Raw genomic sequence first — 70486 nt, 5'->3', positions numbered from 1 at the left:
AAGATTATCAGGTCATGGTCCCTCCTGTTGAGTCATGAGCTTCAGTGAGACCCCCGTGCTGTCTAAACTTCTCAGAGAAGTCTAGGTGCAGCTAGACCCACTTAGTGTCCAATTTGGTCAACAGTTTAAAGGGTTATAAGCAGATTTGACTAGAAATGTATATGTTTACAATCTTTAGTCCTGCAGAGTTCCCAATTACAAAACAACAAAGCAGCTATGTTGCTATTTTAGGATTTTATCTCTGTATTTCACCCGATTTTAGTGCTTTTTAATAATCTGTCCAAAAGTGAGTGTTCCATGCCTTTAGACTGGGTGGACCTTGCAGGCTGAAACTTTGGGAGACCAATTTGCTGAGTTGTCCCAGTCTCCACCAGTATTTTATGCCCTTCTGTAAGCCAGTGTGCACCAAAGCCAAATGAAAACATCTCAACTCTCCCATCACTGGAATGCATTAATTATGCAAGTAACAAGAGAATTCCTCTGGAAGTACCCACCTGGTGCTCTTATCTTAGGACACATTACCATCAGAGAAAGTAATGTGTGAGGAGGGGAACAAATTCAAAGACCCAACTAGCTTTTCTTGCAGTCACAGTCCCCTCTCACCATAAAGAAACAGGATTTCTGGCCGGGCTTTGCCAATCCTCACCTACAAATCTCCCCCAAAAATTCTCCCAGCCTTGGCTTCAGGAAGCACATGCTGTCTGCTGACCCTTGGCTGTCAAAAGTTGTTGACAGGATTTCGTAGGGTCAGGAAAGCTGATATCTATACCATAGCGGTCAGAAGTATTCCTAAAGAATACAGTCCCTTGGAGGCAGGGGATTGCCCAGGCAGCAGTCCTGCCTAGCTCTTGGCCACAGTGTCCGATCTGCTCCTACATGAGATGTGTTTCTTTCCATAACTGAAGAATTAACAAAGCACTGAACCCAAACACAGAGGCGGATGGATCACAGAGGATTTGCTGTGACTGTGTCTGTGTAGCTCAGCCTGTGATGAGGAGCAGTGCTGACCTCACCCAGGTCACTGGTTCCTCTCCTTCACACACATCTGGATGTGGTCTTTGGGGATTTGAACCAGCACCAAGCCAGCCCAGGCCAAGTCATCTCTCCTTCAGAGCTGGGTGGAGTATGAATGCTGTGTGTAAAATGAGGAAACAAGGACCCAAGGGCCAACGAGACTAACTACCAACATCAATAATGTCAATGACCTCATTTCATAAAACCTGGGTCACCTCCAGTATCCTCTGAATCTGAGTCAGTTTTGGTTTTCATTCTGCATTCCTCATACCCAACCTACCTTTCAGTGAGTCTGCTTTTGAGATTTCTTGCTTTGCAGACTGGGAAAACTGGCTTGTTAAAACATTAAATAGGGATGGCTAAGAGCATCTCCTCAATCTGTAATTCAGGTGCAGAACAGAGGGTGGAACCACATGGCACATCAGAGCACACTGATTATTCTGTCAGGAGCAACTTAAGATGGCAAATTTTAAGCTCTTATTTCTGATCATGAAACGCCTGTAAATACATCAAGGCTTTTGCACCTGCACTTATTATTCAAAATTATTTGATGAACGGTATGTGCAAACATGTTTAACTGCACATGGATCATCTACAAATCACTTGATATGACCTTCACTCAAGAGTTCAACATTCACATATTGCCAAGGGATCTGTCAACTACACCATTCTTTTCAGCCTTGGTTTCTTAGCGCTGAAAAAGGGGAAACATTCCCTGCAAGAAGCAACAAAGAAGAAGACCAGCAGGACACTTTACTTTACTGTGAGATAAAATTCAGACAATGAAGGTAGGGTTCAAGTTCAGAAATATTTTCATCCTTTCCTATCCAAAGTATCAAGAAAGGCTTAAGCTTGATCAATGGACTGTTTGGAAAACTTCAGCTCACATTTTCTCTTCATGGTCTCAAAAAGTACAGTAGTTTCACAAATACAAGCTGCACCATTTTGACTAAAATTTTGCTCCCACACTGGAAATGCAGCTTATATTCAGGAGTGGCTAATATGTGAATAATTTTCTGACATTTCCAACCTCAGAAGTGCCAGCCAGAGTGCAGGGCCGAGCACCTGCTAGTAAAAGCCAGCATTTCGCGATTGTTACAAATTGTTACTCTGTTGTGCCATGGGTGGAGCCTGGCTCCCTGCAGGCAGCACGAGGGGCGGGGAGAGAGGCGGGAGAGCTCTCTCCTTCCCTCCTCTGCCGCAGCTCAGGGGAGAGACGGGGGGGCCCCATGCCGCCATGGCCACGGCTCGGGGAGGCGGCGGGGGCCCTGTGCCGCCATCGCTGTGGCTCGGGGAGGAGGCGGGGGGCTCCATCCCTGCCCGCCTCCACCGCCGCGGGAGCTGGGGAGGCTCCGTCCCTGCCTGCCACCACGGGGCAGCGCCAGGCCAGGGCGAGCGAGCCCAGAGGCGGCGGCCAGCCACGAGCGGCCCCGCCGAGCAGCAGCGCCGGGCTGGGCCACCTGGCCCCGTTGGCAGCCCCGAGCGGGCCGAGCCTGCACAGCCCGAGCCGAGCCAGTAAACGCCGCCCTGCCGCGGTTCTGTTACTATTTGGCAACTTTGTTGCACGCAGGTCCTCGCTGCGAACGACAGAGTGGCTTATACTCAGGTGCGGCTTATTTATGGACAAAAAACAAAGTGTTTGCCAACACCCGGCGATGCAGCTTATACTCAGTGCGACTTGTATTCGTGAATTTACTGTAATTGCATTTGCATACATGAGGGTTATCCTCTTTGCAGTGGAATATCCTTCTCCTTGATTTCACATCTAATAATTGCTTCAGCACTAGGGGCCTGGATAGAGTTATTAAATGGCCTGTAGTGTCATGCAGTCCTCTTTGTAACATAGGTCCCACAGACACACCAGTTCTCTCTCTATTTGCCCGTTTTAATTTTGCTCTCTTTCTCCTGGAGCCAAAAAGGGAGGAAAGAACCAGTGACAGACACCACTGATATTGCTTGATAAAAGGAACTCCTACACCACAGTGATGGGTGAGAGGAACCTAGGAAAAATCAAATTTGACTGACAGCCTCAGTTCTGGATCTCTTGCCTGAGGTATTGGCATGATAGTGCTAAAGGTCTTCTCTCTAACACAATAATATTTCACATACCTGCCAAGAACGCTGATTTGACTGTATTCATCTCCCAGTTTCTGTCACCACCTATCATGGTTCATCACAATCACTGTTGCATTATTAATAATCCTTACTCTGTGTATATGTGTATGTTTGTAGCCCAGATGGAAAAGAGCTCCACCTGATCAACAGCAATCTCAGTGGAGGGCACCATGTGGGGATTTGGAAAAAATTCATAGAAGTCTGCTCTTCTATGTCAGTTTGAGAAACAGTCCATCACCACTTAAAGCATCCTCTCCAGCTGGTCATGCAGGATATGGGTGAAGGATGAAGTGACAGGGAAGAGAACAAGGGTTTACTTATTTTAATGGAACTAATCTGGAAGCTATCCTGATAAGATCAGAATGTGAGGAGAGTGCAGGTGAAGGGGGATTTCACCCCAAAACTCTGCAGGAAACCATGAAGATAACAGCTTTGCCTGGCTAAAGTCCTCACTGGGAGGGCATCATGCAACATTTTAGTGAGCTGACAGCATTGTCAATACAATGACATTGCCCTGTTTTAACTGATGAAGCGGGAAAACTGACTGGTGGCACAGCAGAACAATAAAGAACCTCATCTACTAGTCACGGCTCCTGTTGAGAAAGAAAAAAAAAAGAAAATTACTGGCATGAAAAGGACCAAGGGGCACTGACAGGTAATCTCTAGTTCAGAAAATTCTGGGAAAGGGCATTAAGAGCCCTTAACACTGGAAATATCTAATGACTCTCCAGGACACAGGAACATGAACACTGATATTTCCAGAGAAGAATCCACTAATAAATGCTAATAAATCCTAATCAGTGTTTTTCCAGAGGGCAGCTCTCTTTCAAGCAAACTTGTATGTTCATCACCATCTTCCCTTGAAAACAGAATGGCAAACAAAAGTCTATCCCAGGCCCAAAAGATAACGCCCAGCCCATTATTTCCTCTATGTGAGCACTCTATGGCACTTTAGAAAGCTCTAATTTTACCTGTGGGGCCCAGGTGGTGAAATGGGGAGTCCTTCATCCTTGGCAGAATCACCCTGGGACTCATGTCACAGCAGATTTGCAGCTTTATCTGTCCTTTTTCTCCCTGGAGTGGGAGTTTCATGGCCAATGAATAATGAAAACATCTCTTTCCAAAGTACTAAACATGATGGTTGGTATCTTCCTCAAGAAAAGGCAAGGCCAAGTGAGCATGAGAGTTGAATCTGTCCTTCAGCTCTGAACACAGTTACTCTGGAGAGCACTCAAAAGCCATGCACAGGGTTTGGCAGATATTTATTTCCTTGACAGAAGGCTTATCTTGTCAGTTTGACAATAATGTTTGATTCTCACAAGTGCTTCTTAAAGCAGCATGTCCATCATTAACATCCCTCCCATCCGTGTCTTGCGGTGCTTCCCACCCAACAGCGACTTCTGCTTGGCTGCAGAATTGCTGTTACCCTGCATCTGCAGCCTCCTGCAGCGTGAGGCTGCCCGTGGTGGAACTGAGCCATGGGGTGCACTAAGTCAGGGCTTGCAGCAGCTGAGAAGGTGAATCTTTGTTAAGATCCCGTCCTGGGAATGAGAGAAGCTGAGTTGAGCCCCATGGTCCCTTCAAGTTCTTCCAGAGGGAGGCAGAAAACCCCTCACAAGAGAGTGTGGGTGATGCTTAACCTCACTTCAACTGCCGCCCTGCTCTGAAAGGAGATGTCCATCTTGCCTCAGGAGCAGGATTTTTCAAATTTTAACCCAAAGCATGTGATCCAATACCTGTCCTTTTTACCTTGTCTCAGGTATGTTGTAAAGGGTTGTGAAATTAGTCCAGCCTCTTGAAAATCCATCCACAGCCTTTGTGTCCATGACCTCAGGGAGAGGGGCAATACATTCCATGGATAAACTACACGTAGCATTTAAAAAAAAAAAAATTATCAGCTCTAAAGCTGCTGCCCTTTAATTTCAGTGAACGACCCCTTGTTCCCGTGTTGCAGGACAGAGTTTAAAAAAAAAAAAAAAGGAGAGAAAGGAAGAAGCAATCAATTTCACTTTCCATCTTTAATCATTGTGAATGTCTCAGACAAGGCTCCTTCCAACTAGTCATCATTTCTGGCTAAAGAGTCCCTGCAATCTCTCATCATCTGTAAATTCAATGACACTTGTATCTTCACTGACCTTCTCTGGACCTTTCAATATCTCCTACATTTTTCTTCACCTGACAACAATGATTTCTGACCTCTCATCAGCTTGAACCTTCCTGTTGTCCTCTGAAAGGGAGCCTGTTGCATTATTCAGCCAGTCCCTGACTATTGCTTGCTTTCTGCTGGAGTCCCTGTTTTCAAAGCAAAGTCCTTTATTTTAGGCAGATTGTCAGTGCAAGAACATGTTTGATAAAATCTTTACACAAACCTCAGAAGAAAGCTTTCAAAGTGAGTTATCCCCTCATTTCTACCCCTAACACACACACAGAGCTGGATATTGCTGTTGAAAAGCCTGGAGAGAACAACAGAAGCAGTTTTTATTGCTATGGTATTGACTTGCTTTGGAAGCTGCTCATAGTTTAGCTCTTTGGGGCATTTTTTTCCCTTAAAATAAGCTGTTGTTTTGGAGTAGGGCTCAAGATGGGTCTTGGAAAACACAGTGTCTGCTGCTAGCAGAAATTGTGACTGTATTGGTCTGTGTACTCTCATGCCTCTTTGTCCCTCTATGAAGCAGTCAGTGATGCAAGAATATTGGTGGCTGCTAATGAAGAACTCTGGGAAAGAGCTGGCTGTTATCCTACACCAGTAATTTCCCTTGTTTTGGACTGGCCTGTTTGGGCATGCAAAGGGCCCCTCCTCCAGGACATTCCATCTCCCCATCCTCACAGGACATGAAAGCAAGGACTTGTTCTCCCCCAGCCCTACCCACTGCTGTCTTACAGCCCAAAACATTGCCACTGGCTTGCCTGAGAAGAACACCTGAACCTCTGTGAGCCCAGCTTTCTCCTTCTTATCCCCAGACTTCTTTGGGCAGCAACAAAACATTCCATGCTGAAGACACTGCAAGTGTCTGCCATGGCTTTGAGGAAATGAACCAAAACAAACCAATGCCACTCACACACCACAGCTGCTCCTGCAGCTATCTGCAAACTTATTCAGTGCTGCAACACTGGGCCACTTCTTTCTCTCAAATTTTGCTGCAGAGCCCTGGCAGCCAAGCGTATTTTTTTCTGTGAAACCTGAGATGCTGTAAAGCAGCTAGAGGCTTCTGCCAATCCTTCCCTTTCATCTCCTTGCTAAGGCCTCCTGCTTCCCACAATATTATTGCACTCATGCTTAAACTACCCCAGCTTACCTGGCTTCTGCTGCCAGCTCTCCAGAGGATAGGAAAGTGCCGGGATGGAATGAGAAGGAAAAGGCTTTTTCTATGCTGAGTTTCTTTCCTATATTTTGTTTCTTTTCCACTTGGAAAAGTGACTGAAGTGATGATTATCAGATGTGTGCTAGCAAAGGCTAGAAATCCAAGAAATCCTGTGCCATATCCTTTTCATGTTGTGAATCACTGACCTTGAGTAGAAAATAATCTGCTGATGCCTTAAGTTTTAGCTTTCATATTTTTCAGATTCTGTACTGCCTTGGTGTGTAACTCTGAACTTCATATAAAGTGTTAGCAAGTCCTCTTCACAGTTTAGTCAGACAAAGCAATCATTTTCCAACCTAAGAACCAAGGACATCACTGCAGCTTCAGACCCAAAAGTGTAAACAATGGTGAAACAAACTGGGAGGATGGGACTTCATATCCTGAAGCTGTAATTGGACAATTAACCCCAATATGTAAATGGACCAAAACCTACAAAGGTGTGAAAACTCATGACCAGTTGTCCATCTTGGGTGTAGCCATGGCTGGGCTCTTGTCGTGCCCAAGGTGGGTCCTTTGAAGGCCTTTTAATAAATACCTACTTTATTCCTTTAACATTGCATAGCCTCTGTTCCAGGAAGCCTCTCAAGGCATCATTGCTATTAAGCCACATTATAGTGGAGTACATGCAATGTGGGCAGTTCTGCTGATATTTGTCTGTCTTTGTTTTACTATTTATATCTGTAATTGTCCTGAAGAGAAAAATTAATTACAGCCTGTCTCCTTATCCAGAGATTTTGTTCATATTACACACCTCTGAAAGCACAACTCGAGCAGTTTCTGATTACCAGTGAAAGCCTCAAACTGGAATACAAGCTTCTTAATTAATCTCTCCCTGTTTCCCTCTTTTCAAATAATGACTTCATGATGTTTATGGGAAAAAAAGAGAAGAAGAAAAAAGCAAGAGTTAGAGATTGAGAGCAGAGAAACAATTTTCTTTCATATAGAAGATAATTGCAGGGGAGAAGCTGGAGGTAGATTCAGGCATGAAATGTGGCATTTCTCCTTCACTAGAACTGTGATGGAAGCTGGACAATAAAAACTGAGCATCTCATTTGCACAGTCCTTCATGTCCCCAAGGCTCTTAGGGTCTTCCACTTGCTGAAAAATCAGATATTTTCTACAGAAATGGGATTCAAACATTTATGCTTTGTGCAGATGAGTTAATGCACATGTCTGTCTGTTCAGTTGTCTGCCTTTCTTTTCCTCATTCCCCTGAGCTCACACAGAAATTTTAGCTGATTTTAACTGGAATGACAGGCATAAATGAAAGGATTCATAGAAAAAAAAAAGGATGTCTGGGTAGAGGACATAGTCTCCATGTCCTAAATTATGGAAAGTTTGCAGGCTGAACTCAGAGCTCATTAGACTCAAGACAGTTCATATGGATAGGAAACTTTTAAACACCCCAAAAAAGTTTCAGTTGGAGTGACTCGACCCAGGTCTCATTAGTTTCACTCTTCATCAACTATTCACTTCTTTCTTTCTTTCCTCTTGCTCCTCTTATGGGCTCCCAGCAGTTTCACAGTACCTTTTGGGCCATCAGAAGTCCCCTCTCCAGGCACTGAATCTCCTCCCTCTTTTTGATTCTTAATGGTGCATAGAGGTGGGGAAGGAAAGAATTTCCACCTCTGCTCCTCCAACATCCTCTTGTCCCTCTGGATGCTTAAGGCAGAACAGAGGCTCTGTTTGCCCTGTTTCTCTTGTAATGACTTAAAAGGAAGAAACTATCCTATGTTTTCACCTTCCTCTAAACTGCCCTTGAATGAGAGGATAACTATTTTTCTTTACGACAGTTACTTCCCAGGTGACTTCCCTGTTCCTATGTTACGTTCCTACTAATCTGCTAATCCACAGCCACTCGTGGGGATGAGACCTTGTCAGGGCCCAAGGACAGCAATGGAGGTCATCAAGGGCCATTTATGGATTGCACAACCAGCATGGGGACCAGGGAGCACCACTACCAAAACTGCAGCTGGGGATGCTGGCAAAGGCAGCAGTCCTCGAGTCTCACCTGACCGTCAAGTCTGTGGATGTGAGGCAGCACAGCAAGGACAGGGACTCCCTGTGTCAGAGCAGCGCCAACAGCCTGGGGAACCTGCTTAAGGCTGCTGGGGTGGCTAAGTAGGGTAGTTTAAGCTGTATCACTCTCTGTTGCTAGGGGGCTCACAGTTTGACTGCTTGCTTTGGAAGGGAAGCCTGTGATGGAGTGCCTCCTGGGGGGTTCCCGTACAAAGCCCTGCTCAGCTCTCAGACAAGCAGCTTGTATGTGAAGGCAGTGTTTATGTCGGAGTTAATTCCTCTCCCTTAGAGGTTATGGAAGGATTTGAGTCGTTTATTCTCAGAAAAGGCAAGGGAGAGTCTCTCCCCATGGTGATCCCTGGGGGAACCCTGAAAGAAGCTGGGTGCTTCCTGTCACGCACCTGTCTGATCTCCAAGTCAGAGAAAGCTGCAAAGCTACAGGTAAGGAAAATTAATCCTCTGGTTTTGGAAAGGAAAGTCACGCTCACTGTTAATTAAAGCTGAAAGTGTAATTGTTTCTGTTAAGATGGTATAGATTGGACCCCACATGCCATCTTGTCCTTGCTGTAGAGTGGATTAGGAAGAAAACAAGCATGTTGGGGAAAGCAAAGATTGCTCATTATCAGCATTTCCTAGAAGACTGTCAGAGCAGATCATGAGACCCAAGGCATGTCAGAAGAAACTAGATGCATAAGTATTAGAAGTCATCTTAGATGGTGGAAAACTCACTGGATGTGTACTTGTTACCTTGCTTTCCCACAGAAACAAAGTTAATTTTAAAAAATCTAATAAAACTATCAGGTTCAAGTCCTTCTCCCTTCTTATGGGTGGCTTCTGAAGAGGCTGATTGTGAGACCAGCCAGGCTGGACAAAAAGGGTCAGAAACTTTGATGTTCCAGCAAGTCAATGAGCAAAAGCCGTCTGAGTACTTGAATACTTGAATAGCATAGCGGGGAAAAAAAGCATTCAGGAGTGAGCTCAGCACTCACAGAGATTAGAGGATCCATAAGGAAGAGATACCTGAATATACCCCAACACCAGACTTTGAGGTAGAACTTATCACCCCAAAAAGCACAAAAAAGGCACTGTGCTGTGTTGGTGCTCGCCAAGATAGTGCCTTTCCTCCTGCCAGGTCCCTTCTGTCCCCTGCCTCCTGGAGAGCCAGACCTTTTTTGGCAACAGGGCTGAAGTCCCAGCATGTGTCCATCTGCACCTGCCTGCTGAAACAAGAGGAAAACCTCCACAAAAGGAGGGGGAAAAAAGGAGGACAGGTAGGAGTCAGCTATCTAGGAGAGCTAAATAAGACCCAGAAGGCCCAGTCAGTAACTACTGAAAAGGAATGAACATTGCACAGCAGTGAGAGTGTGCTCAGCTTTTCTGACAGATGTCTCTGACAGATGTGTTCAATACCCCATGTCTCATCTCACTTGGCTTCCCTCTCATCTGTCAGCCAGGGATGTTGATTCATCCACACACAAGCAGATGTGCACCCTTTGGTGTCTGATGGTGCTTTTTATTCATTCCCAGGAGTCTAAGGCTGGACAGACCTTTGAGAACAGACACCAAAAGAAGGAAGCCATAACAAAGCTGAACTATGAGCTGCCTTACCTTGAAATGCAACTCAACCCAAATGATGCTGGGCAGGGAAGGTATAGCTGACTTTTATAAGAAGCAAATACTGTGGTGAATGCTCCAGCAGCAGAGTTATCAGCAAGATAACAAGGGCTGCCCAAACATAGTGGAAAAGACATCATGAAATCTTTCACGTATCATTTATCTTCTTTGAGTTGACATGGAATAACAATCTACTTTTCTTCTCTGAACCCATCTTTAGCTGAGAAACAGAAGGAAAAGGACATCATCCTTCCATTACAATGCACACTTGCAGGCCAAGAAAGCCAATCTTATCTTGGGTCACATCAAGAGCAGTGTGTCAGCAGGACAAGGGAGGAGACTCTACCCCTCTCCTCTGGTCTGGTGAGATCTCACCTGGAGTGCTGCATCCAGCTCTAGGGCACCCAATGTAAGGAGGAACATGTATCTGTTGGAGCAAGTCCAGAGGAGGCTAAAGATGATCAGAGGGGTGGAGCACTGTTCTTATGAAGACAGGCTGAGAGAGTTGGGGTTGTTCAACCCAGTAGAAGAGAAGGCTCTGGGCAGACCTTACTGCACCTGTATGTATTTAAAGGGGCTACAAGAGAGCTGAATAGGGACTTTTTACAGTGATAGGTCATGTAGTGGTAAGACAAGGGCTAATGTCTTTCAATTTAAAGAGAGTACAAATAAGATTAGATACTAGGAATAAATTACTGTGGGGGTGATGAGGCAGTGGAACAGGCTGTCCAGAGAAACAGTGGATGCTCCAGCCCTGGAGGTGTTTGAGGCAGGTTGGATGGGGCTTTAAACAACCTATACTAGTGAAAGGTGTCCCTGCCCTTGGCAGGGAGGTTGGAATGAGATGAGCTTTAAGGTCCCTTCTAACACATACCACTATGATTCTATGATCGTCTCTTATGATCTGACAAGGACTAGAACAATTGAATAAAAACAGAGCCACACAATGAGCTTTTTAGAGCCTGTTTTTCAGAACAGGATTGCACTTGAAGGCAAACCTCATGGAGTTCTGCAGACCTGACAGTGAAGCTATTCGAATGCAATGTGTGATGATGTTTATAACCTGCAGAGTGGCTGAGTAGTGTGGTATGTGTTGCATTTGAATACATTAGATTGCACTGCTAACTGACTCTTAATTTCTTTCTGATGTGTGGTCAGAAAATGATTTGTAAATGTACTATCAAAAATGCTGTCATGAGCTATTCTATATGTTAAGTAAGTTGGGCTGAAGTAGACAAAAATCATCCCTATGATCAAAGCTTTTAAAGTTCAAATCATTATTTAACTGTGTTTCCTAGGAAGCTCTTGCTTTCACATTGATAATAAACTGTTATGCTGAGGCCCTCAAGGAGCAGCAATCAGGCTTGAAATCATAGGCAATGTTTCTTTTTGTGTTGGTACATCCTGTACAGTGAGAAGATTTCAACTTGACACATGTGTTGCTTTGCACTTCAATGCTCAATACTTCAGTGTCACTCGTCACCCTCTGTCTAGTTCCCTGTTTCAATAACCAGCCTGGCATCCTGCTTCATATGGCACCATGTCTTAGACCTGTCACCCTTTTCCTCACATTGTGACATTTCCCTTCCTTCCCACAATGCTGTTGCACATGCCAGTGTTGTCTGCTTGACTATATGAATTTGGAGAGATTGTAACAGGTGCTGATGTACGCCAAACTTCAGAAAAATTGTCTGTGCTCTTTTAACCCCATTAGGAGGTTTTCAGTGATGTGCAAGATGGCAGATCCTCAGTTATTAATCCTCTGACACCTACTGTGGTATTTAAGCAGCTAAAAACCAATAAGGACCAGAAGCATTATCCTTTTGCACCCTTATAAATCTTTTTGTATGCTTACTCATGATGTGGGCTTCCAGGCTGTCCTAGACTCTCACCTTTTATAAATCAATTCCCTGCTGGTTTGCAGAACTAAAGACTTGAGTCAATGAATCAACAGCTTGTTTTTCTTAACCTAAAATTTCAGTTAGAATGAGGAATCTACACAGACCTCTGCTGAGTATTTTGTAAAGCTTTGAGATATTAAATCAAAAGCCCTTCTAAATTCAGCACTTCCCTTGTCTCCTCTTTCCCCTTTGAGCAGAGCAGGGACATATAATACAGCAGTCCTGCCACAGGGAGAGTTTGTGGTTAGCAGCTGGCTAAGTCTCCATTAGCTACAAATTAAGGGGTCCAGGGCCTGATGCAGAGGGAACTAGTTTGACTTTTGAACATAGTCCAGCTTTATTTTATCAACAACTATTTGTACAAAGCTCACAAGTGAAGCAGCACAGGCATCAACAAAGTAGTTCAACCACTGTTTTGATCCTGAGGCACTGACACAGGCAGAGCAGGAGGTATCAGCCTGAGAGTTTGCCTTCAGGACTGGCCTTTTGCACCATCCAGATGGGACTCACAGGGGTGCTCTGTGTATTCCAGGTGAGTTGCCATGCTGGAGGGAGTCCATGCAAAGGCTGTTTGTGAGAGTACTCTGCCAGTCCTCTCCAAGCTGGTCCTGCACAGCAGCACAGATCCCAGAAATTTCCACAGCTGTGGGAGATGAGGATGTGGTGACAACCTGCAGCCGCTCAAGGGAAAGCATATTGGAGGCCTCCAAATTGTGGGAGACATGGAAAGAACTGGGCTGAGAAACAGGCTATCATTGGAGTCCTTGCAGTTCTGAAGTGACATCCACATGAGAGCAAACACATCTGGAATCCTGTTTCTATCTGGAAACACTGAGGAGGCCACTGGGACAGCCACTGAGACAACAGGATCACCGTGGTGCCAAATACGATCGGGGCTTCATTTTTGCTCATGACAATGTCCTGAGATGTGAGATTATTCTGGACCAGCACTCTCTGGAGACAGAAAGCTGACATTGTGCAAACTCCTCATGCCTCTCTCCACCCAAAGTCCTTACCAGATGTGCCAGACCTGGCTGTTTCTGTGTTACACTTCTCCTTTTGTGTCTTGGTCCATGCAACTCAGTTCTCAGCTACCTAATCCCCTGTTTTATTCAAACCTGGTAGTATCTGCACAGTAGTGACAGGACTTCTAATTTTGCTCCCATATATTTTAATTCTGAGCACAGATTGCCACAAACTATTGCCAGTCCTATCCTCCTTTATCTTTTCCCTGCAAAACCAGGTTATGCTGCAACAGAAAAGCATTCCACCTCAGTCTGAAGATCAGCTTCTTGTCATAAAGGGAGTAGCTGAGGTTGCAAGGCATCTCCCAAGGCCCCGGTTCAGTAGTTTATCTCTGATCAGCAAAACATTTAAGCACATGTTTACCTGCAGGCTGATGATTATATCCCTTAGACTTGCCAGAGCCATGCTTTTCTGTCTCTGGATTATGCACCCCTAGAGACTCATGAACTACTTCTAAGGGGGCCTGAAAGGTATTTAGGAAGAGCCTCACCAAGAGGCTTATTTGCTACAGAGAAGGTCCAGACTCATGCTTAGGGAATTTAGAGACAAAGGACCACTGCCTGAGATTAGGACAAGTCTGACGGGGTCAGGCCATGGGCTTGAACAAAGGGCTGAGATCCCACCAGCTCTAGGTATGTCTTCATAGTATCTTCCAAACCAATGCCAACTTACTCTGGAGCCAATCAGACAGGATGCCATCAGCTCCAGACCGAACCTGGAGCAGTGGTGGTGAGCACAGGGCTGAGTCTGAGCTAAGACACTGAGACGAGGGACAGGCATTAACAAAAGCCTCCAGTTTGGGGGTTGTGTCAGCTGGTTAGGAGCAGAATCGGGGCATACATGTGTCTGCCTGATAAATATCTTAGAGATACTTCCTTAGATTGAAAGCTGTGGAAAGCTTGGTGTTTCTTATCCTCTCCACCATCTGGACAGAAATGACATGAACTGCCTGTTTTTTCTGGGACAAGGCTGTGTCAGATTCTTTTCTCCCAAAGCTGATCATGAATAGGCACCTGATTTCAGCCCTGGGGGTATTGTGTCCATTTCTGCTCTCGCTTCATCCCCCCATGCAGCCACAGCAAAATAAAGAAGCCTGCAAGTGGTGAATAACCTGGGCCCATCCAATCTTACAAAGTAAATGTCCCATGTCTGCCCTTTATCGATCCATCTGCAAATGTGCATATGAAAGTAGGTAATTCGTGCTGAGATTTACTAAAAATATATCTAATTCACCTTGTGTTTTAACCGGCCATTCAAATTACTTTCAGAAATCTATTATGTGCATTATCATTTTTATTTTCAGCATAAAGAGGATTTCTTTTCCAGCCAGTCAAGTTACTGTCTACTTTTATATAATAAATTGCTATAAATTAAGTTAGCAGCAGTATAAACAGAGGAAATAGATCCCTGTCTCTGTAGTGGCAGCTGACAGCATTATGGAAATGTAGAATGTCTATTTCTGAGTTTATTCTAATGCTGATGAGTTTGCACTGATGTTCATCTCTCTCATTTCTCATTTTATCACCTCTAATGCAGTGATTTCCCTCCTGCAAGCTTCTCTTTCCTGAGGCTTGATTTAGTCAAATAAATCCTAAAGGCTAATTTAAAAATAAGCTGTAGAAAAATGCTTAGAGTTGGCATAGTAGGTACCACTTAGGCTTTTGTTTGAATAACAAAACTTTGTTTCAAAATAATAAAAGTTGCTGAAATTGAATGCATTCAGTCCAATAAAAATACAATCCATTTTCCCCTTGAAATATGCTCATAATAAAACAGAGCATGTATTTTTGTTTCAAATCCATTTCAAAATTCCAACCCCTACTGAAGGACAGCATGGAGCAAGTGAAGTAGGAGGGAGAATGAGAAAGTGAAAATTTGTAGCCCAAAATGTGTATTTGGGTGTGCAAACACATAAAATGGTCTCCTTTTCTACTTACCTTTCCACAACTCTGGCTGTGTAAAGAAGGCCTCAAAAATGCATGTATTAGCACCACTTTGGAGGATTCTTTTCATCACCACATTGTAATAGGAACTTGTGGGAATAAGAATTAAGCCCTTAATCTTGTGAGAGTTTCCAGATGCATCAACCACCCAGTACCAGAAAAAGAAATCAGTACTTTCATAAATTACAGAGGAGGTGATCTTGGAAGAATCTCCGTCCAGAAACATGTTTGATGACCCTCAGTTTTGAAACCCCCATTTACTTTTTTGCAGAGCACAGCAGCACTTTTTTGACTTTGTGAGAATTTGGTGAAGGTGGTTGACAAAAGCAAAGAGCCATGTCCTTCCCAGTTCATTTGAACACCATTGCCTTGGTCCATTTCCAGACCCAAAACTCCATTGAAAAGAGCTTTTTTATGAGGAATAAAAGTGTGGGTTGGTTTTTGGTTGGGGGATGGGGGTGGGGGGAGATCCTGTTAAAAAAAGCAAGCTAGGAGAATCACAATAATCATTCTTGCCCCTGCCCTAGAGTTCAGCTTGTCTTTGAAGCAGACAGGGAAGGAGCTACTGAACCCACAATGACCACATTGCAACCACCAGAGGAAACTTTCTCCTGCTTTTTTACATGGACAACTGAAGGATTCCTGGAGACTGCTTAAGTTTGGTGAGACTTCTTTGGGAAGAAAGCAAAATAACCACTAGCCAGACTGTGCACTCATTCATCACACTGCTATGGAGCCTCAGAGCCTAATGGCTGTAGCTGAGGAACTGACTGGAATTTTAACTTTTCCAAGGAAATTCCTGAATTGGGAAACTTGAGGATTGTTCAAGACCAAAATTATTCTGATTTTTTAAATTCTCCAGTGTATTTCTCTCCTCTTAGCACTTTGCTTTTAGCATTTTGTTGAGCAAAGTCAACTGCAAGAGTGCTGCAACAACAAATAGTGCCATTAACAAATTCCTGTTATCCAGGTTCATACCTGAGCCATGAAGTCAACCTCTGTTGGTCCCAGGGATATTCTCTCCTCTCAGCCAAAGCTAAGTTATTTACCTTGCACTACCTTGGAAGCATATAACATACCATAACAACATGGCCATTAGCATGTGCATATACCAGTGTCTGCAAGCTACAAATTGGGGCAATTTCAGTGAAAAACAAGGAATCTGAGGGAAAAGTAGGGAATCATCCATTAAAACAACCTTCGTGAAGGCACCAAGTGGAGAACACAAATCTCTTGCTGAGGAAGAGGCAAGTATTTTCTCAGTAAGCTTAGCTGCCCTTGCATACCCTGCAAAGCTGGGAACTGGCTACAAGCAGCACCCCAGAGCACACAGCTGTGACCAGGAGTTCAGGGCAACAGGAGACCAGAAATGGCACTGCTGCCATCTAGTGAGTTTTATAACCATTTGAGCTTAAGGGAAGATGCTGTAAATCTTGGCAGGTAGCACTAGTTTAGCAGTGCAGAATAATACAGACATAAACTGTGAACCTACCTGTGGTAAAGAGAGGAATATGGTGAAAAATACAGTGCTGGATGTCTTCAGTACATAATGAAAATAATGTTGTGTAGATCCACGGTCAGCCCAAAGATATTGCTGAGACATGACCACTAGCAATGACCAGAGCAGGAACATTTAAGAAATGATGCATTTGACATTTATGTGATCATTTTTCTCCCATGAGCATTACTTGACAGGTTCTCAGAATTCAAATTCGATTTGTGTTCTGGAATATGGCAGGGCTCTGCTTTCCAGAATGGAAGAGTTTAAATAAAAAGTATATTTTCAACTACAGTGATTATACAAGAATAAACACAGAAATTTCCACCTTTGTTTAAAATTGTGCCCCTGTACTCCAAAAAACCTGAAAGCAGGGATTTCCACTGCCTCCCTTTGTCATAGCACAAAGCTTCATTTAACCAGTCATTTCCCTCTCCACTAAACTCTCCTTTCTTCCACAAAAAACCCTCAGTGGTTAGTGATCACATCTTCTGCACTCTACCTTACATGGTGTACATTTTCCATCCCTTCTCCATGTTTCAATCTTTCTTTATATGGGAGTTTTTCCATGCATAGTCTCATCCTAGCAGTCACACTAAAACACACTCTTCTCCTCCTCTGTAGTAGATCTAAACTGAACTGAAAACTCCTGCTGAAGACAGAGCACCAATTTGCATAATAGCACTGCAATATCCCACACACCATACTTGGTGCATTTTGCTTCTCTTTAACCACTAATTTTGTCCAAGCACAGAACTATTCGTTTGTTGAATGTGCTGAAAATATGCAAACGCACTTAACAGAAATGGAAGAATCTGTTACTTTTCTCCTTGTTAGAGCTTGGACACTGCCCTCATCCTCCCACCTATCAGAGCTTGTAATTTACCAGTGCTGTTTCCAGGACAAATGTGTCTTAAGAGTCCTAAATTTTAGCTCAGTAATAGGATTGCTAAATGCAAATATAGAATGATCCAAATAAATATATAGGGGTTTTAGCCCAGTCTCACTCCTTTTACTAGAGCACTGCTGTGGGGGTGTTTTGAGCTGTGCTAATTTGCAAATTTCTTGGTAATAATCATCTTTTCTTTAGGTTCCTTCAACTGGAAACTAATGCATTTCAAGGAGGAAAATGTGAAGAAAACAGCAACAACTGAAATAGACTCAGTGGGGGAGGTTTCAGATTTGGTTTTTATTTGGTCATTTATTTCTTCAGAAAAAGCAAGCAGCTCAACTAAATAAAAAAGAAAACTCCTTGCTTATGAAATCTAGCAGACAATACAATGCTCTCGAGTGATGTGGTAAATACTTCCATTACCTGAGACATTTAACCGTGAATTGAATCCAGGACTGTAAAACATCCCATTCTTTCTGTGCTCCAAGTGCAGCACCAGTATTCAATAGCCTTCCCTGGCTGGCACTGTTAAGAAAAGAAAGGAGTTATGACTGGGATATATACTGATATAATCTCTCAGCTGCTCTCTATGTCAGTACACTGTTATATCCTGCATAGGAACAAACAGGTTTTGTGTAGGTTTTTTGTGTGTATGTGTTTTGGTTTTTTTTTTTACATTCCCCCATTCTGAAATCATGACTGAAACCCACCAAACTCTTCCCTAGGTCTCTTACCAAAATAAATGTGGGACACACAGACCCATGTGCCTTATTTGGGACCAGCACTTCTTGAGAGAACAATTTATCTCCCTTGTGTACAAGTGATCAGTACAAAGCCCAGGCACATGATAAGGATTTAAGAATCACTGGGAGGTTAGTCAAAACTGCTTCTCAGACTGTCAGAGCTTCATCATCCCCAGACAATATTGAAAACCCTCAACTTCCATCTGGAGAGTAACTGATGAAAGAAAAGAAGAAATTTCAAAATGTTATTGCATGGTACAGTGAGCAACAAGCTGAAGGAGCTTCCACTCTGATTCATCTTGAAGCACCTCACCTTCTTCTGAAGGTTTCTGATGTGCATTACAAAGAAAATGTTCTCATTTCAAGTGCATCCCATCTTTGTACTTATGCTTCAGACCAATACTGTTTCCACACAAAAATTTTAAACTCAGCTTTATGATTCTTCTATCTGCTTGGTGCAAAGCACAGCTAAAATTCATTTTATAGAGGTCTTTCATTCCTCCATCTTTCCCAGCATGAGCTCAGCCACAGCCTAGACTGCAGAATTCTCCACTAGATAGTTCTCTTGCACCAGGCTGTGATGCCACAGGTCATTATATTTAGGTTCTCCTGTAACCCAGATAAGTGAGCTTGATTTAATTTTATTTCAGATTGTGGGACAGAGGGGTGAGGCTTCTTTAAGCAAGTTTGCAAACAAACAATAGTTTAATCACAAAAACAGTCACTGTATCACTGACCAGCTGTATTTACCCCCATACCAAGGGTAACTACTTTTATAAATTTGGGGAAAGAGGGGTTGATGTCTCCATGCAGTACAGTTTTTCTTTCCTTTGAGCGACATATTCTATTGGCAAAATGAGAATGAGTGCAGGTATGACAGGCCTCTATAAATACTTCTGAGCAAAAACAGCAACAAAAGGCAATAACTATACTAGTTAAAATAAGATGTTGGCACAAGAACAAATGAATGTAAGCTAACCATGTATACATTTAAGCTGGTAATCAGGAGATGTTTCCTAACCATCAGACAAAAGAGCCTCTGGAACAGTCTCCCAGTAAGCATTGTGGGGGAATGAGACTTGATTACTTTAAAGGTAAAGATTGATCAGTTTACAATAAGAGATTGAATGACAGTGGGCCTGCAATAGCAAGGAACAGCACTTGATGACCCAGATCATGTTGTCTTATCCAGTGACCCTGAAAGCATTGAAAATCACCTGTTATGCAAAACACATAAAATGTCCTGCAACACCACCAGCTTCTCCCAACACTCTGCAATTCATAACATTTATTATTCCTCACCTCTCATCACATCAGTACATCTCCTTACCTTTACTGTGACTCCAGCCTTGGTGAGTCTGGAGCCCTTTCCACTTGTTGCTTCTTGCCCATATTTTTGCAGTAGCTCCATAGACCATGGCACACTACAGTCACAAGCTTGGCATTACCCCAGCTGGCATCTCAAGAATTTTGCAGGCAGCACTGTCCTGTTGCCATCCTCTGCAAACTCCACTGCCACTTTCTAGCTGTTCAGTGAAAATCTCCTGCTTTTCCCAGAAGTTCTGATCTCCAGCAATGGCATCTGTAGCCAGAAGCAGAGGCAATATACAGGCTTGGTCCACAGAAATAGCCATGAGCCACCTACATTATCTGGAGAGAAATATTAGTAACATGGTCATTTCTGCTACCCAATACAGGACAGATGTCAACACTCTGTATTTGTCATAAATAGAAAGCTGCAGGAATGAAGCACCCCAGAGTTACATGCCTTTTTTTCATAAAGGTGAAGTATACCATGCTACAATGTCTATAAAGAGAAGAGCAGGTCACTCTGACCTGTACAAAAGAGGACTGTAATGGAATCAAGGTATGAGAGGAGGAATTTAAATAAATTAACAGATTCAAAGGGAAAAAATGAAAATGCAGGATCAGGGGGAGAAGGTGTGTTCCCACTGTGACAGATGCTGTGGCTCCAGGGAACATTCAGGCTGCTGTATTGACATTACAAATGAATGCACACACTTTGTGGTTTCATTTATGACTGAACTGAAAGATGAAGAGGCATGAAAATGAATGCATCCTACAAAAAAGCAAAGACAAATGGGAAGTAATTTAAATAAAGCCCCAACACCAAAAGAATGCACATAACAATTTTTTTAAGGTTTTGATTCTCTAAAAAAGCAAGTCTTTGTATCCAAAGAGGAATTACCAGCATTGCTTATAAATAAAACTAAGGAAATTATATTGGTGAGGCAATTGGCAAGCAAGCAAGCAAGGATCATTAAACCTAAAGTCACAGTGACATCATGGTCACTTCCTCCACTTTCCTGTTGAAGGGTAGCTTGGTGACTGCTAACACACAAGTCTTGTATTGTGCACAGAGAAAAGTAACACTGTCTGTGCAAAACAAGCAACAAAACGAACAAGTGCTATAAGAGTAGCCTGCCTGTGTGCTTTTCTTCAACAGGCAGAGAGCAGAGGTTTTATACCAAGTCCCATTCCAGTTAATGCCAAATCATCTCAGAGTCTAGGGGAAAAACAGAAGAAACTGGGACAGGAGTGAAAAGAGATGTATGAGTTGCAAAACTATGACAGGTAAAATTAATAATTGTTCACACAGCTCTGAGTGCTGAATTTAATTCAGTACATAACTTGTTTGTAAGCTCATGCTCATGTTATTATTCATTCCCCTTATACTCATTGCACTTGAGACACCAAAAAACTAAGTACCAAAACCCAATGAAAAAAAAGAGGACTACTAAATCTAGCAGCTTGGACTGCTGTTCAATCAGGAGAAAATAAGCAGACGAGGATGCATGGTGGAAATAAAGTGGGGAAAGCAAGGCAGATTGGGTGGCTTCATGGGCAGTAAGTTTTTAGTATACAAATAATCTTGCATTAAGCACAGGGAACTATACACACATCCTAAAATGTTCTGCACTGCCAAGAACATTTTATATAATAGGCAATTCACAGTCAAGAGGACACCTAAGGGAACATACCATATACCCTTTTGCAGTTTCTTTCCCAGGGATGTAGGCAAAAGCATGCAAGATGCTCTGAGCAAAAGGAATAAGCAAGATTCTCACAACAGTCTGAGACTGACTGAAGCTGCACTTCAGGTCTTAAAAGCTATAGGGACTGTTTGATTTTCTGATTCCCTCACTATGACCTCTTATATTACAGAGTACAAAGAAACAATTCTGTCAAGTACAGTAATTTCACGAATACAAGCCGCACCAATTTGACCAAAATTTTGGTGGAAACCCGGAAGTGCGGCCAATATTCCGGGGCGGCTAATACATTAACAAAATTCTAAAAGCTGCCAACACGGAAGTGAGAGCCCGCGGCAGCCCCAAGCCAAGCTGGAGCCCGGTCGGCCCCGGCAGAGGTGGGAAAGCCTGGCAGAGGCGGGGCCAGCAGTGTGGGGGTGGGCGGCAGAGCCCGGGCCAGCAGGGCGGGGGAGCCCGGGAGAGCTGGGGCTAGCAATGCAGGGGAGCATGGCAGAAGCAGGAAGGCCGACGGGTGGGGCTGCCTGGCAGCGGGGGAAGCCCAGCAGAATCGGGGCCAGCAGCGTGAGGGAGCCCGGCAGTGCGGGGGCCTGCAGTGCCGGCCAGGGCGAGGAAACGCGGCGGCGGTGCAGACGGGAGGGGGCGGCCGGCGAGCCCGGCGGCAGCGGTGGCAGCCCTGCCGGCTGGGCGAGCGAACGCGGCAGCGGGGCGGTGCAGATGGGAGGGGGCGGCCGGCGAGCCCGGCGGCAGCGGCGGCAGCCCTGCCGGCTGGGCGAGCGAACGCGGCAGCGGGGCGGTGCAGATGGGAGGGGGCGGCCGGCGAGCCCGGCGGCGGCAGCAGCACCACCCGGCCAGCCCCGCCGAGCCGTGGCGCTGAGCTGGGCCACCCGGCCCCGTCGGCAACCATGAGCGGGCCGAGCCTGCCTGGCCCCGCCCCGAGCCAGTAAACCCCGCTATGCCGCGATCCTGTTACTAATTGGCCAATTTGTGAAAGCTGCGCACGGATTCTCGCGACGAACGAAAGTGCGGCTAATATTCGGGGTGCGGCTTATCTATTGACAAAGACAGCAACATTGTCGAGGCACCGGAAGTGTGGCTTATAATCCGTGCGGCTTGTATTCGTGAAACTACTGTATTAAGGATTTGAAGGGGTTGTGACTCTCTTAAATTTGCTATCAGCATTCTGACATTTTCCATACCTGACCTGTCTAATCTAGGTGTATACTCTAAAGAGATTCCTGGATTTTCTAGAAAAGCAAAAGGCTAAGCAGTCTGAAAGCATCCAATAAATGCCAGTATGTTGTGCTGGCTGGTTCTGAGCTGGCTCTGAGCTCTGAAGAATGTGAATGATTGAAATTAGTTTTTCTGAGCATTTCTTTGCTGATGAAAAGTGCAGGAGAAGGGACTGTGCGTTATTGTTGTTACTGTTACAATTCCTATTATTATTATTATTATTATGTTTGTTCTGTGGGAGGAAAGAAACTTGGATGGATCTCAACAGGGGAAGTCTGAATGATTGGTGCTTCAGTGGCTTTATGTGCAAGTATCCTGCTAGATGCTCATTTTTGCAAATTCACCTGCAAATTCATTCTCTCTCATACACACACACAGGCCCTGACAATCTAATACCTATGAACCATCCAGCACTAAAAACATTAAACTGCAGGGGAGTTCAAATGCTTTCTCTTTCTAGGGTGCAGAATATTAAACATAACATCCCCAGGCATTTACTACCTATCATTACCAAATGCTTATTATCATCAAATACCAGGCTAATTTAAGCTCTCATTTTTTAAAGCAATCTGAATCCCTGTTTATTTGGGTTGCACGTAGCCTCTCCCAACCATGCCCATGGCTTCTGCTGACTTGATTCCATTCTGCCTCCACCTCACTCATAGGCCAGGAGCTCCCAGGAATTAACCGATGTTTCTGTTATATCCATAGATGTTTTTGTACAGTCTGTAATACAAGCATGAAAGCTGAAGACCATAAAAACACGGGAACTGTGATTTTGTTATGCTCTGCACTGTCAAATGGGGTATGAATCCACCACTGGGACCCCTAGAAACATTATCAACAAGCAGAAGTAAAGGAGCAGGTCATATCAGGTTCAGCTCTGGCAAGATCCTGGTCATAAATTTGCAGAGGCACTTGTCCACCTTGGTGATTCCTCCCTGAGTTATAGTCTGGAGGGCAAGGAGTGATTTTGGTTTAGCCAGTAGCACACACGTACATCTGCACAGGCTTTGTTCTCAGCCTAGGAGGGGTGAGTTTCTACCCTGATGTGTTACAGCTGCTGCACTTGCAGACATTGATCTGTGTGTACAGGCTGTACCCCTCACTTTGGATCAAACTACACTTTCACACAGCATAACAGGCATAGGCCTCTATTCTCTTCAAATTCCTCTAGGCCCTACTGGACTGCAAATAATTACTGTCATCATTCTGTACTTGTCAGGAGACAAAAGCATCAGCAGGACCAAAGGCAGGTCCGTAGAGGCTGGGAATGGCCTGTCTGTGATGGGTCAGGCCTAACCTCAGGCATGGCTGGGAACCGTAGTCTGCAGACAGCATGTGACTGCGAGCAGCTCTGCCAAAGAGTCACGGGGATGTCTGCCGGCACCGAAATAAAAGGACAGCTCCTGCATCAGTGGAGATTATGGGATTTAAGGTAACGATGCAATGAGGTTTGGTGAACCCCCCAACAGGTCAGAGTGAAGAAGGGCTAACCTAGTGGGAAAAAGGATTCTTTTTTGCTCTGGCTGTTACTTGAGCTTTTTTAAAACATCTGTCTTGAAGCCTTTGCAATAACGAATGAGCCCTTTAGAAGATGCTGGGGGAAATTTGCATTTCTCTTGGCTGCCACCTTTGACAATCGGTAAGAATGGGTGCGAGGGTTACGTGATGCCTTCACAGGCAGTATCCGAGTGTGCTGTTCAGTCGTGCTTCTCTCTGCCCCAGCTGGCCCCAAATTCCCACCTGTGCGGAGCATCATCCACTCAGTTCCGCAGGGAATCGGATAGTCCTGAGGGAGACGTGCCCATTCATGTGCGTGTGTGACTAATCTCATGGAAGTGCTGGCGCTGTAAATGTTTAATAACAGTTAAATTTCACGCTTTCCCAGTGACCCACCCCAGCAGCAACAAGCAGCCAACAACGAGCCCGGGCTGCGAGCCCAGCCAGCTCAGTGTCTGACAGACAGGGACAAGAGAAGCTGCGCCGGCAGCACACAAGAGGAGGCTGCGCCAAGCAGGGGGCTCGGTGGGCACCCCTCCACTGGTGGCGGTCGGGGTCAGAGCCGGGGCCGGGCACAGAACCCCGCGTGTGCCACCCCCGTGTCGCACGGGCACACGCTGCCCCCGGGCAGCCGCGCCGGCCATCGATGCGCTCGGCAAGCCGGCGCCCCGCGGGTGCCGCGTTCGAGGCGCTCGGCGCTCGGCTGGCCGGCTCTGGCGCGGGTCCCTTAGCTCCCTGTCCAAGATGGCGGCCGCAGGCGGCGGCGCGGCGGGAAGCGGCGGGGCCGAGTGAGGCGGCCGCGGCCCGTCCCCACCCAGCGGCCGCGGCTCGGCGCCGGCAGGCCTTATCGCCGCTGGGCGGCCCCGCAGTCGGGGCACGCCCGGACGTGCTGCAGAGGCGGAGCCGCGGGCTGGCGTGAGGCTGGAGCCCGCTCGGGTGAGGGGACGCACGGGCGGGAGCGGAGCGGACGAGCCCGCTTTGAACGGCGGCGGCGGCGGGGCCCGGGCTCCGGGGGGTGTCGGGGCGCATGCGCAGGACGGGCCGGCCGGCGGTCCGTGCCCGCGGAGAGGCCGGGGCCAGTGCTGGGGTTCGCGCGCTCGCCTCCGCGCGGAATTCCCGGCGGTCCCGGCTGCTCTCACGGCCCCGGCCGGGAGTGCTGGCGGGACATGGGGTGAGGGAGCCACCTCCGCGGCCAGGCGGAGCCGGACCGAGGAGCGGGGCTCCGTGCGGGGCCACGGGGCTGCGGAAGAGCAAGGCTGGGCCTTGGACCCTCAGGCGTGTGCGCTACGGAACGGGACACGTGAAGGGAGAGTTTCCGCGCTGAGCCTGTGCCATCCCTGCTGAAATCCGGCAGCGTAATGGAAGTTTACAAGATCAGAGTAGTTAAGGGTATCTTTTGTATTTGCCGGATTGGAGGTCTGGGCTGTGAGCGCCTTTGGGCAGTATCTACCATCTTTGTACCTGCCAAGCAGATAACATTTAAAAAGAGACTGAAAGGTATGCATATAGGTACAAAGAGATCTTAAACTCTCCAAGTCATTCATTCTTGAATGACTGCCTTCGGCTTTGTTTTGCTGAGCAGTATTTGGATGAGGCCCTTACCGTGTTGAGCACAATACTCTGGTGTTGTGTGTCTTCCCACTCAAGTCTCTGACAAGCAGCTCAAAATGTTGACAACGTCTGGTTTAAAGATCACGAGCCATAAGTGGCAAGATGCTCTTTTTTATTGCCAAGTGCAGTGCTCTCTGCCTGTACGTATTCAGTGCTCTTGTGTGTAGGTAGAATCCTCGTGTTTGCTACCAGCAATATATAATGGTCAGAATACTGACTTGATGTTCTGCAGTGGGTGTCTCCCCAAAACCTGAAGAAATAACATGTATTCCTAGGAATTTAAACAGAAGCATTTCCTGCGTACCCACAAGCCTGATTTAGTTGTGACTTTGTTATATCAGTTAAGTAACCACTGTGGGATGAATAAGTTGTACATTGTCAGCACCAGCCAGTTGTTTATGAAATCGAGTTGCAGGGGGGATGTACAAGCACAAGTTCCCTGCTCCCAAAGTACTCCCACGTAGCTTCAGTGTGGTGAGATTACCATGACAGCTGGGATGAGCAGACTGCATGGTCTTTGTGGCTGGCTGTTAACACATGTGCATGTGTAACACACAAAGGCAGCTGGGAGCGACTGGATTAATCCCACAGGAGCAGAACGTGGATCTTTTCTTGCTGAGCTGGTCGCTGGCTGAAGAACACAAGCTGTTTGCTCTGAGAGAGCCAGAGTGTGGCCATTCCATGGCAGCACTGTCCTGTGTATGCCCCTAGCTGGTGCAGTGAGAGGACTGAAACCTGGGAGGCAGAGGTTGGGTTGCTGCAGGCCTAGCTAAAAGGAGTGCTCTCTGCCATCCCTCCCCCAGGCTGGCATTCACAGTGGCTGCAGTGGTAGCATTGGGAGACACGTCAGAAGGATACACACCTCTAATACAAAATGTGTGATCCTCTAGGAAAAAAAAAATAATAATTATATTCTGCCTGATCCCTTCTTTTCCTTCACTTCATCTGAGATTCAAGAGTTTGAAATCTCTTTAAACCACCCACTCCTTTACACAGTGGCTCCTGACAAAAAATGGCTTTGACACAGTTTGGATGCAGTTTTGTGTGTCATGAAAATCAAACCCAGTTGTCTTCTCACCATCCTTCTATTTTTGTAAATAAATTAGTTCAGTGATTCAGATATTTTTGAGAAAGAAGTGGTATTTTCTACCTTTAAAATGATACAGCATCTATTTTTATTAAAAAACCCAAGCCTGAAGAGTGACCACTCATTTCCTTTCCCTTTCCCACTGTCTTCCAAAGAATCCTTATTTGGTTCAAAGAAAATTTCCCCATTTACATAATGATTCTTCTTTATAGGAGGGTTATTTTCATTCTCTCTTTCTCAGACCTTTTCCTATAGATGGGAACGGGGGAAGGAGCCCAGACGTGGCGACTCATTCACAGGTTCCTGCAGGACCACCATGGCTTATGATGGCGCCAAGAAGAAAGAAGGTATGACTGCTTCATAATATCAGAGGGATTTTCACAAAAAATACAAATAAATTTTTACAAAGGGTGCCCTTTGCAGCCATTGCCAGGTCATGCAGTCAGAGTAGGAAAGAAGTTAGGATGCTGTGGAACCCTTAAATTTAACCTGGTCAAATTACTGGAGGATCCCAAGCCCTTGACTTCCAGGTGTAATGTACTGGGATTAGAACTTGAGAGAAATGGGTGGTATTTCCTAATGCAGACACCCTGACTGGAACTCTGCCACTGCAGCCTTTCTTTTCCCTGCCATGTCAATGGGACAGGGGATGAAGGATAATGATACGTTTAGTCATGGTAATATTTCTAGGTCCACTTGTCTTTGTGAAGGAACATACAGGCATTAGAGATTAAATCTGGAATGACCGAGCCCCATCCCTCTGGTCAGACAGTACAGACTGTTTGTTACCTTTCAGGCCTCTGTGTTTGTTGGGTTGTGTGCATCACTCTGTGCCAATGTCCTCTGTTAGCTTATTTATGAGTGGCCCACTTGGCTGTCGTTCCTTAATGTGGTATTTAATTCCTTCCTTTTTTCCCATTTCACATAAATCACAGAGTTTCTAGAGAGTCACCGAAGTGTTGATGACGGGCTGGCACCTGGCAGGATACAGCGAGAGAAAAAGCGCTCGTACAAGGATCTTCTGCAAGAGGAAAACGAGGTCACAACTCAGGTAGAAACCCTCAGAGAAAAGGTTCAAGGTGTAAAGATATGCGTAAAGGTAGTGATGGGATGGAATGGGTTTCTTGTCCTTTTTTTTATTTAGAAATGCATGTAAATGACAGCAAGAGCAGCTAATCATGTTCTGTGTAGTTCAGTAACTTTCCTGGGGAAAAAGAAGGGAATCAATCCCTGATTCCAATTTTTCTGGCCTCAGAAAATGAGGTAGTAGGAGTGTTGTCCTAGTGTTGATGTAGAACCTTGCAAGTGAGAAAATGCTATGAATAATTTCTTACACACATTTAAAAAACAACATTTACAGTTGTATAAATAGCCAGCAAAGGATGGATAGAATATTACCTGATGCACTGTTGTCTTCCTGATTGCAGACAGCCTCCAACAATAGCTCTTGAGAAGAATGAACTTGCCCTTTTTACCTCTTTGGGGCCTTAACTCTGGAAATCACATAGTAGTGACTTAAGTTTCTTCAAAGGTTTCTTCTTTGGGCTACAATTTCTTCTGTTAGCTCACAGGTGGCTGTCTAGTTATTTGGGGTGTTTTTCATCTTGAAAGCAAGTTCTTGTTTAAAATTAAAATCATCTACCATGCAGTTGGAATTCTTTAGAGGAGTTTCAGATTGATAAATTGATCAAGACACAGATAATAATTACGTGACATGGTGTATTAAGAACATATTTTTGTCCCATCATTCTAGTTGTCACCTCTTTGTACCTCCTGTTACTACTTTTTCAGCAGAACATAGTAAGAATTAAATGCTCTCCTTTGTTTTTGAGGCTTGACAGTCCATGTATCTGAAGTTATTTCTTAGCTTTATTAAAGAGTAGATGTCTTTTATCAACTTATCAGCCGATCTCCAAGTGATGGCTTTCACTGCCCATGTCTCAACACTTTGCAAAGGTGCTTCTTGTTTTATGTTGCTCCTCTCGCTTCGGGTTCTCCCTACAGAGATCTGTGTTTCAGTTTCCTTGGAGCCCTGTTGTGCTGCTACAGAAAGCTCGATGTCAATTAGGTGACGTTGTGCTGAAACCAATCCTGACTAATGTTTTTGTGTTCTCACACCTATCTAACATGTTTTTTGTCTTGCTTTAAACCTGCATTGTGTGGTCTTGGGGACAGAGTAGGTTTTCTTTTAGCACCTAGAGTAATGATCCTGCTTTATATGTTCCTTGATGTTACAGTAGTGCAAATAACTTTTGACAGCTCGTACTAATTCTTATCTTTGTTAATAGTCTGTGTGACTCTTACATTATTTCCCTCCTTTTTGTCAGCAACTTTTTTTTCTTATTCCAGGACAGTGAGTTTTTTCCAGGGACAGAAGCTCACAAAAAGAAGAGAAAGCACTCCTCTGATGAGTTCTGCTACAGAGGTAAGGTAGTAATCAAGCAGGGGAAGAGGCTAACACATCCTGACTTTAAGGAAATAATGCTCTTAAACCAGAGTCATCAAGCTTTGTGGTTAGCATTTTATAGGAGGAGAGTACATCAACCTGCCTTAGAACAAGTAATCAGAAACCTGACACAGATCAGCCAGACAGCAGAAGATTAGGGAATTACATTTTCAGAGTCTATCTTGACAAATTGCCATTGTAGGGGGTAGACATCTTCCATCCCCTTTTCACTGACGAGTTGTAGTTTCCTAACTCATGCCTTCACATTTGACTTTTGATTTTCTTGTTTTCCTATTGCATAACAAGCTAATTATACTTGCAGGTAGTATAACTTTCTCTGAATTTATAAGAATAGAATGAGGTTGAAAAATAAATGCTTTTTCTGTTCAGTTGTTCTCATAATTAGTAAGTTGGTCATAAAATGGCAATTCGGCTCATAGATGCTTAACACCTTTAAGATTTATTATTGGCCCAATAGAAGGAGAAAGCCAAGCTGAAATTTCATCTTTCAGCAAAATCTTTCTAGAGAATGAAAAAGCTCATATTTTCAACTCATTGGTCTCACCTTGGCTAAAAATGTCATTAAAACCTTGCACTTGAAATGTAATTTCAGTTAGATGTATTTTCATCAAAGCATTTTATTTCACAACTCACAGATCAAGTTTCACAAAACTTCAAGAACTTTCCTGCTGTCTCTCCCTTCCTTAAATTATTTGACCAGCTCAGGTGTCACAGGCTCTGAATTGTATCGGTAAGGCTGTGCTGAGCTGCTCTGGTTCTGTTTAAGCCAGGATGTAAATCTGCCACCTGTAATTGTAAGGATCACAGGATTCTCACTTCCCTTCTTTGCCGTCTTTAAGGGAATCATCTCAATGTACATTTCTCTTGATCTTTTTCAGGTGTCTCGCCTTTGGATCTACCATCAAAGAAGAAGAAAAAAGCAGCTTCTAGCCCATCCTCAGCTGATACAACCATGGATTTACTCAAGGCTATCAACTCACCTTTGGCCACAAGCTCAAAGTCGTCAAAGAGGACCTCTGAAAAATCATCTCATTCTTCCTCTGGCCATTCTGAAAGTAGAAAGGAGCATCCCAAGAAGAAGCTGAGTGGGAGCAGTGGGGAGCACTCAGTGGATGACAGCAGCTCCCACAAATCTAAAAAAATGAAACCTCTTTACGTGAACACAGAGACACTTACTCTTCGTGAACCTGATGGCTTGAAGATGAAGCTCATCCTTTCACCAAAAGAGAAAAGTAGTGCAGCAGATGATGATTCCTTATCCTACTCTTCAGCACCAGCAGCTGCAAAGAAATCTTCAAAGAAATCATCTAGAGATGAACAAGGCTCATTCCTGCTGGGGCACGATCTGCAGAGCTTCTTGAAGTCATCCCGGAAAAAGCACAAAGTACCTCCGGACTCACATCCACCTTCTGAGAGTTTTGGTGCTGACACCTCCCTTCATTCAGAGAGCCATGGAAGTGAGTATGAGGTTTCAGGTGTGGAGGCACCGCCAGAATCTGGTTCTTCTTCTGGAGGAGAGTTGGAGGCTGGAGAGCTGGTGATAGATGACTCCTACCGGGAAATCAAGAAGAAGAAGAAGTCAAAAAAAAGTAAGAAAAAAAAGGACAAGGAGAAACACAGAGAGAAGAAGCACTCCAAGTCTAAAAAGAGTTCTGGGCACTCTCCTGTGGCAGTAGCAGAAGTAAGAGTGTCACCACCACCTTCCAGTACCCCCTATGTCAGTCCTCCACCTCCTCCTGCTGTTTTTCACTCAGATGGTCAAGGTGAGAAGAGGAGGAAAAAGGAAGACAAGGAGAAGGACAAGGCTGAGAAATGGGAAAAGGAAAAGGAAAGAGAAAAAGAAAGAGAAAAGGAAAAGGAAAGAGAAAGAGAAAAGGAAAGAGAAAAGGAAAGAGAGAAGGAGAAGGAAAGAGAAAAAGAAAAGGAAAGAGAGAAGGAGAAGGAGAAGGAAAGAGAGAAGGAAAAGGAAAGAGAAAAGGAAAAAGAAAGAGAAAAAGAAAAGGAAAGAGAAAAGGAAAGAGAAAGAGACAAAGTAAGGAAAAATTGGAGGGAAAATAGAAATTGGGTGATGGGTAATGGTGAATTAGGCACTCCATTAGAAAAGCACTTTAAAATTAAACAAAGGATAACCGATACCAATTATCAATGGTTTAACTGAAGCATGTTTGGAAAAATGTGTCAGCCACTGTGATTTCTATTTGTAGCAAAAGGAATACATGTTCTTCTAGTTTTGTGGCACAGACAGTCCTTAGCCAATACAGGTTCTCTGGGAAAGTTACACTTAATTTTGCTTAGTCCAGGTCATGTGCCAAGCACATTTACATTTCTTTCTAATGTGACTGGCTCTAGCTATTCCCAGGCAGACTTTTGGACTAGTGATCAAAATTTCTGTAAAAAGGAATCAAGCTGTGACCTGAAAATTGAAGATACTTACCCATTACTCCTGTATTCAAATGAATTTCTGATAGACTACCATGTTCCCAGTTTTGTCCTGTACTTGTATATTCAGTTTTCCATGGTTACTGCATAAATATACAAGTAGCAGAAATGGTAGCTAGCATATGAACAAGTTTACAAATGAGGTAACTGTAGCTGTGTGAGTAAATGGGGGAAAGCAGCCTGTGCATGTTCAGTTAGAGAAATAATGCTTTGTGTGAGGAAATTGACAGATAGAGCCCAAATCTGTTCAGCCATTATCCTATTCTGTTTGGGAATTTTTCCCTGATCATAGCTCAGCAATTGCAATATCTTTGCTGTCAATGTACTACACAGTCTCTTTTCCTGCCAAATGGAAGTACTTTGTAAGGGTGCAAGGAATGGAACAAAACATTGTCGTGAGAACTAAATTGTTTTGACAGATCTATAATAGCTACTGTGAATAGTGTAACAGATACTGGGGTTTATTATAGGTTTTGAAACTGAGCTATATTAACAAAGTTGTATGTTGATCATGAATTTAGAATAGCAGCTTGTTGAGTTTTGCAAGATAAGCCTTGTACTAAGAGTGGTTCTGGCTGATTCCTGTGCTTTCATGAAGACTAAATTCAGCCAGAAGATGTAAAGGACTGCTTTTTAAGGTTCCTGATCTAAGTATCATATCTTTATTTAAGTCTTTAATGAATGCCAAATTCTTATTAAATTGGAGAAGGTCTCATCATAATTAAAAATCTTTGTTTCCTTTCTTCTTCTGACTAGCCAAAGAAGAAAAACATGTCTGCTTATCAAGTGTTCTGTAAGGAGTATCGTACAACTATTGTGTCTGAGCACCCTGGAATAGGTAAGGGAATAATCCAGCCTTCTCTTCTCTTGATTTTACAACAGTTGGATTAATTAGCAGAACATATTGTCTCTGTTTCAGACCAACTTCTTAATTTTGACACAGTGCAAAGAATCCGCCAATGTTATTTAGAATAAGAGGTGGTAAAGGGGACAGGAGTGGATTTCATTATTGTATTATAATTTTATTTTAACCAAGTTGTGAATTTAGATAAAGAACTTGCTAGATCTTTCTTTCCTTAAGGAGTTACAGTAATTTCACGAATACAAGCTGCACAGACTGTAAGCCGCATCTCCGGGTGTTGGCAAACATTTTGTTCTTTGTCCATAAATAAGCCACACCCGATTATAAGCCGCTCTGTTGTTTGCAGCAAGGACCTGCGTGCAACAAAGTTGTCAAATAGTAACAGAATCACGGGATCATGGGGTTTACTGGCTCGGCTCGGGCTGTGCAGGCTCAGCCTGCTCGGGGCTGCCGATGGGGCCAGGTGGCTCAGCTCAGTGGGTCCGCTCGGTGGGGCCACTCGGGGCCGGCCGCCGCTGCCACCGGGCTTGGTCACCCTGGCCCAGCGTTGCCCCGCGGTGGCAGGCAGGGACGGAGCCCGCTGGCACCCACAGCGGCAGCGGCAGGCGGGGATGGAGCGCTCCTGCGGCGGCAGCGGCGGGCAGGAGGGGAAGGATCACCCCCCACTCCCGCAGCGGCGGCGGGCGGGGATGGAGCCTGCCTGCTCCTGCCGCGGCAGGCGGGGGCAGGAGCCCCCCGCTTACCCCAGGGGCCGTGGGGATGGCAGCACGGAGCCCCCCGCCTCTCCCCCGCCTGAAGGAGGGAGCTCCCCTGCCTCCCCACCCCTTCCCCCCGCACTGCCGGCACTGAGCTGGCCCCACCCGCCGCGCAACACAATAACCAATTTGTAACAATCGCGAAATCCTAGGTTTTACTGGCAGGTGCTCAGCTCGGCACCCTGGCTGGCACTTCTGGGGTTGTAAATGTCAGAAAATTATTCACATATTTGAGTGTAAGCTGCATTTCCAGTGTGGGAGCAAAATTTTAGTCAAAATGGTACGGCTTGTATTCGTGAAATTACTGTAACTTCATTGTGTCGCTTTCTTGTAAATACACTGTGACTTCATCTTCCTGTTATCAGCTTTTTTTTTTATATTTTAAAGAGTAACAGGAATGCGCATTTTCAGGACATTGTGGAGAGTTCCAGTTATAAAATAGCTTGCTTCCGAAATGTGTATGGATGGGCCAGTAAATTTCCTATGTTCTCTCCACAATTTCATGATCAAATTTGTTTTAAACATTTTTCTTCTTTGTTTATGCCAGATTTTGGAGAGCTAAGTAAAAAACTGGCAGAAGTGTGGAAGCAGCTACCTGAAAAGGATAAACTGGTGAGTGTTTGTGTGAGATGTTTTGTAAAATTATTTCTGTGAACTAGGTGCTTAGATCAGAATGTGCTGGCAGCATTGCCACAATGCCTCGAAATATGTTACCTATATCCTTAAAGCATGTGAAGGTGGAAAGTATGAAAATCGTGCCCTTGCAAACATAAAAGCATTCATTTTCTTCTCATGGGATTGCTTCACCTCCTAACTATGTAACATCATTCTGCCTTCAGGTCCTGGCATCAGGTAACAATTACCTAATGTTATGAATCTTTCTTTTCTTACCATGGTAACTACAGGTCTGGAAACAGAAAGCTCAGTATCTCCAACACAAGCAGAATAAAGCAGAGGCCACCACTGTGAAGAGAAAGGCATCATCTTCAGATGGTGCACCAAAAATGAAAGGTAATTGTTGCACTTTATTTGTCTCATCTCTTTTCTTGGACAGGGAAGGTAGTGTCACCTGTGGAACAAAAAACAAAGGTCCTTACCTGCTTCACCTCCCTACCTGCTTTCTCACAAAGCATGACATTTAAATGTCATTAAAAATGACATTAAAAGTTGTCAAAACAACTTTTTTGTGAGAGCATTTTTCACAAAGATGTTCTTAATTGATTCATAGAATGGTATTGGTTTTGGCAGTTTAGGGATTGAAATGTAAAATAAGAAGAGGCAGAAAGGACGTTCTAGTGGGATTAGTTTGCTGCTAGAGGGAAGATGTGTTCTTCTTGGTTTAGCATCTCTGATACCAAATCTCCCCAACTGCATTCAGCTGAGGTAAATATTCTGTACATGTAAAAAAAAAGAGTTTCAACTCCAAAGACTACAAGACTAGGGCAACAGAACTATTTTAACATCTCATGCCTATGAGATTTGAACTTTAGTAAATAAATAGGCTTGTGAGTAAAAGAGGGAAAGCAAGGAATATGTAATTTTAATGTGTGTGTTTTCCAGCTTCTCCACCAGGAGTGATTTCTCCTCACAAAAAATCCCCCACCAGCACTGTGGTGGTGCCTTCCTCACCAGCCAAAGCCCCTGAGACAGATCCCATTGATGTAGCTGCACATTTACAATTGCTGGGTGAATCTCTGAGCCTCATTGGACACAGACTGCAGGAAACAGAGGTGAGCTTGTAACCAGCAATGTCACAGTGGTGTCCCGTAACCTACACCATACATTCAAGGCGATGATTATTTTATTTTCTTAAAAGTTTTACCAGTGGTTTTGTGGTAGGAAGAGAAACTAGAGGTGGCATGCCCTGTTTCTTTGCTGCATCACTCTTTCTTTTCAGTGAAATGATCCATAAACACTAGGCATTAAAGAATAACAGGTGCTTTGCCGCTTTAGGTCCTTGAAAGCAATTTGTAGTTCAGCAAATTCTTCAGTCTTTTCTTGCTGTATGTTCACCTTGGATTTGGTACTTCTTTGCTATTTTATCAGTCTCTGGTCAGTTTGTTACTGTTATTCTTTTTAGGAAACTTTCTCAAGAAGTTTTTTGCATGTCTTCTAGTTTTCTGGCAGTGTCATATTGCCAGTGTTTTGGATAGGGGCTACAATTGTTTCAACTTACCTGGTAACATAATGTCACATTTTAATGCTTTCCTGCTGTTAAATGACAGTGACTCTGTGAATGCACATTCAGGTGTGTGCTCCGAGAACTCAGCCCAGCTTCTAAGGAGAAAACATATTTTGAGAAAACATTTATGAGTAGCATGATAATCTAACCCCACTATGCTTGCTTATTTTATCAACAATGAAATAAAAGTTCTCGCATTTTGGTTTTGGCATGACTGATTGAGATCATGAGAGGAACAACCAGAGCCCAGAAAAGCATATAGACAAATTCCCTTTCCTGAAAGTATATTAATGACTAAAGCTTTTGTTATAGGCTTAGCATTTTATAACTTCAAAAATAAAACTATTGTCATTAGGACTCACGTAGTTAAAATAGATGGTACAAAATGGCACAGAAAATATATTACAAAAATTTGTGGAATCAATGTTTTTTACAACTGATAACTTTCTGATGTTTTTTGTTGATTCCTATCTCTATCGTGCACCAGTTCATTGCCTACTGAACTCTAGATTTTTGAGCCAGCAGTCTCTCTGTGAAGCACAAGGCACAGTTTTGTTACTGTGTAAATAGTGGAAGTGGACCGGAAGAGCTGAAGATACAGTATCTGCATGAGAATGGATACAGTTGAGAAAGAAGCCCACTTTCCACTTCCCATCCCTATCCAATTTTTTTCTTTCCTCATTACCAGGGAATGGTGGCTGTTTCAGGAAGTTTGTCAGTACTCCTAGATTCAATCATCTGTGCTTTGGGCCCACTGGCATGTCTGACCACACAACTGCCTGAGTTGAATGGCTGCCCAAAGCATGTTTTGGTGAGTTCTTTGTGGTTATTTTCCTTCTAGCACTGTTAATTTCAGTAAAATAGAGCTTTTTTGATTCATCAGTGTAACGTTATTGTAATTCCAATGCAGTAAGAAAATTTGTCTTGGTCATGGGCTTTTATAGATGAATATTTATTGAAATTAAGTTTATTGAATTATTACCATTGTACAACATTGTGCAACCTTTTTTTCTCCCGCTGGCAACTGACCTAGTATTTGTAGCATTGATTGTAGTGTGGGTAGGTCCTGTTTTAGTCAAGGTAGAGTCAATCAATCTGAGTGAAATAAAAATATACCAGTATTTTTGAAAGTTCTCGTTTTCCATAAAAATAAAACCCACCTTCCAGCTGCTCTGTATCACACAAGCTGTTTTTCCTTGGGTAGCATAAAAAACAACTTGTGATCTCAGGATTCCTAATGTGATGGTGTAAGACCTTTTACAAGTGGCTGAAACCTCCTCTGAGGAAAGAAAAATAGTCTGTTTTAAGGAGCTGCGTAACTACAGTTTCTTTTCCACTTTAAGCTACGCTTAATATTGAACCTTGCTTTAGCAACAGCTCATGGCATCTATGTAGCCTGATGTGGACATAGACTAAGATGGCAGCAGCCGTCAGGAGTCATACTTCCTACAGGAGACAGGAATAATGCAACAAAGGAGAGGAGCAAAAATAAAAAAATACAGTCTGCAAAAGTTAGGAGACTAAAACCAGATCTGGCAGAGTGGGCAATGAAGATGGGATATGAATTGACATGTCATAATAGGGCAGCCCAAACGTTTATTCATTAAGAGAATGGACTGTCAACAACAGGAACAAAGTTGATAATTTAGTCTGTGAACACCCACAAACTGGCTCTGTGCACAAAAGCTGAGTCAGTGGGGTGTTCCCATCTTAAGCCATGGAAAAACTCGGGTGCTTTTTTTCCTTTCTGCTTGCCAAGTTTATTCAGAGCAGTGATGCCACATGACCAGTGGTGCGTTTATTAGAAACTTGATCAACTTATTGTTATAAGGAGCAATGGAGCTTTAAGTGAATTATGGCAGCTACCCTTCACTTCTGGAAACCAGTGTTCAGGAGCTGATGATAAATCTGATTTTCACAGTCAGATACCTAACCACAGTGGTGTTCTAAGACGCTGATAAACCCCAGCGGTTGTGTTGCAGTTTGTATTTGAGACAGTAGGTGGCATTGCTAAATTCTAGAATCACAACTGGTGCAGATCCAGCTCCTCCATCTCTGTTAAAGGTGCTGTTCCTAGGGCCTCCTACAGCTACCAAGCCACGGGCTTGAGGTTACTGAAACACTGCATCTGAAGAACATACAGCTGGGTCTTTTTTTCTGATGTGCATGAGAAGGATTCCTACTCTCAGAATTCTGTTTGTTGCATTTTCCAAGAAAAACTGAAGGGCACTTTTCTTTGGCATCTGACACTCTATTAGAGGTGATCAATAGGCAGATTTGGTTGTCTCATCCTATGATAACTTGTAACACAAGTGACTGTGCTCAGTACCCTCACCTGTGCCATTTTTTAAGGATTTTAAGATATTGCCTGACACTAAAAACTGAAATTTTTTTCCCAGTCAAACACACTAGACAACATTGCCTACATCATGCCTGGACTTTGATGGGAAAGGATCCTGGGATGTACTCAACCTCTGTGCAACTGACTTGTGTACCTGCACTACACTGGCGCTCCTGAAGGGCTCCATGTGGAGGCTTTTTAAGTTTTATATGTGTATAGTATATACATAGGATTGTAACTATTTGATTTCTATTTTATGAAAAGTTGTGAAGTTAAGCTGAGAAAACCCTTTTGTGTTGGTGGGTAAAATGTCCTCCAATCTGAAAGTGTTTTGTATGAAGAATTCAGAAAGCTTTTGAGAAATTTGCCTTAAATTCAGATTTAATGGGGGAAGCAAACAGAGAAGGGACTTCTTGATATAAAGAAGAAAGCTGTCACCATGAGAGAGGTCATTGAAGCAGGTGGCCCAGAGAGGTTCTTGACTCTCCTTCCTTGATGATACTCAAAAACTGAATGAGCAGCCTTCTCTAGTTGGACTTGCTTTTAGCAGGGAGGTGGTCCAGATGATCTCCTGATATCCCTGCCTAAACTGAAGTATTCTGATATTCTGTGGGCAGGTAGATATTATATATTTTGGACCAAGGAATAGAACTGAATTCTTCACCAGCCCTATTTGTAACTCTTTTTCTGTTTAAAACCCACTTCTTGAGGGGAAAGCTGAATTGCTTTTTGCTTCTTGGTCACTTTCTCCAATCCCTACTCCTCAGTCAGTTATTACTGAAAGTTGTCAGTGTTGGCTGGCTGGTCTGGTAGCTGGCATTTGAAGTGAAGATGACAAGTTTAATTTTTCCTTGTGGACTCATATTAAAATCATCATTAGCACAATGTATCACCCATTGCATTGGCTTGAGAGAATGAACCTCCTGCTGATTCTTCCACGGCATGGTCAGCCTGCTTTGATGGAAAGGAGTAGAGAAGCAGATGGGAAAATTTGGATTGTTTCTGCCTGTCTTGGATTTGTTTTGTGAAATGGCTCATCCCCCATCCCTCTCACCAGCACTATTGCAGTAGCTGTGGTGCTGCTGGCAAGGCAGTGACCAGTGGCCAGTTTGAAGCAGTTATGGCCAAGTAAGGCACATGTGGGTTGATTGGACTGGTTTCCCTTCCTTCCAGCCACATACTTGGAGTTTGGTTTTCTGCTCCTCTGGAAGAGGAGCCGCAGGAGAACACTTGATTCTTGTTTAGGCTTTTGTCTGTGTGTATGTATGTGTATGTGGTGTTCATATCACATGTATTTAACTTTTACCAATATCTGTAACAGATTTTAATTTATCCTGTATATTTCTCTGTGTGTGTGTATATATTTATATACATAATTTAAAAGCAAAAATTCCTCCCTCAGCCAACAGCGTGTGGAAAATGTGAATCAAGTTTGCCTCACTTCCTGCAGGAATCAACTCTATGTGTAGTAGTAAGCATGGGCATTGTGTAAGGAAACACCAGGAAGATTCTAAGTGTTTGTAGAAACAGGCTATCTTGTGAAGGTAGGCAGAACAACTGAAATACCATTTGTCTCAGGCCTTTTCAGCTCTGTAACAGGAAAGTTTTAAAATTACAGAAGAGGCATTTTTTACTTCCAAGTAAGTCTAGCTTTTCTTTCTTAGGACAGTTGAAAGCGAGCTGTCCCTCATTGTGGCTGAGCCCCAAATCAGAAGTAAATTAAATCCTGGGGTGTGGAGGAAGGTTTTTCTCCCCATGCTTCTTTGCCACGTATTCCCCAGATGTGCCTGTACAAGGTAGTCTGATCTTTTCTCAGTGCAGTGAGGGGTTTTCTCAGCAGAGGAGGTGCAGAAGGTTCTGAGACCACCAGGCCAGTACACATGTTTTAACAGCTTAGGACAAATCCCAGTGAGCCTGGAAATAGGAAGGGCCCAGGAGGGAGGCAATCCAATCGTGCTTCAGATCCTGGCCCATATTAAAGCGTCTGCTGTTGTGAGCAGCACAGAATAACCGGCTCTTTCCACCCCTTCACAGTTGAGAGCATTGTGGTGAAGGGGTAGATCTGCTTTTGAAGAAACAGAAGGGGATCAGCTTTAGCTTTGTCCTCTGTACAACAGAAAACTCTTGAGGAGTGAAAAACACAAATGACCCTGGTGTATTGTATTTTTATTAAAATTTGTACACTTTGTATAATCTGTATCTTGTGGTATTTGGTACTATAGGGAAAACTTTGTCAAGACTTAGCAGGTTTTATATTTTTGTTATTTCTTTGCTGTTTGGTCCTGATTACATTACAATTATACACAGACTTTTTTGTACTGTACTTACAATATAATTTTTTTTTTAACTTCTGGAGTAGTGTCGTTCATTTCTGGCATGTGCTGTTTTCTGCAGCTGTCGTTACCACTTGTGTTTCTCAGCAAAACACACCCAATCCTAACCCTGCTAAACTCACTCACTTGGCAGGCAAGCTGTACTGTTTCCAGCAGCACCAGTCACCCAAATTATCGCTCAGGTTCCTGACTGCTTGGGACCCCCCGGAAGGGTGCTGTAGCATGGAGCACAGCAGGTAACACCAGGGTAGGTGTCCTCCCTGCTGCCTCACCTCAGTTCAGGTTCGTGGAATTCAGGTGACACCAGTACACAGGATTCGAGTGTGCTATGCAGGATGTCAGGCGTGGCAGAGTGGATCTGTGCTGGCATTACCATGTCCCCATTTCTTGGGTATGGGTGTTGGTTGATTGCAGCCTCAGCTTGGGCAGGGCAGTTGCTTAGTCCCAGAACGTGCCAACCACCCTGTGTAGAGTCTTAGGATGGTTTGGGTTGGAAGGGGCCTTAAAGATCATTTCCAACACCCCTGCCACAGACAGGGACGCCTTCCACAAAAAATTTGCTTAATGCCCCATCCAACCTGGCCTGGAACACTTCCAAGGATGGGCCATCCACAACTCTTGGCAAGCTGTGCCAGTGCCTCACCACCATCACAGTAAAGAATTTCTTCCTAACTCCTACGAGCAAGCGCCCACACCGAGCTATGGAAAACTAAAAACGCATCGCCATAATCTTTCCAGGGTTTGGGCACCGCTCAGGCTCGCGGGTGCTCGGTGTGTTTGCAGAAAGCGGCGGAGGCTCCCGGCGGTGGGAGCCCCTCGGTTCCTGCGTCCAGGGCCTAAGGGCCAGCAGGACCTCGGCCCCGTCGGTCGCACTCCGCCCTGCCCCGGCAGCCGCCGCCCCTCGGCGGTCGCTCCGCGCCTGTGTCAGCCCGTGGCTCGGCGGGGCCGGTCCGGGCGGCGGCCGGTGGCGTCACAGCGGGGCCCGGCGGGCCCGCCCCGGCCGGCGCGCGGGTCACGTGAGCGGCGGCGGCGGCAGCGTCAGCTGATCGCGGCGCGGCGGCGGTGATGGACTTTCTGCTGGGGAACCCCTTCAGCTCCCCCGTGGGGCAGCGCATCGGTAAGAGCCGCACCCGCGCCCCCCGATTCTCCCCGCGCCCCCGCTCGCCCGTCCGGCCCCGCGCCCCCGGAGGCGTCCGCCGGACCCTTCCTCGGGAAAGCGGCGGCCCCCGCCTCCGCGGCGGGACCAGCAGCGCGCTGGCCAATCAGAAGAGAGCTCTGCTCTGACTGACGGGTGGCGCTGACCAATAGCGAGCGCGCGGCCCGAGGCGGCTCCGTCGGGGGCCCCGCCAGCCAATCCGGGCGTGAGGGGGTCTTGGGGTGGTGAGGTGAAGTTTGCTCACTTAAAGGGGCCGCAGGCCGGTGGTCCGTGCCACGCCCCCCGGCCCCGCCGAGCCCCGTGATTGGCTTGGGGCCATTCCCGCCTGCGCCTCTTGGGGGGCTTCAGGGAGCTGCTGATTGGCTGGGCTCCAGCCAGGGCAGCCTATCCCGTCTGGGCGGGAATGGCGCGCGTGACCCGCCGTGGCACGAGGGGCGGCCGCGAGACGCAGGGGGTGTGGGACGGGGTCAGCGAGCGCTGTGGGGTCAGCAGGGCTGTGGGGTCAGCAGGGCTGTGGGGACAGCGGGGCTGTGGGGACAGCGGGGCTGTGGGACAGGGTCAGTGAGGGCTGTGGGGACAGCGGGGCTGTGGGACAGGGTCAGTGAGGGCTGTGGGGACAGCAGGGCTGTGGGGACAGCGGGGCTGTGGGGACAGCGGGGCTGTGACAGGGTCAGTGAGGGCTGTGGGGACAGCAGGGCTGTGGGGACAGCGGGGCTGTGGGGACAGCGGGGCTGTGACAGGGTCAGTGAGGGCTGTGGGGACAGTGGGGCTGTGGGGACAGGGGTCAGTGAGGGCCGCAGGGACACCAGGGCTGTGGGACAGGGGTCAGCGAGGGCTGTGGTGGCACCAGGGCTGTGGGGACAGCAGCATCAGGCTGGGCTGGCCCGGGTACACACAGCTTGCTCAGTCAGACCTGCATTCCCTACCTGAAGGACTCGTGCTGGGCAGCTGGGAGTGTTTCCCGCACGGAGCTGTGCCACAAGCAGTGCCTGGCAGGGCCATGCCCTGGCTCCTGCAGCACGAACTGGCTCAGCATGGAGCACCAGCTCCAGCAATGAACAGCACCCACGCTGTGACCTGGCAGGCCCACCGGTACATGGTGTCCCACAGTCCCTGTGCTCAGGGCAGCTTGGGGAACATGGGAGAAGGATGTGGCCTGAGAAAGTGGAGCAGAGATGCCACAGTTAGAGAGAAGAAGACCATCAACAGCTGTACTGGTGTCAGAACAGGGATGTAGTTCTTAAAATGCTTAGAATGAAGACTCACTTCCCATGTTATGTTGTCTAAGGGCCTTGAATTGTGCTTGCAGGTTGATGCCCATTTAAACTGTCCATTTCTAAGTTTATGCACTTTCTCATTCTTGCTGTTCATTGCTTGTCAGACCTTGACTCTTTGCTGTGAACATCCAGTCCCACATTCAGTCTTTTTGGTGTCCTTGCATGGGTGAATAAGAGGCTGTGCCTGGGGTGGGAAGAGACCCAGCAGCTGCTTTAAGTAATGCTTTTATTATAGTGATTTTAGAGGCTACCCTAATACTGTCCCAAAGTGCATCAGGGGTATTGTGATGTGCCACTCTGGTGTTGAGACTGATAGGTGAGATGCATTACAGCCAGGCGGTGGAAGGATCATCAGGGAAGATTTTGTGTTATCAAAATCCTCCAGATGATCTTCAGCATATCCCCAGAAGAACACATGTTTCATCACACGTTCCAGGAGAAGCCATCTCCTGCCCTTTCCCAAATGAATGCTCTTTGTTCTCTCAGTGAGTGTATCAGATATGTCCTTGTGTTTGGCTAGAGGAAATCTGAAGGTTGCCTCACAGATGTTCTGGTCAGTTTAGTAACCAGATTTTAAGTGGGTTATACCTCTAGGCTTTCTTTCAATTAAATAAGGGACTCCCAAGCAACAAAGCAACAGCAAAGAAGAGGAAAAAAGAAAAGATATTTCAAAAGTGTTGTCAGAGAGGAGTTGAGAAGCAGAGGTATGATACTAGGGAGATCTTACTGACTGGGATTGATTTGGATTATGGGAGTCCAAAGAGGTGGAGGAATTACAGCAAATGAGAAAGGAACCCTGTGGATGACTTGAAAGGACTGGTGATTGAAAATATTCATATTTTTTTCCTTTTGAACACTGCCTATCAACATCCTGGGGGACATGGATAAATGCTATCTTCACTGCTTAATTTGAGACGCAAACACTACTTCCCCAGACTTGTTTGGTAGGTGGCAGCTGCGTGTCCAACCCATGAGCCTGATCACCAAACCTGCACAGTGCTGCTGCCCTGGGCTGTCTGCAGAAAGATAGTGCTGCGTCCTTGTAAATTATTTGGACAACGTCATGTATGCTTGATATAGCTTATGAAGTCTAAAATAGCTTTAGATAAAGGCTAAGGAATAAAAAAATCCTCTGTGGCACACTGCAGCAACATTCTCAAATTCCTTCATTAATGTTAATCTAGTAAGACCCATTTATTTTGCTGACTAGGAAAGCAACACTCAGATAATCTCAGTGATCTGTCATAGAATGAGTCAGTTGCAGAGGAGTAAGTTTTCTAGTTTCTTACATACAGTTCTGAGATTTAGTTGTAAAAGTTGCCTCTGTCCTGGTTTTGCACTGTGATGTCTCTTCCCAAGTCAGAGGAATACAGACTTACTCCTTTGGGTTTTTTTGTATTTGTTTCTGTTGAGTGGTGGGATTTTTAAAACACCAATGTGAACATTTCCAAAGAGTGATAAAGCATCATAGTTCGGATTCCCCCCTTGAAAAGGAAATCCACTATGCCTCCATTTAAGAGCTAAGAGAAGCTTTTTTCCATTTTCAAAATGGAAAATCTAATTTCAAGGAGGTGAATTCTCTGAGTGAGAGAATGGAGAAGAAACCACCATTGCTCTGTCCTCACCCTAGAAGTCTAAAATAACTAGTAATTATAGCAATACCAAAAGGGACAGAGGCAGGTTATTTCAGTAAATGAGCACAGGCAAGGGAAAGAAGTAACGGTGTAGCACAGAGATTACACTTTTTTTTTTTTATGGATGAGGGTTATTTTAGGCATGAGGACCAGGAAAAGTTGAGACTGTAAAGAGGGCTTTCTGTAAGAAAGGCTTCTGGGTGAGAAAGAGAGGCAGATGCAAAACAATATTCCAGAAAAATCCCCATAAGCTTTGAGATCCCACCTTGCAGGTGTTCCTGCACCCCTCTGTAGGTCTCTGCAAGTTTGTGCTTCTCAAAAAGGCATTGCCTTGTCTTCTGTGCCTTTTCTGTCTGGAGGAAAAGGGGCAAAGGAAGCAGCTGAAGAGTCACTTGATCCCTGAGAATTTGAGCTGGTTCAAGGAAAGGAGCAGGAGTTCAGAGACACAAATGTCCACACCACTGTGTCAGTCTGCGTCCATCACCATCCTCGAATTAGATTTGGAGCCATATCTCTGGTCTCTCTAGAATGCATGTTGTCCTCTCAAGCTTTGGGGAAAGGATACAACTAAATGGTGAAGTCCTGACAGAGCTGGTGCTGAAGTTCCCTCAAGGGAAATAAAAGCATGAGGATGCTGATTCGGTCTTGTGAGTTTGTGAACTGAAGGGAAGTTGGGAGAAGGGACATCTTGCATTGCTTTCTGCTGAACCTAAGGTGTCTCATGCAATGAGCTGCTGGTGCCCTCAAATGCCTGTTGAAATGGGCAAGAAGGTGCTTGATGCTTTGCTGAGCAACTTAGAGCTAACAAGAAGCACTGCAGGGAGCACTGTTTGAAAGCTTCATTTGGAGGAGGGGCAGGGCATATCACGGGCAAAAGATTTCTGAGCATCTGGATGTTTATGGGTGCTTCAGGTCTGGAATGGGGAGCAAAGGGGACAGGAGCCTGCAGAGGACCTTCTGTCCCTGGCTCCTGACACTACTGACTGCAGTGCTGGTGTGCAGGGACAGCTGAGTGGGATCCCCAGCCCCACAGTGAACTCTCCCCTGCCTCCAGGGCAGAGACAATAACCTTGTAAAGAAGCAAAGTTGTGAAATGTAATCATAGCACAAAACAGTGTACAGCTCCTTCGTGCAGTTATGCCAAGTGCTTGGAGTTCTTCCTTATCTGCTGGTTCCAAATAACTTTTATCACCTAGTGCAGTCAGCAGGAGCACATCCAGTGCCATGCAGGAGAAGAGCTGATGCTCTGGTCCAACCCGTACCACAGTCCTGTGCGGTCCTGAGCAATTTGTCAGGCAGCAGACTGGAATCAGACAAACCTCAATGCTGTCACACCCGGGGAGCTGGACTGGCTGCCAAAACAATGTGGCTTTGGAGCAGCCCCATGAAGGGCCTCCTGTATATTCAGCAGCCAGTTGGTTTGGGGCTTGGAGGGGGATGGCATTCGCAGGCTCACGATAACCTCTGCCAGCAGAATTCTCTGCTGCAGGTCAGGCTCAGCTGGTAACACCCAGAAGTAGATGCTGCCTGAGGAGTCCCACCAGGCAGTGCTGGGTCTGTGGCAGTGCCCTGCCTCCTATGCTCGCTCTTTTTAGGGACTTGTTGCTGCCCCCAGTCATCCCAGGCTCAGATTTCGTGCGGAGCAGACAGCTCATGTGCTAATTACAGCTCATGAAATGGGGCCAGCCACCCTGATCCTTCATGTGACTAATTAGACTGTTTCCTTCCCTTATGCAGTCTTTACAAAAGGGCAAATTCAGGATTTTGGAGAAAATTCCATATCTTACTAGGCTTGGACAGTCCCTTACAGCTTAAAAGAGAGCAAGAAGGATTAGAAGGGCATTAACTCCAGCTTTCCCAATGCCAGCTAGGCGAGGCCTTAATTTGTACTGGGTAAATTCAAGCATTTTGTCCTTGGAACTGCCTCAGGGTCACATTCCTGTTTTCCATATGCACTGGTCTTCCAGCTTTGCATTTTGTGACCCTATGTTTTGTTTATGGCAGGTTTGCTGCTTTCCTGCAGCTCTCCCTTGGTAAGTGTGTGAACTGGGGTGACAATAGCAGGATGACCACCCTATTGTGGGGTAACAGGGGCAGGGCATGTCACTTCTGAGGCAGCCCAGTTTTCCCCTAAAAGGCCAGCCAGGTGAAGCAGCCCACATGGTTTATTTACATTCCTTTCTGAAAAGCAAACCTGCTGCTCGACCTTGGCAGGACTGGTGCATTTGGAGGGAAAGGGTGGTGGAGAGCAGGTTGCACATTGGGAAGCAAGGAAGGGGTGATTGCAGATTCAATTCATGTTTGTGTACAATGCAAAGGAAGGCTGAGGAGATTTGAACAGCAAGGATTGATGGTTAAATGAAGGTTTTATTTTGTCCTTTGTTTCTACTGTAGCTGAGAGCTTCTAAGCAGGCTCAGCCCTGTTCCTAAGTTGTGGGTTTTTCCTTCCATGTGCTGTGAGAAGAGTGGATGTTGACTTCCCTGTCAGCAGAGCAACCCCTGTGTAGTGGATTTCTGTGATTCATTGCCAGTGGCAGCAAACAGTGCAGGGAAACTTCTGGCTTGTTGAAACCATGATGTGTCATGAGCAGGGGATCCCGGAGGAGAGCACAAGGGAGGGGATCTTTGTGACCTCATGAGCCAAACCCATCAGACTGACCTGAGCTGCAACCTGCCTGCCAGCAAGGCAGGTGTCCCAGGCTAGGAGGAAACCTGGAGCTCTGACACTGTACTGAGTCCTGATCCCAAAGGAACCTCAATGGAAAACATTTTCCCTCATGTGTTACCACAGTTTCCCCCGTTGACTGATACATACCCTGGCGCACCAGACACACCTATTGCCCTGGATGTATTCTCCACATCACCCAGTGCAATCCTTCCTCCTGTGCCTCACAGAGGAAGCTTGGAGATGCCAGAAATCAGGATCCCTATGTAAAATTAATAGTCAAAGTAACAAAAGTTTACCTGAATCAAGGAGCCTTAAGGTTATTCCAGTAATAGCCAGACCTTTAGAAACGTGGAAGAGCATCAAGAACATTCTGCCACTCTCCTTCCCTGTCTGCCAGTCTTCCATCTGGCTGTGGCCACAATGTCATCAGCGTAATCACTATGTAATCAATGCATTCTGTAGCCAACAAAAAAGGTGGTGCCTGGATTATGATAAGATGCAGATAGCTTCACACTGTGGTGTGCAATCTGTGGGAGGGACACGTGTATAAGAGGCTGCATTGCACAGTGGTGTGAATAGCTCTGTGCCTGACCCTCAACAAGACATGATGGATGTGCTTACCTAGGCAGGAGTTAAAAAATCTTCTTCCTGTGTTATGGTCCTATCCCATTACTGCATGAACGGGCATTTAATTTCATTCCCACACAGGGATCATTAGTTACTGGGTCAAAAGAAAAAGAAAATAAAAAGAAAATAAAAAGGCAGCTCTGCAGAGGAAAGGGGTAGAGGACACGCAGCAGCAAGGGACAGCCATAGATTTTGCAGGGGCAGCAGTTTTGAAAATGCAGGCACTTCTGTAAGTACCTTGCTGGGACTGAGCTCTCCTAAAGAGCACCTGGTAAATGCTAAACCGGTCTGGCCAGTTTTAATTCTCTGGCCCCAGTGCTAAGACAAGTGTTTTGTAGGATGAGAGAGCTGAAAAGGATGGTTCTTGTCCTCTGCTTGCCATTTGTTGTATCTCTGTGTTTCCCTGTGGTCTTGGGAGTGCCTGGGCCCTGCTGGCCCCACTGGCAGTTCTCTTTCCCCCAGCTACTGGTGGTGTCCCTGAAGGCATGAGTCAGTAGCATGGCTAGGGCTGAGACATGGATGATTACAGGGTGGAGACACTGGTGCTCCCAGTAATAGCTGCTTGTTTCCCAAATCTCTGCCTTGAATAAATAACATCAAGGCTGACTGAGGAATTCCTAATTAAAGGGGATACAATCAAAGCTGGAACTATATTGCTTCAACTTCAGCCTGCAGTTTGCTTCTGCCCACACTCCCTAGAGGCCAGAAGTTCAGGGGAGAGGTGTAAATGTTAAACAAGATAAACTCTGCTTTGTTTTTCTATGTTTTTATAGAGCTGGTATACAAAAAAAAAAAAGGGGAGTGCTGATTCTATAGTCTCCTTATGGCCTCCTTATGTAGTACAAACCAAGAATTGGAGTTACTGGTATTAGATCCGTATCAGTGTGAGCAGGCTGAACTCACGGTTTCTGGCCTTGCAGTAACAAAGCAAGTAAGCCCCCTTTTCCTTAGCTGTGGAGCTGAAGTCATGCTGAGCCCCTTCCCTTTGTGTACAGGACACCAGAAGTCACAGACAGTGTGTTTGTGTGTCAGTAGCATTGGTGGCATGGGCGAAGCTGGGCACCCACCATCCCAGCAGCGTGCTCTGCCATGGTGACACCTAGTGGGGAGCACTTGGTGACCTGGAATTTGCATATGGATTTGCCTCCTTGCATGTTGCAGCGGCAGCCAGGAAAAGCAGGCTGGGGTCTGGGGTCTTGTGAGAGCTTAACTTAAGTGTGCCAGGCTGCCCTTAACTTTGTCTTGGTTTCTGTTTTCCAGAGAGAGCTACTGATGGGTCCCTGCGGAGTGAGGACTGGGCTCTCAACATGGAGATCTGTGACATCATTAACGAGACTGAAGAAGGGTAAGGGAGCTAGCAAGGGCCCATATCCAGTGGCAGGTCCCTGCATTCAGTGTAACACCACATCTCTAGACTACAGTGGTAGCATGCACTGGTGGAGGTAATAAGCTAGGCTTCCCAGCAATTCCTGAGACAGGTTCTGATAGGAGACCTAGAGACATAGCAATGCTGTCAGGGCATTTGTTAGATACTTCTCTATAATCTTGGTGAGTGCTAGGAGCCATTCAAACAGGCCTTCAGGGTCCCCAGGCAACCCTCTGTTCAAGCCAGGCTGGCTCCCATCTCCAGAAGGCATATTTGCATTTCTTCCACTTTGATTTATTCCCCCTTCATGCCCTTCTCTTTCTCTCCTCTGGGAATGTAAAAATCTAAAGGCTGGTGACTGAGAAGAGGAGAAAATCTCAGGCTGCTATTCAGTCCTCTCACTGTGCCAGTCTTTCTTGGGTTTCCTCTCAGGTATTTTCATGTACAGTCACTCAGCACAAAGTGGGTGGGGGAGCTCTTGTCTCCCTCTCCCTGCAGGGAGATGTTCATCAATCTGCCAGACTTGTTAACTCAGGACCTGGGGATTTGCCAGTGAATTCAAGGGAGAATGCTCCTTCTCACAGTGGAGATGTCAAGAGCAGCATGTAAAAAAGAAGGTGCTACATGGAATAAAACATGTAGGTTTCACTCCTGCTGTCCTCCCCCACAGTGATGTTGACAGAGGATTAGCAAGCCCAGTTTTCAGCTTCACAGTTGTATGGAAACAAAGTCAAACATCTCTACTTAGAGATCTGTCACCACTCCTTTTCCACTATTCCCGTGGTGCAAATACACCTGTCTCTGTCCACAGTTCTCAGGCCTGAGCTGTAGCCACTTCTTTCAGGTCTGGGCACCTGATAGCACAGCTGGACAGGCTCTCCCATTGCCCTGCCAATGTGCATCCATTGACACCATGCTGCCCCACAGGCCGGTACACTTCTGCTCTCCTCACTGCCTCAATGTCTCCAACCCACTTTTCTCCTCCAGCACTGCTGCTCCTTCAGCTCAGCTTCTTTTCCTGTGCTCTGCAAGAGCATGTTGGTCCATTTATGCCCTCTTAAGACCACAGTGGTCTGAAACCAGGGTGTTTCTCCTCTGAGAATGGTTAATGAGGTCCTGCTATGCTGTTGCTCTCTTACCCACCTGCAGTATAGGCAAGATTTTGCCACAGTGTCTCCCCTGCAGCTTGTGAGCTTCCTTCTCCCCAGGGAAATGTTAAATAGCTCCTCTCTGAGTAACACAGGAATTGCCACAGCTTGGTCTCTCCTTCCTGTTTCTAACCCATGCTAAACTTCTCTGTGATCTCCTCCTCTTCAGTCTCTCTGCCATGGGATTTTGCTCTACCCCCACCAAGAGTGTGCTTCTAGCACTGTTTTTACTCTGTTCTCTGTTGTGTCCTGAACACCTTGAGCTATTGCAGACATCAGCACAGAGGCCTCTAATTTCAGTGATATCACTCAAGAACATGGTTTAATGGTGGACTTCACAGTGTTAGGTTTATGGTTGGACTTGATGACTGTAAAAGGTCTTTTCCAACCTAAATGGTTCTATGATCAGCCAACCCCACTCCTCTTGCAGAACCACAAGCAAAAGCTGCTTTACCAGTCACTGCTTCAAGCCATCCTGAAAACATAGTGAGGACGGACACCTGCTGAGTATGATGCATCCAGAACCTGTGGCTGTTTTGCTTTGCCTCAACCTTGTGATGATCTTTCTTCATCTCATTTCTCCTTCAGGCCCAAAGATGCCTTCCGAGCCATTAAGAAGAGAATTGTAGGGAATAAGAACTTCCATGAAGTTATGCTGGCTTTGACGGTGAGCAGTCAGGGCTGTCTCTCTGCTGTGTGATACTGTGCTGTAAAGCTGAGTGCTGAATACAAGTTTTAGCACACGTGCTGAACAGACACGTGTACCTAAAGCCAGCAAGGCTAACACATGAGGGCAAAGAAGGCTACAGCTAATGCTTTATTGCCTTTGAAGGTCCTGGAAACCTGCGTCAAGAACTGCGGCCATCGCTTCCACGTCCTTGTGTCCAGCCAGGACTTTGTAGAAGGTGTCCTGGTGAGAACAATCCTGCCAAAGAACAATCCACCTGCCATAGTGCATGACAAGGTGCTGACCCTCATCCAGGTGAGCCAAGCAGTGTGAGCATCTGCAGCAGCCCAGAGCGTGTGTCTTTAGGTGTTTGTACAGAAGGCTCTTATATGTGGTGATGGGCTGTATTGTCTCCTTCTCCCCAGTCCTGGGCAGACGCCTTCCGCAGCTCTCCAGACTTAACTGGTGTCGTTGCTGTCTATGAAGATCTGAGACGGAAGGGATTGGAGTTCCCCATGACTGATCTGGACATGCTGTCACCCATCCACACACCACAGAGGGTATGGGAGTATTGCTGAAGAGAAGAATGTTGGGCAGCTGCCATTCTGGAGCAATGAGGGGATTTTAGGAACTCTTCCTTGAATTTAGAGATTTTTGGGTGGTGAGAAACTCCAGGACAGCCAAGAGCTGTTGAAACCAAATGGGGACTTGCCATCAATATTTCTCCTCTAGTTGCACTGCCCTGTCAAGTGTGAGTGTCTAACATCTCCTTCTCTCTGTCACTTTCCTCACCTTTATCTGAAGACTGTGTACAGCTCCAACTCTCAGTCTGGACAGAATTCACCTGCAGTCAACTCCCCTCAGCAGATGGAGTCCATCCTCCACCCTGTCACCCTGCCCCCTGGGAGAGGCACATCTAGTGATGCACCCATCACACCCACACCAGAGCAGGTGAGTTGGACACAAGTCCCAGGATGTTGCTGATTCTTCCTGTGTTTGAGGCTACTTCACAAACACTGTTCTGGGGCTGCAAGATTGGTCCTGCCCTGGCCCCTGTCTTCAAGGAGCTGTTCCTCTAAAGCACAGTCCTTCGAGAACTCCCCAGAGCTCCACTGTGGTCACAGTGATGAACTGGGATACTATAACCATGGAGTGGTTATGTTTCCCTAAGACAGGGCTGCTTGCAGGTAGAGGGAAGTGGGGAGCTGAGACATGATGCGTCCTTTATCATCTTTGTTTATATTGTCTCTTATTGCTTACTTTCTATGAATCAACCCTGTCTGGCTATGTGGTTTCCAAATGCTAGGGCTTCCTCACTTTTTTCCCCATCCTCTTTTCTCCTTCCTCACCCTGACTTCATATGACACCATGTTCAGCAGCAAAGCCCTAGCTGTCAGTATTTTGCATTCCCTTGCAGAAAGAGGGTAGAAACTGTTCTAAAGAGGCTCATTAGCAGCTTGTAAACTAGAGGACTAAAGCTTCAACTGCACACTTAGCTGAGGCCTTCTTGTTGAATGGGAATGAATTGTTTTCCCCTCTTACACCACTTTGGAAATTAAACAATTTAAATGGCTACCACATGGGAGCTGTTGGCTGAGGAGAGATTTGAATCATACCAGCATACCTGTGCTGGCTATTAAAAATCAAGGCTAGACTACTGGCTAAAGATCCCAGGTGAGGCCCTGGTGTGTGCTACCAGCAAATGAATTTGATGGTAAGTAATAGAGGGGCTTTCTGGTGGGAGCTCCCGAGAGCTAAAATGAGTGGTGACAAAGAACTTCCCTCCAGCTCTGTGAACAGGCATGCACACGTGGTGCCATTCCCTGCCATTCAGAACTCCCTCAGTTATGTCCTTAGCCTCCCCTGGCAGAGCTGTCACTTCTCTTCTCTTTTGCAGATCGGGAAGCTGCGCAGTGAGCTGGAAGTGGTGAATGGGAACACAAAGGTTATGTCGGAGATGTTGACAGAGCTGGTGCCATCCCAGGCCGAGCCTTCTGACCTGGAGCTGCTTCAGGTAAAGAGCACTGGGTGGGGTGGAGGACTGGCACATGCAGCACGATTTAGCAGTGACTTGATGGACTAAGGCTTGATGCATGCCAGGGGTGGGGAATGACTGGAAGTTTGGTGTGGGGCTTATCAAGGAGTGCAGGAATAAGGGAGACACAAGGAAGGTAGAGTTTCAATGGTGGATGGATATCGTATTATGGAGGCTGGAATTATCTCACAAGGGAACTTGTAGTCCCCAAGGGCCTTTCTTTCTGGGTGATGTGTTACATAAAAAGCATACAATTATTCCATGTAAAGCTCAGACTCAATTTACCTCTCACACCATTATTTGTTGCCCATCAACAGTATCCCAGTAGCCTCTGGGGTCTGTGTTCCAGTCAGACTTCCAAACCTGTGAGTGCTCAGCCATAGTATGACCTTTGTGGTGACTTGCCCTGCTTTGAACAGGAGCTGAATCGGACATGCAGAGCCATGCAGCAGCGAGTCCTGGAGCTGATTCCCCGTGTCCTCCATGAGCAACTCACTGAGGAGCTACTCCTCATCAATGACAACCTCAATAACGTGTTTCTGCGCCATGAAAGGTACCTCTCTGCTCCCTTCTCTTCCCTGCTCTCCCACAAGACTTTACTGCCCTTGAAGGCTGCCTATCCCACCCTTTGGATCTGCCCATGAGTATAATACTCAGGATGTATCAGTCTGTATCATCCCTATTTGAGAACAAAGCCTGTTCTGTTTTTGGTGACTAATTCCTGTCTCTTCAAAGCTGCTGTGTAAGTTCCTGATGGGATATAAAGATGGCTCTGTGGCATAACCCAAAATAAGGAGGCAACTGCATGGAAAGAGCTGGTTTTCTAGCTCTGAGGCAGATGGGAACAGAAAGAAATTGCCCAGATGGGAACAGCACTGCTTTACTTCCCTTCCATTTCAACAAACACATCTTTGCTAGTTCATCCCCAGATGAATTGTAAGGAGTAAGCGTGTATGAGTGTAAATGTACAAGTGTGGAAGATCCTAAGAAGCTTTCTCACACCACCTCTCAGGAGACATCCATAGGAAACTATGGGTCTTGCTAGGGTATCTTGTGGGGAAATTGGACTCTGAGCCACAGTTCCCCTTTTCTAATGGGTAGGAAAGGGCAGACAGTTTCAAGTCTTATAAAAGATCTCTTGAGCTGTGGGTGAATGAGCCCACACTACTGAAATGCATCCTGTCACCTTTCTTGCAGGTTTGAGCGACTTCGGACAGGACAGCCTGTTAAGGTAACTCAGAGCAACTGCCTCTCTGTGCAGGTTGGTTTGCTTCCTGCAGGTCCAGCAGTGCCCTGCTGACTTGGAGGGAGGTTCAGTCTGCTCCATTTAGAAGTGGTGGGCTTTGCTGTCCCAGCCAGGCTGCACTAGAGCACCTGGTGTGTGGGACACCCTATTTCCCACTGCAAACCTCTCCTGCCCTGCCCAAAGAGCAAGAGCAGAGCAGCAGCAGTTATGGTTATTGAATAGTGAGATTCCAACTCCCATATGAGCCTTCTCTGAGCACAACCCTGTCCTCTGAACCAGTACCCTACTTACTGACATCCAGCAGAGCTAGGAGGATGGCTACCAAGACATATGCTGCCCTGGGACACTATTCCCAGCCTGTTCTCTGATCACTGTCCCTCTTCTCCAACTTCACTGCTGATATCTTTCAATGGGTGCAGAAGGGCTTTCCTCACCAATATCAATGAGCTGGGATTGTAGGGTCAGGATGTCCAAGTTTCAGAAGCTCTCTACCATCTTCTTTTTTCTTCTTCCAAAGGCACCAAATGAGGCAGAGAACAGCTTGATTGACCTGGGACCCAGTACTCCTTCAGCACTGAAACAGCCTGAAGTCACCAGCAACCTTTCCTCTCAGCTGGCTGGAATGAGTATGTTGCCATGCGGTTTTCCCCTCAGTCTTTCTCCTGTGCTGCTTTGAAAATCCTTTCCTGCCCTTGAATCATCTTCCAAAACTATTTAGTCAGATTCCTAGAGTAACCTAGAGAAATGCCATTTGTTTTCAACTAATAAACTCATGAAGAAACTTGTATATGCCCCAAGGCACTCAAGCATATGTCTTGGTGTCTTCACCTCACATTTTGCAGGAGGTGGCCATGACTTAAGAAGGACCTCAGCATTAATCTGTGCCTAAGGACCTGGTCTTCCAGCAGGACTGGGGATAATGTTGCTCCCTCTGCAATGCCTAGCAGTATTGCCTACTTGCCTCTCTTGTTGTGTGGTGTCAGGCTGACCACTGAGGTCTGGGAGAAGCAGAGCAGCTGAAGCTATGCTGCAAAGGCAGCCATGAGCATCTTGGGCTCAGGACCCAGGATTTGACAGGTTGTTTACTCAAAAAACCTGAGGAGTCCTGGGGGTTCTTTAATACATACCAATGGCCTACATAGCACTGCCTGGATGCAGTTGCAGAAAATTGGCACCTGACCGTTTTTACAGACAAGGCAGCTGAGATATTTTTCAAGTCAAGTTTTTTTCAGATGATGCCTGAGTCATGAAAATCCACTCATCTGTCTCAGAGGTTCTTGCCTGGAAGTACAGGTTATTTTCTTCCACAGGTTATGGAGCAATTCCCTCCAGAGTTGTCTAAGATGGTCAGAAACATCTAGCCTTCAGCATCAGTAAATTGATGCTGCTGCTTCTGTCTGAAGCTGAGCCAAAAATATCTACTGAGTGGGCAAAGAAACAGCTTCTGTTACTTCACCCACGACTGCACACATGCAGCTGAGGAGCAGGATGGAGGAGTGGGCCTAGAGTAGTTTAGCCTGTTCTGATGGTAGTTTTCCATCCAGCACTCTCCAAGCCCACAGTCCTCCATTTACTGTTCTGTGCTGCCTGCTTACCCTGCTCTCTCTCCCACAGACCTGGGCTCAAGCAGTGTAAGTGCAGGGCTGCAGTCCCTTGACACTTCTGGCAAGCTGGAAGAAGACTTTGACATGTTTGCCCTGACCCGTGGCAGCTCGCTGGCTGAGCAGCGCAGAGGGTGAGTGGAGCTGCTCACTCTGTCCTGTCCTGCCTTCTTGCAAAGGATGAGGGCTAAGGGAAAATGGGGCTATGACCCAACCAACAGCAGTTCCTGGGAGACAGTAGGATGAAACAGAAATGCACTTTTCACATGCACAGTGTTTGTAGGATGAGCTCCATGCTCCCAGTCCTTTTTCCTGCTGCAATAATCTCACCTTCACAGCATCCTCCTGGGGTGTGGGGAGAAGGAATTGGTCCCTGCATGTGAGCATTGCAGTGTCACATGTTCTGGGAGATTCAGTGTCTGGGCATGAAGGTGTAAAGTGGGACTGGCTCAGTTTTCTTTCTGCCACTGAAGTCATGTGTCCTAACTGTGATGATGGTGAATTTGGGAACTGCCGATTCAGCCAGTATTGAGCTGGAGTGCAGGAAGAGTGCAGTCAGTTGTGGCTTGCAAGAGGGCACTGGTTTGTGCCTCAGTTTCTCTGTTGGCAAGTGTGACTGATGTTTCTTCCTCCATGGTGTATTTGAAACCTCCTGGTGTAAAGCACTAAGAGTTGGGTGTCCATAGCACTGGCTGAACTGAAGAGGCCTTCTCCACTGCAGAGTGGATTCCTGAATCCTTGTTCTGGAGGAGCTGGCAAGAGCTGTGCTGACCAGATCCCCTGGTTTAGAGTCTGTGTCTGATCTCATGCTGCTTTGCCTGGCAGAGCTATTTGCTGCTCTCCGTAGAGTACCAAGCAGTAGAGCCCATGGGCACATCAATGCCTCCAGCCCTCCAAGGCCTGTGCTCCTGCATTCCTGCAGCCACTGGAGTGCCTTGTTCTGCATCTGGCCAGTAGCAAGTTAAGGTATCATACATGTCAAGTTAAGGTCTCCTAATGATGTCTCCTTCCATTCCTCTGCCTCAGACTGCTTCTGGTAAATGTGGTGGGGAAACCCATAGCCTACACATGACTTCATGTGTTTTTCCCCTGGGTTTCCCCACTGCTTTTACTGTGGGTTGTGTTGCCTGAGGATAGAGGCAGTTCAGCACAAAAACAGTTGTATCAACAGCACCCAATCTGGGGCTGAAACCGGAGCCACTGGTATGTGCTCTGTGCTGGAGTTCTGGACAGAGGTGGAATTGTATCCTCTCTGCTGTGGCACAGTCCTTAACAGGCTGAGGCTTATGATCTCTGCACAAGTAACAAGACATCTTCTATTTATTCCTCACTGCCCTTCATCTGCCTGCACTTGCACTCCTGCCAAGTAACCTCTAGTGGCTCAGGCTTCACATTTCACTCACAAGCCTCTGCTCTCAGTGTCTCCCTGCACTTGAACAGACCCATTGCTCTACAGCTCCCGAACAGGACGTGCTGTCAGAGCCTCTGGGGTTTGTTCCTGACCCCCTATGTTTCATGTGTGTCTTGATGAGGCAGTGCTTGAGGCACTTCAAGCCCTTCCTGCCATTCTTCCTCATCAGTGGCATGATAGCGGCGCTGTACTTCATCCTGGACGCCATTATCCACAGCGGCCCCTTCACTGATGAGCACTTCTTTGAGAAATTTGAGCGGCGGTGGCCCAAGCCCCTGGCCCCCAGCAAAAACAGCTCCACTTGATGGTCTGCTGGATCTGTGGGAATGGGCCTGGGAGCAACTGGAGAGGAAACTTGTGGAGAGTTTATGTGAATGGCTTTATTTTCCTAGCATGGAGAGTTTTCCCCGTTCGGCATGGATCAAATGGTGACGTGTGGCATTGTCATGTGTGGTAGCAGCCTAGAGGGGACACAGAATTGGGATGAGGGAAATTATGGGTGAGACATGTCTGTGTGTGGAAAGAGGTTGCTGTAATGGTGTACATTTGGAGACCTGGAAGCAACACTAGGCTCTTCTGATCATCTGGTCTCTCCTATGGCCAGCATAGGCCAGGGAGCCTCTGCCACCATCACTTCTTGTGTGGTATTAGTTAAAGAGATGTTTTTGAGCTGTTTGTGTCTGCAAAGATAGATGAGTATGTAAGGGTTTGTTGTTCAAATCCTTTCTAAAATATCTGTAATATTCTGGTCAGTCTGTGTTAGTTTTCTCTCTTTACAGTCCACCCCAAAGAAGGTGAGTGTCGTGTAGCTCTATAAGTCTGTGTCTTAGTTTTCATACAAGTCCTTGTCATCCTTCTGTTACTGTGCCAAGGCTGTCCTGTTGTATCCTACAATGTTCCAGTGAGTAGATTAGTCTGTTTTGTGGTGGGCTACACCTTTAATAAGGGCTTTGCACACCATTCTAGAAGCTCTTCGTCTTCTTGGTAGCAGAATGACAAGGCATGAAAAGTTGTGCAGTGAGAAGTACTGAACATGTGTTTAGGAGTTCCTGCTCTTCACTCTCAGGCATCTCATCAGCCTGTTGTCTCTCTTTCTGTGTCCAGGGTAAAGTATGAAGACCCCCAAGCCACCAAGGGCCTTGCTGGTGCCCTGGATGCCCGGCAGCAGAACACAGGAGCGGTAAGTGGCCACAGCTTTTACTGCATCACCAAGACTGGGAGTAACTTCCTGGCTCACTAAGGCAGTAAGGGTGCTGTCTGTTGGGAAAAAGTCAACTGATGGTAACTCCCAGTCTCCACCAACCTGCATTTCCTAGCTGGGCTACATACCTCATTCTTTAAAGCCCTGAGGTGAGGAGCTGTGAAAAGTCTGGGGTTGCCTCAGGCAGCTGAAGGATGTCCCTCCCCAGGGAAATTTCCACCTGGAAATTTATGTTTTATTCCTCTTCAGCAAATTTCCAAGTCCAGTCACCTTCTCTCTGCAATCAGAGAAGTAGGCCAGTAGTATTATATATTATTTCCCTCATCTTAAACCCGCTGCCTCCCCTCTCCCTCACACTGCAATGCAGAACTCTTCTGTCATCCAGGGGGAGTCTGGTGCCTCTAGTGATGGAGCCCAACTGACAAAGTGGATGATGCGTCAAGGAATGGTGAGATCTGAGGTCCTGGAGAGCCAGCAGGGAGGAAGGAGGCTGGGGCTGCTGTAACAGAAGTGTCACTGCCACAGCATATGAGGATGCACAGCAGACATCAGCAGATACTGCTAACTGAAATGGAGCAACCCTGGGCTGGGCCAGTAGTGGAGACCAGCTTTGGGAAGGAAGCAGGCAGTGTGCCAGTCCTTCCTCAAGTAAACATATATGTAGGAAAAAATCCTAGGAGCTCTGAGGCCAAGAGCACGTGCCACTCTGAGCTAGAGGTTGGCCTGTTTTGGGGTGGGTGTCTGAGGCAGAGGCAATAGCTGGTCACATCATGGAGGCAGCTGCTGCCATTCATTCTCCTTGTAGTCTCTCCTCCTTACCATGAGTTGCCTTGTTTGAAGGAAAACACATTCTGACTTTAACCCTGTTGAAGACCTCCTCCTGTAGCTAGTTAGTGATTGAGCTTTCAAGCAGTTGAATTCTGTCTTTTGGCAGCAGGAATTCCTGCAGTCACATTCCCTCAGGCTCACAGAGGCTTTGACAGCTTGTGGGTCTGAAGCTTGTTAGTTTGTCTTCCTTTAATGGGCACAGCCCAGGCTGATGTCTGCTCTAGGAAGTTTTCCCACATGCTGTGCAGTTGGAACTTCTAGCCCAAAGAGAGCCTCTCTGGGTAGCCAAAGCCAGCTTGCTTTGAAACTTCCCTAATCTCACACATCCTCTTCCATTTCTACTCATCTACCTGCCAGCTGTAATAACTGTCTGCACTTGTTCCCTGGTTTGAGGAAATCTGCCTGTCTTTGGTACAAAGATACTGCTCTTTTTCTTGGTCTTGGTGTTTTCCTGAGGGCAAGAAAGCTATATATATTAGAAAACTAATAAATAAGTTCCCACAAATGCTCTCTAATTCTTCTGCTTGGGGAACCCCTAGAAAGGGCTGCTTCTTGCTCAGCTTTGTTCAGGAGCTCATGACTGGAGAAAAGGATCTGGGGTTTTAAATCAGACTTTGTTTCTTTCAAGGTTACCTCTGTCCACTAGGAATATGTCTGTTTGCTGTTTAAATCCACCAGGGCCATGAATTCTTCTGAGCTAGCCCCCTCCTTACTGGAAGTAAAATTTAATTGTAGGTAACTTTCTCTTTGATGGGTCTGCTTCAGTAGTTTGATGTGATATCAAATCCTGCTGTGCTCCATGATCATACCAGGAAATCAGTTCTCGGCTGTGCTGTCAGATCTGGCACCTCCAATATCTTCAGCACTGCAGACTTTGACATCAGACTATCACTGGTTTGTAGCGGGAGAAGGTGTAGAGAAATGTGTATCTCTTGTTCTCTGGCTGCCTACACAAGGAGCTAACTTCCACCTAGTGGATCCTCACCAAAAAGCAAAGTCTGGTCCAGTCCTAATACCCCAAAGCCAACCACCAAACCACAGGTGCTTTTAATGGCATGTATCCTGGAAACTGCATGTCTGGGCATGGATGGGACAGAGGAAGCAAGTAAGCAATGGTTAACACTAAAACCCTTGACATAAATTAGTGCATTAGCCAAGAAATTTCAAATTGGCAAACCAAAACCACTACACACTGGTATCTGCGAGAATTTTGCAGTGGCACTAGCTGGATTTGGATGGGCCTGAGCTGACTGAACGGTGGAGCGAGAGGCTGAGCTTCTGGGTTGTGCTTTCTTCTTGCATAGTGGATTTACTGGAACATCCTCTATTTTCTTGGCCTCATTGACCTTTTTTTTTCTGTCCCAGGTACCAGTTCCTCAAGGCAATTTCATGGAAGACATAGAAAAGTGGCTCTCTACTGATGTGGTAAGTGAGGGGCTGCCTTCTTGGAGCCAGCAGTCCTGCCAGAGTTGTCTGTGGGGCTGGACTTCAGGCAGTGTATGACACTGCTGGCATTGCTGAATTGTGGCACAGGCTGCTGGGAGGGACCAGGGAAGGAAAAGCCAGGGACACGGGCTTTGAGATACCACAACAGTATCATCAGGCTTCTGGGAGCCATAGCTAATGAACTGAGGCTCAGGGCCTCTCTAACAAGTCTGTACTGTGGAAGTGGAGGGACACTATCCTGTCTCTCTGTGTGCAAAGAATCACATCTGTGAGATATCTTTACCTACCTTCCTTCCAACCATGCCCTTCTCTTTCTTTGCTAGGGAGAATCAGAGGATCCAAAAGGTGTCACCAGTGAAGGTGAGATGTGCCAGCCAGCCCTTTTCTTTAACTGCTCCTGGCAACACCTTGGCTCTTCCACAAACCTCCCTCTTTGCTAATGCTCTTCTCTTCTCTTGCTCTCAGAGTTTGACAAATTTCTGGAAGAGAGAGCGAAAGTTGCAGACCGCCTCCCTACTTTGTCCAGCTCCTCAGCAGGGACGTCTGTCTCCCCTCCTGCTGCCAGCCATCATCAGAAGCAAGCAAAGGAAGATGATGCTATGTTTGCCTTGTGAATGCTATGGACCCGTGTGCTGTGGAGCAAGAGGCTGTGTGTGCTGTTTTGCTTGCCTCCAACCAGGGGCCAGCAGAGGAAGGACTCTGTCCCCTTCCTCCATTCTCTTTCTGTTTATCCTTTGAGTTGTTTTTATTTTTAAGCTGCTTTCAGACTCAGACAATCTTTGTTGTGTTTAGGGATATCATACTATAGACTTGTGAAGGGGGGTTTCAAAGCTGCTAGAGAATGTGGGAGTTCAGTGGGCTTTTCTTTTAATGGTACAGTGTGGGAAAAGCAGAAGAAGCTCTGGAAGAAGCTCCCCCATCCTGCTCTCCAGTGAGGTAGTTAGAGATCTTGCCCAAGAAACAGGAGAGGCTGCAGCCTGCAGCTGAAATCATTCCTGCCTGCCTCTTTCCTCACCCCTCCCCTGGAATGTATCTCTCAGCCTTCAGCCTGCCAGTGTTAGACTGGAAAGCACAGGGATGTGAAGCATATACTGGTGGCCAAGGAGGAACACTAATGGTAGAGGGACCCTGTTGCTCTAATCTCTCTTGCACAAGTGCTCGTGGTATGCAACACCTTCCCACTCACAACCGCTTCTCTTCCTGTTCCTCTCCTCCCTTTCCCCATCAGTTTATTCAGAATCCTACCCACAGCCCAGATGTTTCCCTTGCATGACAGCCAGTCGTCCAAGCCTTTGGCAGCACACAGGACTGCAAGCGGTACCCCAGGCTGAAGGGGCTGTCTCCCATGGGATAGGATGTGCCTTCAGCAAATTATTTGCAGTTAATTTAATTCTCCATTATCATACTCTTCTCCCAAGTTGATCCTACCTCCCTCTCTCACTTCCACTGATGCCTTCCACCACATCGTGCCGTGGTGTGGGGAGTCCCTCTGAGCCAGAGGGACACACAGACTCCCTCAGGGTGGCTGTGTGTGCCAGGGTCACAGAGCTGCATCCCCTTAAAGCAGGAGGCCCTTCCATCAGCACTGTTACACCAGTGGGAATGTGCTGTTCCTGCAGAAGCTTGTACAGCTGGTGAGCACAGAGGGGGAACAAAACATCAGTCATCTCATGCCAGTAAAGCAGCCCTGCGGCAGCCAGAAGCTCCTCTGCACATGGGGGAAAACCCTTCAGAGCAAACCACACATGCTGCCCACTTGTAAATGAAAGCCAGGGAGGAGGGTGCCAAGCTCAGGGCTCCTGCTCGTGGAATTTCTTGTTGAGCGTGGGAGAGTTGTCTTTTTTTTACTGCACATTAAAGGAGCAAAGACTTGAGCCTCCCTTGAAGATATGGTGTGTGTTGTCAGTGCTGGTGTGGGGAGGGGAGGATTGCTGTGAGGAAAAGAGGGATGAAATCATGCAGCCACATTTGCTCTCCATGGAAATGCGAGGGCACTGGTGCTGAGAGCAGAAGAGCATGGGGGCTGAGGGTGCTGGCAACCAAGGCAGGTGCTCCATCCTTTTTACTACAGTCTTGTGGGGAGGTGATTACAGGCCATCTGAAAACAGCAAGAGGATGAGCTGCTTCCTCTTCTTTCCCTCTCTGCCTTGTGACCAGATATGAACACCCACCTTGCAGTCCATAAGCCACTTACAAACACGTGCAAGAATACAGTTGCTACTAAAAGGCCTTCTGGTATCCACAGGACACCCTCAGTTGTCCTTATACCATTTCTCCAGCGTCTAGCTGAGTGGGAGCTGTGGGGAGGATTCTTAAAATTAGGTTGAGTGGATTTGAAAATGTCATCTGAAGAAAGGCAAAAGGGCCAAGTGGCTGAGCCGCCCCTGCTGGAGCATGTGAAGAAGAGGAGCAAGAGCAGGGTCATGATGGAACACATGCTAGTTTTGTAACTGTGGGGCCAGAAGAGCCTCCAGAACAAGCAAGGCCAAGCCCTCTGGCCAGTGCCTGGCCTCGGGCTGCCTGACTCACCTGGAAGGAAGGGCTTCTGGTGTCACATCAGCCTTTTATGAAGAGTACCAGCCCGTTCACACTGGTGATGTTTTAACACTGGTTCACACCTCAGCTGGCACTTAAACTTCTCAGTGCCTCCAGCTCCCTCAGAGCACTGCCTGCAAATTCCCCAAAAGGAGAAACTAAGACATCCTTGAATGAATATCCTGGGTGGAGGGAGTTCAAATTCCTCCTTACTGCCTCTGGGATGCCCTGGGCCCACCTCAAGATAAAGATCCCATCTTCACCCTCACCTTGTTTTTAAGTACCTGAACAGCTGGCACAAGACCTGGCAAAGCCAAGAGGGAACTGTCCCCAAGGAAGACTTGAGTGCAGCAGAAATGGGTTGCCTCTATTTTTGTCGAGGCACAAACAGATGGAAAGCATTTTTGGTGTCTGCCAAGTGAGGTCAGTTTGAATCGATGGCCGACAGGTGAAAATTCAGAGAGCTGCTTGTGGCCCCCGGGGTGAGCCTGTCCCCTCCCGCCTGTGCAGCCAGGCATGGTCACTGTGCTTTTCACCGAGATTTGTCCAACAGTGACAAGGTGTCTCTTTTTCAAGTAATTGAAAATATTAAGAAAGGGGATGAAGGCATGGAAAGATTCCAAATCAGTACTGTCGTACTTGTTATAGACTATACCAGTAATAGCTTGAATAATTTTGCAAGGTTTCTTTTGAGAAGGAACTTGGTGGAAAAAAAAACATGCTAGTTCTGCAAGGGGTCATTTTAAGTAGAGGCTGCTGGACTCTTCGCATTGACAAAAACTGCTTCGTGATTTAAAAAAAAAAAAAAAAAGCACTGTAAGGAATTCTTTTAAATGCCTTTCCCTTTTAAAAAGTTTTCTGATGTTGTTTTTAAAAGAACAGAGCTGCATGCTCGCTCTGACCACCAGATGGCTGTGGTCCCTCGCATACCCAGCCTGGGTTTCCCGATTGCAGAGGACAGCCCCTCCCTTGGCAGTGACCTGCTTAGCAGGCTCTGCCGCCCCCGGGGACAGAAACAAAACAAAGTTTTTCCATATTCTAGTATTATGCTGCAACCATCAGTCCTGTGCAGCCTCGCACAGTGACCACTCCAGGACATGCATTCACCCACATGTTGTGACTGCATGGAGCACAAGAAGGGGTGCTTGTGCTTTGCCTAGGCACCCATAAATAACCACACTGGGAACAGGATCATGACCTGGACAGATATTTTGCATGACCCAGAAAAGCTGTTGCTACGCTAGATGAAGAAAGACATAACTTCCTTGTACAGGGTCAAAGTTGCTCGACATCTTTTAAAACTAAATATATGCTTAAAGTTAATGAGAATTTCCATGATGTTTGGGTAGCGTGATACTTGGCATGCCAGCATTACATTCACACAGGCAAAGAATTACATGTTTCTCTTTTACCAACCACTAACCTCCAAAGAGTACATGAATTTTTTTTAAAGGGTGGTAGCAAAAATATGGCCTGATTTCCCACAGCATTGTCCCACAAAGTCAGCACAGAAGTGTCCTGAGCCAGTACACTTGGAAGGCTGTTCTCCATTCCACAGGACTTTCATGTTGTTTTGCCACGTCAAAACTTCCTCAAAGCCTATTTTGAGAATAATAACAAAATTCTCCCTCCCTCCACAAAATGAGAATAAAGCCACTTCGCCTTTCCTCTAGATTACTGTTGCTGCTGCTAAGGGTGGATGAAGACTATATAAACAAATGAGAGGAAAAGTAGGTGCTCCAGTGCTCAGGAACGAGGGAATAGAGATGGCCATTGACAGGATCAGTTCCCATGAGTACAAGTTTACTGCAGTGCTGTCTCTAGCAGCCTTCCTGCAAAGCTGGACATTGGTCCCTGCCAGGAGTTGTTGGATGGGGTGTGCAGGGCTGCTACACTGTGCAACAGAGAGGCTGGGATCTCAACCCTGCCAAGGAGGCTCCTGGGGACTCTGCAGTAGGGGTTTTCTTGGGGGGCATCAGAAATTCCCCTGCAGCACAGAGAAGCCATGTGTACCTGTATCCAGGCACTTGTTTTCCTGGCCAGTCTCAGCAGAAAAGCATGGATCAGGCACAAAGCAAATTTGACAGCAGGGTGAGGCAAGGACACGGCTTTCCTGCAGCTTTAGGGGAGTCTCTGTCACCAGCACAGAGTGGTAGGGAAATCTGTGTTTAGAAAGGTTGCTGTGAGGCACTTCAGTGGTATTTTTAGCTGCTTGACCAAAAAAAAAAAAAAAAGAGAAAAAAAATTTAAAAGAGCTTAAATGCCAGATAAGTCTCAGTGAGAGAGAGGTGCCAATTTCTCTAAGCTCTTTTGCAGTTATAGACCAAAAAGGAGTGGGGGGGAGAAGGAAAAAGAAAATTTAAAAAGCCAAGGTGTGGTGATCTGCCAGCAGTGCCCCTCTGCCCCTGGGCAGGGACATGTTTCATGCTGGCATGCACACCATGAACCACCAGCTCCAGCAGGGCAGTCAGGGGATGGTTCACCCCACAGCACCTTCAGTCTCACCACCTGTGAGAACCTTTGGTCCCTCTCGGCCTCTGCCAGACCACACCCGGCCATCGAACACTTCAATCCAAGTCCCACGTCCCTTGTTAATGATTATTTAGCTAAAGAGCTGCCGCCACCGCCCCGAGGTCCTGCTGTGCCCAGCACTGCTCAGGGGAAGGGCTGAGCACAGAGTCCTGATTCCTCGGTGCTGGGATGCCGGGGAATGCATCCCCCCAAAAAGGAGGACGTTCTGGCTCCTGTGCTGTACCGGCTGCAGTCCGTAAGCTCCAGGGCTCTCCGATGCTGAGCCCACTCTGCCCTAAACTAGGGTCTCTGAAGTAATGTCTGCCCTTTCTAACCCTTCTTTCGTTTATTTCTCCTGGTCAGGATGTACCTGTTACCCTCCCAAAACAGAGAGCAGCTCGGTGGGGTAAATGAGGTCCTGCCTACCCTGGAGCGATCTTTGGTAACGAGTGAAAGAGGGGGCACAGTCTATGTCATAGACACCCTACGTGTACCTTGAGTAAGTCACTTAAATTTGGCACATCCTGAATGCCGGTCTCTAAAATGGATTCATTCCCACACACGGCTCTTGGGTTTGCTGTTTTCCACCAGCACAGGTGAAAGCTGGGTACCCGTGCGGCACCCCAGTTCCCAATGCTTTGATTCCCCCGTGTGGAGCAGAGACTGTCCCGGTCCCCAGCAGATGGACACAGCAATCCCCACAGCCCCAGGCAGAGAGGAGCGCAGCTTTCCCAGCTCGGAACGCCAGCTCTCCCACCCCTTCCTGCCCCAGCCGGTGCGGCTCCGGGGATAGCCGAAAGGGAAACATTTCGTGGCTGCAAGCGATGCCGCACGTTCCGGCAGGGCGTGAGCCCCAAACCCCGCGGGCTTGTCCCGCTAGTGCTGAGTCACCCTTTGGCCGGAGTGGGCGTGCTGCTGAGTCAGGGTCAGGCCGGGCCGCGCGAGGGGCTCGGTGCTGAGTCACGGCCGAGCGGGCTCCACGTGAGCCTGCCCGGGGCAGCGCCGCGGTTGCAGCTGCTGCTCCTGGCCCCGCTCCCTGCGCTCCGGACAGCTGGAGAAATCTCCAGAAACAGCCCCTTCCTGCGGCCCCGCCTTCCTCCTGTACCCTGGGCCAGGGAACCGCGCAAAGGTCATTTGGAAACCTTGCGGGGAGGGGGGACTTGGATCTCGCTTTCTGTGCAAAACTTGGCTTCCCGTTCCTCCTTCTCCTGAGAAAAGGATGTGAGCCGTGTGGTACAAGGTCCTCTTTGTTGCATACGTGTGATTTTTCCAATCCAAAGTTTCGTGGTTTGTTCCATCTCGCGGTCAGGGCACACTTTGTTTTCCACGGTCGTGGCACTGAAACAAAGGAGGCACCAGCACTGACTGAAACGTTTGCGCAAATGGGATTTTTATTTGCTAGAGCTCTGCCCCACTCCCTTCCACACCTCCCTTTGGCTGCCAAAGCAGCTCCTAGCTGGACACAGGATTGATTCCCACTACCACCGAGACTCTAGGAAGTGTGGTGGGCTCTATGCACCCTCTCCCAAAATTTCAGCCCAGTGTACCCATAACCTGCTGTGTGCTTAAGGTCACTGCCTGACTCTGGTCAGGCTCATGCCTTGCAGGGCACTTGCTCTGTTCTCCCTCCTTCTCCCCGCTCTGTTTCCAGACAGCCCAGGCTCTCTCCTTGCTCATAGCTATGTGCTGGAGATACCAAAGTGCTGCAGCACACATATACCCACACATCTATGAAAATATTTATTGCAATCTGCATTTCCTATTTTTGTCACGCTGGTTCATTTATCCTGGGAAATCTGCCTGTGCCTCTATCTCCCACCACACTGTTTTGTGAAGTTCCTCTGTGGGGGGTTTGCCTAGCACAGCCATGCCTATCTATACAACCCTCCAAAGGTACCAGTAGTGCCTCCCCCATGGACAGCTGCAGTGCCTGAGCTCTCCATAGGGATTTCCAGTGCATTGGACATTTGACCTCCTTTTTTCACCTATATTTGTGCTCTAGACTGGGATTTTTGGATGCTGAGAGCAGTGATCACTTCTGCCAAGGTGGGGCTGGGAGAGGTAATCTCCCTTTGGTAAATACAAATTAACACATAGATTATCCCTGTACACTCCAGCACAGACTCCTTTCTCCAGCAAGTCATCTTAAGCAATAACTGTAATGCCTTTTGCCCTACCATTACACAGCAAATCCTGGTCACTGAGTCAGCTTTCCCAGTGCAAGCCAGGCACTGCATTTTGCTGTGTCACGGTTTGAGAGAGCCCATTAACCCCTCTGAGCTGGCTAAAACCGGTTTTTCCTACAGAAGCCAAGCCAGGCTGAGCTGCTGGGAACTGCCTGCCAGAGCCCAGTGTGAAACAGTGCTACCCACAAGGGACTCAGGAGAGCTGACTTTGCATCCCATGACTGCCTGTGTAACCAGACATTTCTGGCCATAAATCTACTGGCAAAATAGGCTGTTAATATGCAAAGAGGAGAAAATTCCCTGTTCCACATGGAAACACTGACCCCTCAATAACTTTCTGTTGTTTTTAACCATTCATCTCCCATCTCGTGACTAAGCATTTTCTCAGGGGTTGGGATTTGCAGACAGACTTTTAAGCCCAGTAGAAATTTCTACAAATATCTTGCCTGAGGCTACTTTATTCATCTTTCCTGGAAATCCCCTGGGCAGTTTTGCTGGTGCCTTTGCACCACCCAGACACAGCTCACTGGAAGGTCAGGAGATATCAGGGCTGCTGCCACAGCACAGACTGCAGCTGATACTTTAGTGATATTCAAGCAGAATTTCCTAGTGACCTGGATGCAGGCTGGTCTCTGATTTCCCATGGCCCACTGTGCTCTGGGAGCCAGTTTTCTCCTTCCACTAAATGCACTCACCTCTCTCCCTGTTCACGGCTCTCAAGTGCCAACTTCCAAAGTTCTCTTTGAGGAAGGGATAGTCCCTCACAAGTCCCTGCTGGCTGGCACATTGGCTCACTCAGTGTCACTGACCTCCCACCCATCATAAAGCAACAGCACAGCAGAAGCAATTCAAGCCCTTGCTGCAGAGCATTGGAGGGGCCAGGAATACACCAGGCCAGCAACTCCAAAGATGATGACAGGCCACTTTCAGTTCTCCTTCCATCTTGCTACAGGGCATTTGGGCCTTTCCAGAGAGCCAGGCTCAGTCTCACAGCTGCTCCATCCCAAGAAATCCAAATCAGACAGCATAAATCACCTGTTGGGCATAGCTTGCTTGTCTGCACCTTTGCAAATCTCCTGGCAGAGGTGAGTTGCATCTCCTGTGGCCTGCCTAGGGGAAGGAAAAGCCTCAAGAGCCAGAGAAGGTACTGCTCCATATCCTGGGGCAGTATGGTTACAAGCCAGAAAACCTACCTGCAATGGTAGCAACATGACTAGAAACCCTCTCTTTCTTCCTGCAGCCTCATTCAGACCTTCCACAATCCTGGAGGGAAGGGAGAAGGATTTTTTGATATCTTTTATAGGGCCACCAAGCATGCAGCTTGTTGGAAGAAGGCAGGTGGGCAGGCTGGAGACAAAATCATTGGCTTGAAAGCACCCAGAAAGTCCTTGGGAAGAACTGGGTGCATTGCCAGGGCTGCAGGTGAAAGGAGGGGCAGGGCTTGAGGTTTGGATTTTTTCATATTATTTCACAAAGTATATTCTCATAATACAAATCTTTTATAATTCTCATATATTTCCTACTTCCCTCCACTAGGATTAGAGGTTCAGTTTGGGCTCCAGCTTCCCCCGTCAGAATAGGACTCACTGAAAATGACAGAAAATGAGAGCTTTAAGGAGTTATGCCAGAGGGAAACATTCATTTTGGGGCCACTCCTGTGGCAAACTGGTATCAATGTTTTCAGGAAGGACTGGCCATGGAACTGTCTGCTCTACACATGGACTCTGCACTCTCAGGAAATGTCTCGGGCTTTGTCACACTTGCTGTGAAGATTCAGACATCCTGATAAATTTATTTTACCTTCCAGAAAAGCAAGCTAGTTGTCTGCAGTGGCATGGGGGGTAAGAATGGAACATGTCAGCTTTTGTCAGCATGCACTGTTGCTTTAAAAGACAAAAGCAAGACAGGAAAAGTCTGGCTGAGTCAGGATGGAAATGCTGACTAATCTTTCCTGAACGCTGCATGCCAGATGTCTGCTGGAGTAAAAAAAAGAAGCATGGAGGCATATTTTTTCTAGAATAGCTTTTTAACCTACAGCCCCCAACCCTGCTGGGGTTGGTGTGGGTGCAGTGACAGGGAGACAGGCGGGGTGCTGGCTTGGACAGCAGCATCCACAGAGAGGGCTGGCTGCAGAGGAACACCAGATGCCACAGTCCTTCTTCTTCCACCCAGGCTCTGCCTCCCCACCACCTCCTGCACGAGTGTACCAGGAGTTTCTCACACCACAGCAGCAGGGGAATGGTGGCTCTAAGTGCCCTGCTCTTTTGGGATGAGCACAAACGTGTGCTTTTCCAAAGTACAGCCAGCCAGTGCATCATCTGCCACTGCTAACTCAGCTTCCAGCATAGCTACAGGTGGGAAAGAAGGGCCCAGCTTCATCTGTTAGCTGCTTCACTGACCACTTTATTAAAAAAACAAAAACAAAACCAAAAAACAACAACAAAAAAAAACCCCCAAACAATCAAGCAAACAAACAAACAAAAAAAAAAAACCACAGCAGAGCAACAGCTACTGGCAGAAGTACTGTGTCCAACTCTTTTCCCAAATCAAAGAAATTATTGCCTTTGAAAGTCTCTGCAGACTTTCTCCGTTTCCCCCAAGTCTTGTATGATATGTTTTGAGCTACCCCAGCCTTCTGGATATCTAGGAGATGGAGTGATATTTTCCTAAATTGCCCTGCACACTGCTGTGGTGACAACAGGAGCCAGCTGTCTAACAAATCAGATGCCATTGTTTCCATGAGCAAGAGAGCATGGAATGGATTTCTCTGTGCATCTCAGGTGCTGGCACACCTGTGTTGACTCTGTGTAAAGTGTCAGGGTTTGCTGCCCAGGGCAAGGGCAAGGGGGAGCTGCACGAGGGCAGGTTTTGGCACCTGCAGGCCAGAGCTGGTGCATGAATGAGCTCAGACATGGGAGATGGGATGTTTATACCTGAGCTGTGCTAGAGCAGGTGATGGTGAGTGCTGGATTAGGTCTCCAGGCAGGTGCAA

At 46.5% G+C, this 70486-nt stretch overlaps 2 protein-coding genes across 4 annotated transcripts; both read left to right on the top strand.

Annotated features, from left to right (window-relative positions):
• The first annotated feature begins 24714 nt into the window (after positions 1-24714).
• Positions 24715-39969, top strand: HMGXB4 (HMG-box containing 4). 2 transcript variants are annotated; one of them, XM_042779221.1, is made up of 11 exons: positions 24715-24810; positions 26814-26919; positions 27508-27623; positions 28922-28997; positions 29918-31071; positions 32235-32316; positions 33643-33707; positions 34001-34106; positions 34656-34825; positions 35966-36088; positions 37677-39969. In XM_042779221.1, the coding sequence occupies exons 2-11, from the start codon at positions 26889-26891 to the stop codon at positions 37719-37721; spliced, it is 1968 nt and encodes a 655-aa protein (XP_042635155.1). In that variant the 5' UTR covers positions 24715-24810; positions 26814-26888; the 3' UTR covers positions 37722-39969. The 2 variants fall into 2 exon arrangements, with proteins under 2 accessions (XP_042635155.1, XP_042635156.1); XM_042779222.1 differs by lacking the exon at positions 24715-24810 and adding an exon at positions 24930-25371.
• Positions 39970-40962: 993 nt separating this feature from the next.
• TOM1 (target of myb1 membrane trafficking protein) lies at positions 40963-62148 on the top strand. 2 transcript variants are annotated; one of them, XM_033058850.1, is made up of 16 exons: positions 40963-41068; positions 48574-48658; positions 50416-50494; positions 50660-50809; positions 50920-51054; positions 51299-51445; positions 52392-52508; positions 52949-53082; positions 53727-53760; positions 54293-54401; positions 55390-55510; positions 57892-57967; positions 58374-58436; positions 60182-60241; positions 60586-60622; positions 60728-62148. In XM_033058850.1, exons 1-16 carry the CDS (start codon positions 41017-41019, stop codon positions 60874-60876), a joined length of 1548 nt encoding a protein of 515 aa, XP_032914741.1. In that variant the 5' UTR covers positions 40963-41016; the 3' UTR covers positions 60877-62148. The 2 variants fall into 2 exon arrangements, with proteins under 2 accessions (XP_032914741.1, XP_032914742.1); XM_033058851.1 differs by lacking the exon at positions 58374-58436.
• Positions 62149-70486: the final 8338 nt, after the last annotated feature.

Source organism: Catharus ustulatus, chromosome 4 (assembly GCF_009819885.2).
Source record: "Catharus ustulatus isolate bCatUst1 chromosome 4, bCatUst1.pri.v2, whole genome shotgun sequence".
Classification (NCBI taxonomy): domain Eukaryota; kingdom Metazoa; phylum Chordata; class Aves; order Passeriformes; family Turdidae; genus Catharus; species Catharus ustulatus.
The sequence above is the reverse complement of the archived record's forward strand: the minus strand, read 5'-3'. Positions and strand labels throughout refer to the sequence as shown.

Excerpts from the sequence above, each read along its gene's own strand:
- HMGXB4 (XM_042779221.1), top strand. The coding sequence starts at position 26,889 with ATGGCTTATGATGGCGCCAAGAAGAAAGAAG. Across the intron at positions 32,317-33,642 it reads GTCTGAGCACCCTGGAATAG|ATTTTGGAGAGCTAAGTAAA; the intron begins GTAAGGGAATAA and ends TGTTTATGCCAG. Across the intron at positions 34,107-34,655 it reads TGGTGCACCAAAAATGAAAG|CTTCTCCACCAGGAGTGATT; the intron begins GTAATTGTTGCA and ends TGTGTTTTCCAG.
- TOM1 (XM_033058850.1), top strand. The coding sequence starts at position 41,017 with ATGGACTTTCTGCTGGGGAACCCCTTCAGCTCCCCCGTGGGGCAGCGC. Across the intron at positions 50,495-50,659 it reads AAGTTATGCTGGCTTTGACG|GTCCTGGAAACCTGCGTCAA; the intron begins GTGAGCAGTCAG and ends TTGCCTTTGAAG. Across the intron at positions 51,446-52,391 it reads TCACACCCACACCAGAGCAG|ATCGGGAAGCTGCGCAGTGA; the intron begins GTGAGTTGGACA and ends TCTCTTTTGCAG.